The sequence below is a fragment of the Balaenoptera acutorostrata genome, chromosome 2 (genome assembly GCF_949987535.1).
Source record: "Balaenoptera acutorostrata chromosome 2, mBalAcu1.1, whole genome shotgun sequence".
Taxonomy (NCBI): domain Eukaryota; kingdom Metazoa; phylum Chordata; class Mammalia; order Artiodactyla; family Balaenopteridae; genus Balaenoptera; species Balaenoptera acutorostrata.
The window spans coordinates 168,636,764-168,708,852 of record NC_080065.1 but is presented as its reverse complement, the minus strand read 5'-3'; the positions used below and the strand labels follow the sequence as shown (position 1 = coordinate 168,708,852).

The 72,089-nt window shown below is 38.5% G+C and overlaps 1 protein-coding gene across 4 annotated transcripts; it reads left to right on the top strand.

Annotated features, from left to right (window-relative positions):
* Window positions 1–22,371: 22,371 nt before the first annotated feature.
* LOC103017400 (zinc finger protein 354B) lies at window positions 22,372–52,044 on the top strand. Of its 4 annotated transcripts, none has more exons than XM_007169881.2 (5): window positions 22,372–22,563; window positions 23,613–23,700; window positions 26,860–26,986; window positions 27,734–27,829; window positions 49,984–52,044. In XM_007169881.2, exons 2-5 carry the CDS (start codon window positions 23,668–23,670, stop codon window positions 51,567–51,569), a joined length of 1,842 nt encoding a protein of 613 aa, XP_007169943.2. In that variant the 5' UTR covers window positions 22,372–22,563; window positions 23,613–23,667; the 3' UTR covers window positions 51,570–52,044. The 4 variants fall into 4 exon arrangements, with proteins under 4 accessions (XP_007169943.2, XP_007169944.2, XP_007169945.2 ...); XM_007169882.2 differs by having other exon boundaries at window positions 23,529–23,700; XM_007169883.2 differs by adding an exon at window positions 24,855–24,932 and having other exon boundaries at window positions 22,372–23,700.
* Window positions 52,045–72,089: the final 20,045 nt, after the last annotated feature.

Below are 72,089 nucleotides of genomic sequence, written 5' to 3'. Positions count from 1 at the left end.
TTAATGCCTGAGGCCAACTCCAGGAATCCCGGAAAGGACAGTGGTCTCCTCGCACATTGGTACTAGAGGTCAAGTCCAGGATGCCTGGGACAGACAGCTGGTTAACACGGCAGCCTGGCACAAAAGGCCAAGTCTGGGACACCCTGGAAAGACAGCTGGCCAACCCAGCAACCTGGTGACCAAGGCCAAGTCTGGGATGCCCAGGACGAACAGCTCTTCAACCCAGAAGACCAACGCCCAAGTCCAAGTCTGGCAGGCCTAGGGAAAACAGCTGGTAGACACAGCAGCTCAGTGCCCAAGGCCAAGTCTAGGACATCTGGGACAGAGCTGGATGATTCAGTATCCCAGCACCCAAGATAAAGTCTGGGAGGCCCAAGACATACAGGTGGTCAACTAAAGTCTGGCATTAGAGGCCAAGTCCAGGACACTTGGGATGGACGGCTGGTTGACCCAGTAGTATAGTATCCAAGGCCAAGTTCAGGAAGCCTGAGATGCCAGTGATAACTCAACCTGGAAGCTCAGTGCCCAAGGCCAAGTCTGGGACCCTCCAAGACACACGGGACACCCAAGTCAATCCAGCAGCCCAGTGCCTGATGCCAAGTCTAGGACTCCTAAGATTGTCAGCTGGTTTACCTGACAGTCTAGCACCCAAGGCCAAGTCAGGGATACATGGGATGCCCAGGATTGACATGTGGTTGATCCAGAAACTTGACACTTAAAGCCAAATCCAGTATGCCCAAACAGGACAGCTAGTTACCTGGCAGACCAGCACCTGAGGCCAAGTTTGGGATGCCCAGGTCAAAGAGCTGGTGAACCTGCCAACCAAATCCAGGACACTAGGGTGCTCAGGAAGGACAGCTTGTTGACCTGGCAGCCTAACACTGGAGGCCAAGTCTGGGATACTTCAAATGGACAGCTGGTCAACTCTTCACAACATCTGAGGCCACGTCTGAGACACCCCAGATAGCTACCGGGTTGACTCAGCAGCCCAACACTGCACCATGTGTGTGATGCTTGGGACAAACAACTGGTTTCACCTGGTAGCTGGGTGTCTGAGACCAAGTTCCCTATGCCACAGAATTCACAGTTGGTCAACCCCACAGAACAGCACCAGAGGCCCAGTCCGGGGCACCTCAGACTACTGGTCAATGCAGCTCGATACAGGAGCAAGACTGTGATGCTTCTGAGGGACAGCTGGTCAACTTGGCAGCCCAGGGTCTGAGGCCAAGTCTGGAATGCCATGGGATGCACAGATGATCAACCTGGCAGCTCAGCATTCAAGGCCAAGTCTGGGACTCTCAAACAGTCCAGGACATCCTGAAAGGAGAGCTGGTCAATCCAGTAGCCTGACCTGATGCCAAGTCTCAGACATTCAGGATACCCAGTATTGTGTGCTTGCTGACCCAGTAGCTCAGTGCCAGAGGCCAAGTCTGGGAGGCCCAGGAAAGATATCTGGTCATGCTGGCACTCTGGCATCTAAGGCCCACTGCGGGTTGTCCAGGATGCCCAGGATGGACAGCTGTCCAACCCAGCAGCCTGAAGGCAGAGGCCAAGCCTAGGACCACCAGAATGGACAGCTCATTGGCCTGGCAGCCTGGTGCTTGAGGCAAAGTTTGGGATTTCCAAAATGCATGAGACAAATTGCTGGTCAACCCAAGCTTGTCACCAAAGGCCAAGCCAGGGATGTTTGAGACACAGAGCTGGAGAGCTTAGCTGCCTGGCACTATAGACCAAGTCCAAGACTGCCAGGAAGCCTGGGACAGACAGTTGGTTTACCTGGTAACCTGGTGGTGAGGTCAACTATGGAATGCCCAAGCTGGGCAACCTCAGACCTGGAGCCTGAGGCCAAGTCCAGGATGCCTGAAAAAAAGCTGAACTACCCAGCAGCTTGGTGCCCAAAGTTGTCCCAGTATCCTGGCACCCGAGGCCAAGTCTGGGATGCCCAGGACACCTGAGATTGACAGCAGATCAACCCAGCATCCCAACATTGAGACCAGATGTGAGATGAACAAAAAGCTGGTTGAGTTAGAAGCATGATGCCTGAGGCCAGGATTTTGACAGCTGGGACAAACAACTCGTTAACCCAGAAGAATGGTTCCTGAGGCCAAGACCAGGAAACAGGATGGATAGCTGGTCAACCCAGCAGCTTGGCACTTAAGGAAGGCCAGTTCTGGGGCAGAGAGGAAGGACAGCTCATTAACCCAGAAAGCCAGTGCACGAGGCCAAATTAGAATGCATCAGACAAAGAGTTGGTTGACCTGGAAGCCTGGCTCACATGGCCAAAACCAGGACACTTGGGATAGACAGCTGGTTGACTTAGCAGCCCAACACCTGAAACCAAGTTTGGGACATCGAAGATGGACAATCCAGCAGCCTAGCACATTAGGCCAAGTCTAGGATGCACCAGAATGACAGCTGGTCAACCTGGAAACAGGCACCTAAGACCAAGTCCAGGATTCCAGGATGGACAGCTGGTTGATCCAAAAGTCCAGAGCTCAAGACCAAGTGTTGGATGCCTGGGAAGCCTGGGAAAGATAGCTATTTGACATTGCAGCCTGACACTGGAGGCCAATTCCAGGACACCTAAGATGGATAGCTGGTTGGCCTGACTTCCTGGCTTCTGAGGCCAAGTTCAGGATGCCTCAGATAGACAGTTGGTCAACTCATTAGCCTGAATCTGGAGGCCAAGTCTAGGACACCCTGTTGACCTGGCAGCCCAACACTGGAGGTCAAGTCCAAGATGGACAAGTGGTCTACTCGGCAGCGTGGTGCCACAGCTCAAGTCCAGGATGCTAGGGATGGACACTTGGTCAATCCAGCAGCACTCTCTGAGGCCAAATCCAGGACACCCCAAATGGTAGGCTGGTCAACACAGCAGCCTGGCAACTGAGGCCAACTCAGGGATGCCCAAGATTGACATCTGGTTGAATTGGTGATCCTACATTGAAGGCCAAGGCTGGGATGGACAATTGGTCGACTCAAAAGCATAGCATCTGAGGCCAAGTACATGACACCAGGGACAGACAGCTGGTCAACTCTAAGTCTGGGATGCTTGGGAAGAACTGCTGGTCATCTGGCACCCTGGAGCCCATGGTCAACTTTGGGATGCCCTGGAAGAACAGCTGGTCAACCAGGCGGCCTGGCACTCAAGGCAAATAATTTGGTGATCAGGAAGCTTCAGATGGACAGCTGGCTTACCAGTCCAGTGCTGAGGGCAAGTCCAAATGCCTAGGGCAAAGAGCTGGTTAACCAAACAGCCCATGCCTGAGACAAATCTCTTTAAAACTTTACTACATTTATTACAGAATGGTTATCAGTCTTATTCACTGAAAGAACAATGTGCAGTATGCAGCTTATAAGTGGTGTTTTAGAAAATAATTTCTTACAAGTCTCTTATACATATTACAACATGCATTACACATGGGGTATCACTTTCATTCACTGAAGAACACTACTGAAAACATCTTACTGTTAGAAAAATGCCTTTATACAAGACTTTAAACATTTCATTACATACATTACAGAATGGGTATCACACCAATTCACTGAATAATGTGCTAAATATAGCTTGCATGAAGCTTGTTAGAAACCACAAATTTCTTAAACACTTTGCTACATGCATTACAGAATAGTATCACTTCCTTTCTCTGAGAGAACACTTGCTGAATGCAGTTTTCAAGTGGCTTATTAGAAACACTGTTATTAGTCTCAAACACTTTACAATATGCAGTAAAGAATGGGATTCACTTCCATTCACTGAAAGAAAACTAAACTGAACACATCTTGCAAGTAGCTTGCTAGAAACACGTTTATTACAGATTCTTAAACACTTTAGTACATGCATTACAGAAAGGACATCATTTCCATTCATTGAGAGAACATTATGCAGAACACAAATTGCAAGTGGCTTTTAAGAAACACTGTTGTTACAAGTCCTTGTTAGAAACAATTTTATTACAAGTCACATAAATATTTCACTATATGCACTACAGAATCTATTTCCATCCCTGAAAGAATACTATGCTGAAAGCAGCTTGCAAATAGTTTGTTAGAAAAACTTTCATTATTAGTCTCTTAAACACCTCACTAAATGCATCACAGAATAAATATCACTCCCATCCAATGAATAAACTTTGTGATAAACATGGTTTGCAAGTGTCTTGTTAGAAACACCTTTCTTACAAGAACTTAAAACACACACAGCATGCCTTAGTGAATGGGTATGACTTCCATTCACTGCAAGAAACTGCTGAACAAAGCTTGCTAGTAGGCTGAAAGGAACATCTTTATTACTTTTAAAAATAAACACATCACTACATGCGTTACAGAATAAGTATCACTTCCATTCAATGAAAGAAACTGCACTGAACACAGCTTGCAAGTGTTTTCAGAAACAGTTTTATTGTAAGTCCTCTAAACAGTTCTCAAATGCAATACACAACAGGAATCAGTTTCATTCACTGAAATAACACTGTAGCAAATGCATTTTGCAAGCAGCTTGTTAGAAACTCCTTGACTACAAGTTTCTTAAACACTTCACTCCATGCATTATGGAAGAATATCAATTTATTCAATGAAAGAATACTGTGCTGAATATCGCTTTCAAATACCTTTTTAGGAACATTTTTATTATGTCTCTTAAACAATCATGACATGCATTACAGAATGAGTATCACCTCCATGAACTGAAAAACAAATTGTGCTTGTGGTGCAACTTGCAAGTGGCTTGTTATAACCATCTTTACTTCAAGTATTGTAAACAATTCAGTATATGCGTTACAGAATGACTATCACTTCCAATCACGGAAAGAACACTGTATCAAACACATCTTGCAATTAACTTGTTAGAAACTATGACAAGTCTTGGTAACACTATACTACATGAATTAAAGAATGGATTTCACTTGCATATACTGAAAGAGTACCATGGTTAACACACCTGCGAACACCTCTATAGAAAAATCTTTAGTTCAATTTTTGAAACAATTCTTTACAGTCATTATATAGTGGGTTTCACTTTCTTTCACTGAAAGAACTCTGTACTTAATGCATAATGCAAAGTAGCTTGTTAGAAATACCTTTATTACAAGATTCTAACCATGTCACTACATGCCTTAGTGAACAGGAATCATTTCCATTCACTGAAAGAATACTCTACTGAATGCATCTGGCAAGCAGGTTGTTAGAAACACCTTTTATTACAAGTATCTTACCATTTCACTTAATTTTTTAAAATTGAAGTGTAGTTCACATAAAATATTATATTAGTTTCAGGTGTACAACACAGTGATTCAATATTTTTATAGATTACGAACCATACAAAATTATTATAAAATATTGACTATAGTCCCTGTGCTGTACATTACATCCCACTGACTTATTTTATAATTTGTAGTTTGTACCTCACCTATTTTATTTACCTCTTCCCCTGACCCTCCTCTCTGGCAACCAGTAGTTTATTATCTGTATCTGAGTAATTTTCTCTCTTGTTATATTTGTTCATTTGCTTTGGTTTTTTAAAATTCCACATATAAGTGAAAATATACAGTATTTGTCTTTATTTCGCTAAGCCTTATACCCTCCAGGTTCATCCATGTTGTCACAAATGGCAAGATTTCATTCTTTTTTAAGGCTGAGTAATATTCCATTGTGTATACATACCACATTTTCTTTATCCATTTATCTGTTGATGAACACTTAGGATGCTTCCACATCTTGAGTATTGTACTGCTGTAAACATTCAGGTGCATATATCTTTTTGAAATAGTGTTTTCATTTTCTTCAAATAAATACCCAGGAGTGCAACTTCTGGATTGTATGGTAGTTCTATTTTTAATTTTTTGAGGAACTGCCATAAAGTTTTCCATATTGGCTGTACCAATTTACATTCCCATCGCAGTGTACTAGGGTGCCTTTTCTCCACATCCACTTCAACACTTGTTAATTGTAGTTTTTTTGACAATAGACATTCTACCAGGTATGAGGTGCTATTCCATGGTTTTGATTTGCATTTCCCTAATGAGTAGTGATATTTGCTACTGAACCTGGACTTGGGTCCACTCACCTGACACTCAGCAAAGTCAGTCTTATGACACTGGGTTGTGGTTAAGGAAAGTAAAGCATTTATTGCAGGGAACCAAGCAAGGAGAATGGGCAGCTCATGCTCAAAAGACCTGAACTCCTTGTTTGGCACCTTACAATAAAAGCTGTACCTTCCTTCAATACAACTCAGTGTCAGTAGACTGGCTTTGCTGTGCATTTGGTGAGCAGACCCAATCTAAGTTCAGTAAAATGTTGATCATCTTTTCATGTGCCTGTTGGCCATCTGTATGTCTTCTTTGAAAATATGCCTATTCAGGTCATCTTCCCAATTTTTTAATCAGATTTTTTTATATTGAGCTGTATGAGTTCTTTATATATTTTGGGATATTAATTCCTCATCTGACGTATCATTGCAAATATCTTCTCCCATTCAGTAGGTTGACTTTTCAAATGGTTGATGGTTTTCTTCACTGTGCAAAACCTTTTTAGTTAGATTTGGTCCCACCTGTTTTTTTGCTTTTGTTGTCCTAGCCTGAGGAGACATATCCAAAAAATGTTGCTAAGACCAGTGTCAAAGAGATTATTGCCCATGTTTTTTCTTGGAGTTTCAGGTCATACATTTAAGTCTTCCATTCATTTTGAGTTTATTTTTGTGTATGATGTGAGAAAATAGTCCAGTTTGATTCTTTTGCATGTAGCTGTCTGGTTTTCCCAACACCATTTATTGAAGAGGCTGTCTTTTCCCCACTGTCTATTTTTGCCTCCTTTGTCATAGATTAACTGACCATATATGCATGGGTTTATTTCTAGGTTGTCTGTTTCACTGTGTGTGTTGTGTGTGTGTGTGTGTGTGTGTGTGCGCCAGTACCATACTGTTTTGATTACTTAGCTTTGTAGTATAGTTTGAAGCCAGGGAGCATTCTTTTTTCAAGATTGCTTTGGCTATCTGGGGTCTTTTGTATTTATGTACAAATTTTTGGATTGTTCATTCTAGTTCTGAGAAAAATGTCATGGGTATTTTGATAGAAAATGCATTAAATCTATAGATTGCTTTGGATAGTATGGACATTTTAACTATGTTAATTCTTACAATTCATGAACACAGATATCTTTCCATTCATTTTTATCACCTTCAATTTGCTTCAGTGTCTTATATTTTTCAGAGAACAGTACTTTCACCTCCTTGGTTAAATTTATTCCTATGCATTTTATTCTTTTCCTATGCATCTGCAAACAGTGACAGTTTTACTTCTTCCCTTCCTATTTGGATGCCTTTTCTTTTTCTTGTCTAATTGCTGTGGCTAGGTCTTCCAATACTATATTAAATAGGAGTGGCAAGAGTGGACATCCTTGTCTTGTTCCTGACATTACAGGATATTTTTCAGATTTTCACTATTGAGTAGAATGTTGGCTCTGGGTTTGTCACAAATGGCCCTTATTATGTTCCCTCTATACCCATTTCATTGATAGGTTTTACCATAAATGGATATTGAATTTTATCAAAAAGTTTTCTGCTTCTATTTAGATGATGATATGATTTTCATGCTTCAGGGTGTTAATGTGGTGTATCACACTGATTTGAGGATATTGCACCTTCCTTGCACCCCTGAAATAAATCCCACTTAATCATGATGTAAGATCCATTTAATATATTGTTGAATTCAGTTCGTTAATATTTTGTTGAGGATTTTTATATTTATGTTTGACCTGTAATTTTCTTTTTTTGAAGTGTTTTTGGTTTTGATATCAGCGTAATGTTGGCCTCATAGAATGAGTTTGGAAATGTTCTTTCCAATTTTTTAAGAATAGTTTGAGAAGGACAGGTATTGACTCTTTATTAATCCCTTTATTTTATTTTTAGTTTTTATTATTAGCATAATATTTATTGAAATATAGTTGATTTACAATACTGTGTTCGTTTCAGGTGTACAGCAAAGTGATTCAGTTACACACACACATATTTTTTTACATTCTCTTCCACTGTAGGTTATTACACCTATTGGCGTATACACATAGAGCTGAGCAAAACTTTAAAGTACATCTCAAAAGAGCAGTAGTATAGATCTCTTAAACATATAATTCATGCATCACACTTCAAAAACATCTTCCACTCAATAAAAGAACGCAGTGCACAGAAATTCTTTCTTATGGTAAGAAACAATTGGCTACATTCCTTCTGTGAGAATCACGTTTAATTCTGCCCTCTGAAAGCCTTTACCTTCCAATCACATTGAGCACACTTAGTTGAGGTCAACAGGACTTAGCAAATAAAGTTGCTAGATTTACAAGTTTAGGGAACACATCTCTGCCTCTATCACATACAAGGTATAACGTTCCTTCATGAAAAGAACACTGTCGGAGAAACTTTATACTGGTAGCCAGGTACAAAGTTCTTCTGGTTGTGATGGGAGGCTCTTCATTGTATGCATGTTGACAAGGCCATTGATTATATTCTCAGTTAGGAACCTGTATTGAGAAAAGACTCAAATTACCTGTAAAACCGTAGTGTTAGACAGCTATGAAATAAAACACTACCTACTTCAGTCACTTGGGGTCAGTTCCCAACACTGAAAGAACACTGTGCCTAAGAGTTCTTTCCTCTATCTTGTGAAAAACACATACTTTTACTATGGGGGAAAGAGGCCTTGGCATACAGTCTCACTCTCATTTGGCCTCTGAACATGGAGCATCTCGCAGCTTTTGATGCCAGTTTTCAAAGGGTTGGTTTACAGGTCTCTCAAACATTTAACTAGCTACTCCAAATCCTGGGAACAATTTCCAAACACTGAAAGAACAATCTGTATAAAACCTCGTCCTTCTACTCTGTATGATACATATATTTTCTATATAGAAATCAGGCCTGTTCCACAGTGTGAAAGACCTTCACACCAATTGCCACAGCTTTAAAGTACCTCTCCAAAAACCAATATTACAGATCTCTTAAACAATATACTTCATGCATGACAATTCACATATATCTTCCACACAATGAAAGAACGGAGCGCACAGGATTTCTTTCTTAAGGTAAAAAAACAGTTGGCTACATTCCTTCCATGAGAATCATGTTTAACTATGGCTTCTGAAGAAAGGCTTTACCTTCCAATCGCATTGAGCACACTTAGTTGAGCTCAACCTCACTTAGCAACTACAGTTGCTAGATTTACAGGTTTAGGGAACACATCTCTGCCTCTATCACATACAAGGTATAACTTTACTTTAGAGAAAGAACACTGTTGGAGAAACTCTGTATTGGTAGCCTGGTACAAAATGCTTCTGGTCGCAACTGGAGACTCTTCATTGTATTCGGGTTGACAAGGCCCTTGATCACATTCTCATTTAGTAGCCTGTTGTGAGGAAAGACTCAAAGTAGCCTGTAAAACCGTAGTGTTAAAGACAACTGTGAAATAAAACACTACCTGCTTCGGTCACTTGGGGTAAGGTGCAAACACTGAAAGGACACTGTGCCTAAAAGTTCTTTCACCTATCTTGTGAAAAACACATATTTTACAATGAGCGAAGCAAGGCTTGGCATGCAGTCTGCAAGGATTTCACTCTTTTTGCCTCTGAACCCTGAGCTTCTTGCAGTTTTTTTTTTTTTTAAAGGTTTTATTTATTTATTTATTTATTTATTTATGGCTGTGTTGGGTCTTCGTTTCTGTGCGAGGGCTTTCTCTAGTTGTGGCAAGCGGGGCCACTCTTCATCGCGGTGCGCGGGCCTCTCATTATCGCGGCCTCTCTTGTTGCGGAGAACAGGCTCCAGACGCACAGGCTCAGTAATTGTGGCTCACGGGCCTAGTTGCTCCGTGGCATGTGGGATCTTCCCAGACCAGGGCTCGAACCCGTGTCCCCTGCATTGGCAGGCAGATTCTCAACCACTGCGCCACCAGGGAAGCCCTTCTTGCAGTTTTTGATGCCACTTTTCATAGGGCTGGTTTGAGGTCTCTCAAACATTTCACTCCAAATCCTGGGTACATGTTCCATACTCTGAAAGATCAATGTGTATAAAACTTCATCCTTCTACACTGTAGGACACGTATATTTTCTCTATGGGAAACAGTCCTTTTCCTTACGTGGGAAAGGCCTTCACAACTATTGGCATAAAAACAAAGCTGAATGCAGCTTTAAATTACCCCTCGAAAGACCTGTATTACATCTCTTAAACGATATAATTCATGCATCACACTTCAAATACATCTTCTACTCTATTAAAAAAAAAAACACAGTGCATAGAAGTTTAACAGAAACAATTGGCTACATTCCTTCTGTGAGAATCATGTTTATGCCATCTGAAAGGCCTGACCTTCCAATTGCATTGAGCACACTTAGTTGAGCTCAACCTCACTTAGCAATTATAGTTGCCAATTTACAAGTTCAGGGAACACACCTCTGCCCATATCACATACAAGGTATAATTTTCCTTCATGGAAACAACACTGTTGGAGAAACTTTGTACTGGTATGGTAGCCTGGTGCAAAGTGGTTCTGGTTGTGATGGGAGACTCTTCATTGCATGTGGGTTGACAAGGCCAGTGATTATATTCTCAGTTAGTAGCCCTGTTTTGAGGAAAGACTCAAAGTGCCCTGGAAAAACACTTGTTATATATGTCTGAGAATTAAATTACCACCGCCTTCAGTCACTTGCAGTAAGTTCCATACAGTGTAAGAACAGTGTGCCAAAAATTCCTTAGTCCATCTTGTGAAAATCACATAGTTTTTTTGAAGGGGGAAGAAGCCTTGACATGTAATCTGCAAGAATTTCACTCTCATTTCACTTCTGAACACAGAGCTTCTCTCAGCTTTCCATACAACTATACAGAGGATTGGTTTGTCAGTCTCTGAAACATTTCACTAGCTACTCCAAATCATGGGTAAAAATTCCATACACTGGAAGAAAAATATGTATAAAACTTAGTCCTCATACGTGTATGACAAGTACATTTTCTTATGGAAATCTGGACAATTCCACAGTGTGAAAGAACTTCACACCTATTGGGGTTTACACAGAGAGCTGAGAGCAGCTTTAAAGTACCTCTCCAAAGAGAAGTATTACAGATCTCTTAACAACATACTTCGTGCATCATAAACAAATATAACTTACACTCAATAAAAAAACACAGTGCATTCTTATATGTGAAATAAAATTTTACCTGCTTCAGTCACTTGGGGTCAGTTATGAACAATGAAAGAACACTGTGCCTAAAAATTCTTTCGTCTAACTTGTGAAAAACACATACTTTTACTATGGAGGAAACAAGCCCTCATGTGAAGTCTGGAAGAATTTCACTCTCATTTTGCCTCTGAACACAGAGCCTCTAGCAGCTCCTTTTACTCTGTATGATATATACATTATCTCTGTGGGAAACAGGACTTTCCTTACTTCACACTTACTTGCTTTACACTCAGAGCTGAGCACAGCTTTAAAGGACATCTCAAAAAGAAGCATTATAGTTACCATGGGAAACTCTTCATTGGATGCAGGTTGAGGATGCCATTGCTTATATTCTCAGGTAATAAACCTGTTTTGAGGAAGACTCAAAGTAGTCTGTAAAAAACACTCATGTTGTAAGTCTGTGAAATAAATCACTACCTTCTTCAGTCACTTCGGTTACCTTCCATACACCAAAAGACCACTGTCCCTAAAATTTCTTGCGTCTATCTTGTGAAAACAAATGCTTTTACTACAGGTGAAACAAGCCTAGGCATGCAGTCTGCAAGGATTTCACTCTCATTCCACCTAGGACCACTGAGCATCTTGCAGCTTTAGAAGCCACCTTCTAAACTGAGCGCAACCTCACTTAGCAATTACAGTTACTAGATTTACAAGTTCCAGAAACACACGTCTGCCTCTATCACATACAAGGTAGAACGCTCCTTGATGGGAAAACACTGCTGGAAAAACTCTGTGCTGGTAGCCTGATCCAAAGGGCTTCCGGTTGCTCAGGAGCCTCTTCTTGGTTTGCAGTTTGACAAGGCCATTGATTACATTCTCACACCTGTTTTGCAGAGACTCAAAGTAGCCTGGAAACAGTGGTGATAGACAACTGTGAAATAAATCACTACCCACTTCACTCACTTGATGTACATTCCACATCCTGAAAAAGCACTGTGCCTTAAAATTTTTTGCATTCATCTTTTAAAACAAATACTCTTACTAAGGGTCAAGCAGGCCTTGGCATGCGATCGGCAAGGATTTCACTCTTATTTTGCCTACAATCTCAGACCATCTCGCCACTTTTGATGCCATGTTTCAAAATGTCGGTTTTCAGGTGTCTCAAACATGGCCCTAGCTACTCCAAATCCTATGGACGTGTTCCATACCATGAAAGTACAATCTGTATAAACTTTTGTCTTTCCACTCTGTAAGAAAAATACATTTTCTCTATGGGAAACAGTCTTTATTCTTCTGTGGGAAGAAGCTTTCACATCAACCAGCTTTTACAAACAGAGCTGAGCCCCTGCAACTTTTATGGTGAAAAAACACCTTACCTATAGAGGAACAAAGAATACATCCAGCATATTTTCAGAAACCATGCAGGCAAAAAGAGAGAAGAGTGAAATATTTAGAGTGTTGAGGAAAATACCCACTAACCTAGAATTCTGTGCCCTGCAAACTATCCTTAAGAAGTGAAAGAGAAATAAAGACTTTATCAGACAAACAAAACTAAGGGAATTTGCTATCAGGACACCTGTCTTTCAAGAAATGTTAAAAAAAACTTCTTTAGAGAGAAGGAAAATAATATAAGTCAAAACTTCAGATCTACATAAAGAAAGGAAAAGCATTGAAGAAGGATTAAGCAAAGATAAAACTAAAACTTTTGCTTTTTTAATTCTTAATTGATCTAATAGGTAACAGCTTTTTCAAAACAACAATATTAACAACGTATTTGATTTTGTATGCTTGTATACATGATATAGATAGGTAGATAAAAAGACAGACAGATGCTTCTGTATGCTTATATATAAGTGAAATGAATGACAGCAATGGAACAGGAGGGAGGAATTAGAATTATTTTGCTATTGTTATAAGGTACTCACACAACCTATGAAGTGGTACAGTGTTATTTTAAAGTGGATATGTATTAGTTGTAAATGTATATTGCAAACTCCAGGGCAACTGCTAAAGAAAATAATAAAAGAAGTATTACTGAAATGCTATGAAACAAGAGAAAATGAAATCATATATAATGCTCAATTACCCACACACATATGGTCAATTAATCTTCGACAAAGGAGGCAAAAATATAAAAGGAGAAAAGTCTCTTCAGCAAGTGGTGCTGGGAAAGCTGGAGAGCCACATGTAAATCAATGAAGGTGGAACACTCCCTAACACCATATACAAAAATAAATTCAAAATGGCTTAAAGACTTAAATATAAGACATGACACCATAAAACTCCTAGATGAGAACACAGGCAAAACATTCTCTGACATAAATAGTACAAATAGTTTCTTGGGTCAGTCTCCCAAGGCAATAGAAATAAAATCAAAAATAAACAAATGGGACCTAATCAAACTTACAAGCTTTTACACAGCAAAGGAAATCATAAACAAAACGAAAAGACAACCTACGGAATGGGAGAAAATATTAGCAAACAATGCAACCAACAAGGGCTTAATTTCCAAAATATGCAAACAGCTCATACATCTCAATAACAACAGTAAAAACAAACAACCCAATCAAAAAATGGGCAAAAGACCTAAACAGACATTTCTCCAAACAAGATATACAGATGACCAATAGGCTCATGAAAAGATGCTCAACATCACTAATTATTAGAAAAATGCAAATCAAAAGTACAATGAGGCATCACCTCACACCAGTCAGAATGGCCATCATTAAAAAGTCTACAAATAACAAATGCTGGAGAGGGTGTGGAGAAGACGGACTCCTCCTACACTGTTGGTGGAAATGTAAACTGGTGCAGCCACTGTGGAAAACAGTATAGAGGTTCCTCAAAAAACTGAAAATAGAGTTGCCATATGATCTAGCAATCCCACTCCTGGGCATATATCTGGAGAAAACTATAATTCAAAAAGATACATGTACCCCAATGTTCATATCAGCACTATTTCCAATAGCCAAGACAAGGAAACAACCTAAACGTTCATCAACAGATGAATGGATAAAGAAGATGTGGTACATATATACAATGGAATACCTTAACCATAAAAAAGAATGAAATAATGCCATTTACCACAACATGGATGGACCTAGAGATTATCATACTAAGTCAAGTAAGTCAGAAAGAGAAAGACAAATACCATATGATATCACTTACACATGGAACCTAAAATATGACACAAATGAACTGATTTATGAAACAGAAACAGACTCACAGACATAGAAAACAAACTTATGGTTACCAAAGGGGAAATGGGGTGGGGGAAGGATAAATTAGGAGTTTGGGATTAGCAGATACAAACTACTATATATAAAATAGATAAACAACAAGGTCCTACTGTATAGACCAGGGAACTATATTCAATATCCAGTAACAGACCATAATAGAAAAGAATATGAAAAGAATATATATATATAAATAACCGAATCACTTTGCTGCACACCAGAAACTAACACATCATTGTGAATCCACTATACTTGAATTAAAAAAAAACTTTAAAAAAAAACAGTAAACAGTATGTAAAATTAAAAGAAAAGTTTTTAAATAAATGAAACACTCAATTAAAATCTCAAAGGCAGAAAGAGAGTGGAAGACAAAAACAGGAACAAAGAACGTAAGCAACAAATAGAAAACAATAACAAATATGATAATATTAATCTAACTACATCAATTTGAATGTTAGTGGTCTAAATGCACCAAGACAGAGATTGTCAGATGGATCAAACATGATCAAAAACATGATTCAACTATATGTTGTCTGTAAGATATGTTGTTTTCATTTTAAATATAAAGACACACAAAGTAAAAGTAAATAAATGGAGAAAAACATAATATGTTAACACTAATCAAAATAAAGTTGGAATAACTATTAATTTCAGACAGAGGAAATGTCAAAGTGAGGAACATTATCAGGGATAAAGAAAGGGAATTACATAATTATAAAGGGGTTAATTCTCCAAGAAGACATAACAATCCTTAACATGAATGCACATAACAATGTATCATCAAACTACATGAGGTAAAAACTGATCAAACTTCAAGGAGAAGTATATGAATCAACTATCATAATTGGAGACTTCCACACTCCTCTATCAGAAATGGACAGATCCAGCAGGCAGAAAATCAGTAAGGATATAGCTGAACTCAGTAACACCATGCATCAACTGGATATAATGGACATCTACAGAACACTTCACCCAACAACAGCAGAATATACTTTTTTCTCAAACTAACCTGGAATATTCACCAAGATAGACCACATTCTGGGCGATAAAACACACTTAATAAATTTAAAATAACACCAATGTCTGCTCTCAGATCACAATGGAATTAAACTAGAAATGAGTAACAGAAGATAGCTGAAAAAATCCCAATTCTTGGAGATTAAATGATACACTTCTATATATCACATGGGTCAAAGAAGAAATCTCAAGAGAAATTCTTAAATATTTTGAATGAAATGAAAATGAAAACACAACTTATCAAAATCTGTGGGGTATAAGGAAAGCAGTGCTTAGAGGGAAATTTATAGCACTGAATACATCTATGAAGAGATGAAAGATCAAAAATTAATAATCTAAGCTTCCACCTTAGGAAACTAGAAAAAGAAGAGCAAATTAAATCCAAAGTAAGCAAAAGAAAAGAAATCATCAAAAAGCAGAATGCAGTTGAAAACAGGAAATCAATAGTAAAAATCAATGAAACCAATAGCTGGTTCTTTGAGAAGATCAATATCAAAAAGTCTCCAGCTGTGCCAACTAAGAAAAAAAGAGCTAGGACATGAATTACTAATATGAGATATGAAATAGGGGACATCACTACAGAACACATTAAAAGTATAATAAAGGAACACTATGAACAACTATATGCCAACTAATTTGATAATCTAGATAAAATGGACTAATTCCCTTTGAAAGTCACAATCTGCCAAAACTCATGCAAGAAGAAACAGACAATCTGAATATGCCTATATTAAAGAAATTGAGTCAATAATTAATAACCCTCTAGAATGAAAAGCACCAGGCCCAGATGGGTTCTACCACATTTAAGGAGAAACTATACCAATTCTCTACAATATCTTTCACAATATAGAATTAGAAGGGTATACTTCTAATTCTCATAAAATGGTAACTCATTTTATGAAGCTACCATTACCCCAATACCAAAACTTGACAAAGAAAATACAGGATAAAAGAAAACAAGACCAATGTCTCTCATGAAGATAAATGCAAAATCCTCAACAAAATATTAGCAAATCAAATACAACAATGTATGAAAAGAATTACACACCAGTACCAAGTGGGATTTATCCCAGGTATACAAGGTTGGTTGGCTCAACACTTGAAAATCAATTAATGTAATACACCATATTAACAAGCTAAAGAAGAAAATCATATGAGCATATCAGTAGATGCAGAAAAACCATTTGACAAAAAACAATACCCATTCATGATAAAAACTATCATAAAAACCCTATAGCTAACTCACTTAATGGTCAGAAACTGGGAGCTTTCCATTAAGATCACGAACAAGACAAGGATGTCTCCTCTCACCACTGCTTTTCAACATCACACTGGAAGTTCTACCTAATACAATAAGACATGAAAAGGAAATAAAAGGCATGCAGATTAGGAAGGGAAAAAAACTATATTTGTTCACAGATGACTGTTCATTTGCAAAGTCAGGACTTCACTGGCTGAAATTTAAAACTGGCCCCCATACACAGAGGGCAAGGAGAGACTGAAGAAAGAGGCAGACCACTCCAGGCTAGTAGGTGGCAGTTTTAATAAACAACGGAACTTACATATGAGGCTTATCTTCGTCAGACACAAGACAAGTAGATCTTTGCATCCTCCTGCCAGAATCTTAAAAGTTTATAAAGAGGCTTTAACGGGATTCGTCACACATCCAGTCCAGATGGTCTCAACAACACATTACTCTCTCAAGGCTTCATCCTCAAAACGGCTGCTGGTATGGAAATAGTAGGTGGAACATAAATTCCAAGGACGGGGGAGAGGTTAAGGAGCCTCTGATTGCCTGGGTCAACTAGCAGTCACATCTTCTTGATGACCTCCTCCAACAATGACATGATCATCTATGTAGAAAATCCAAAAAACTCCTAGAATAAGCAACAATAGCAAGGTTGCAGGACGCACGGTTAATATACAAAAGTCAATTTCTTTCCTCTATACCACCAATGAACATGTAGAATTTGAGATTAAAAATATAATACCATTATATTGACACCCCCCAAAATGAAATACTAAGGTATAAATCTAACAAAATATGTGTAAGATCTATGTGAAGAAAACTATAAAACTCTGATGAACAAAATCAGGGAAGAACTAAATAAATGGAGAAATATTCCTTTTTCATGGATAGGAAGACTCAGTACTGTCAAGATGTCAGCTCTTCCCAAATTGATCTATAGATTCAGTGCAATCCCAATCAAAATGCCTGCAAATTATTTTGTGCATATTGACAAGCTGAGTATGAAGTTTATATGGAAAGGCATAAGATCCAGAATAGCTAACACAATACTGAAGGAGAAGAACAAAGTTGGAAGACTGATGCTACCTGACGTCAAGACTTAGTACAGGCATATCTCAGAAATATTGCAGGTTTGGTTTCAGACCACAGCAATAAACTGAGTATCAAAATAAAGCAAGTCACATGAATTTTTTTTGTTTCCCAGTGCATATAAAAGTTATGTTTACACTATACTGTAGTCTATTAAGTGTGCGACAGCATTATGTCTAAAAAAACAATGTACATACCTTAACTAAAAAATGTTTTTTAATATCTTTATTGGAGTATAATTGCTTTACAATGTTGTGTTAGTTTCTGCTGTACAACAAAGTGAATCAGCTATAAGTATACATATATCCCCATATCCCCTCCCTCTTGAGCCTCTCTCCCACCCTCCCTATCCCATCCCTCTAGGTCGTCACAAAGCATCGAGCTGATCTCCTTGTGCTATGCAGCAGCTTCCCACTAGCCGTCCATTTTACATTTGGTAGTGTATATATATCAATGCTACTCTCTCACTTCGTCCCAGCTTCCCCTTCCCCCACTGTGTCCTCAAGTCCATTCTCTACGTCTGTGTCTTTATTTCTGCCCTGCCACTAGGTTCATCAGTACCAGTTTTTTAGATTCCATATATATGCGTTAGCATCTGGTGTTTGTTTTTCTCTTTCTGACTTACTTCACTCTGTATGACAGACTCTAGGTCCATCCACATCATTACAAATAATTCAATTATGTTTCTTTTTATGGCTGAGTAATATTCCATTGTATATATGTGCCACATCTTCTTTATCCATTCATCCGATGATGGACACTTAGGATGCTTCCATGTCCTGGCTATTGTAAATAGTGCTGCAATGAACATTGTGGTACATGACTCTTTGAATTATGGTTTTCTCAGGGTATATGCCCAGTAGTGGGATTGCTGGGTCATATGGTAGTTCTATTTTTAGGTTTAAAAAATACTTTATTGCTAAAAAATGCTAACCATCATCTGGGCCTCCAATAAGTCATAATCTTTTTGCAATAGTAACATTAAATATCACTGATCGGAGATTTCCATGACAAATATAATCGTAAGGAATATGACTGTGAATTCATAATGAATTGAAATATTGTGGGAATTACCAAAATGTGACACAGAGACACAAAGTTAGCAAATGCTGTTGGAAAAATGCCGCTGATAGACTTGCTCCAGGCACAATGCCACAAACCTTCAATTTGTAAAAAATGTAATATCTGCAAAGTGCAATAAAGCAAAGCACAATAAAACAAGATATGCCTGTATAGAGCTACAGTAATCAAGACAGCATGATCTTGGTGAAAGAATAGATCAGTGAAACACAATAGAAATCCCACATAAATATAGCCAATTGATCTTTGACAAGGTGCAAGGGCAATACAATGGAGCAACGATAGTCTCTTCAACGAACGGTGCTGGAACAACTGGACATCCACATGCAAAAAATATGACTCTAGACACAGACCTTACACCCTTCACAAAAATCAACTCAAAATGTACCAAAGAACTAAATGTAAAGCACAAAATGTAAAACTTGAAAAGATAACATAGGAGAAAATCTAGATGACCTTTGGTATGGTAATGACTTTAGATACAATACCAAAAACATGACTGATGAAAGAAATAATTGTTAAGTTGGACTTCATTAAAATTAAAAATGTCTGCTCTGTGAAAGGTACTGTCAACATAATGAGAAGACAAGCCATAGACTGGGAGAAAATATCTGCAAAAGAATATATCTGATAAAGGACCTATCAGATGTTATCCAAAATATACAAAGAACACTTAAAACTCAATAAGAAAATAAACAACCAGATTAAAAAATGGGCCAAAGACCTTTACGGACACCTCACTAAAGAAGATATATGACAAATAAGCATATGAAAAGATCGTCATATACCCTACATTGTATGTCATTAGGGAAATGCAAATTAAAACAATAATGAGATACCTCTACATGCCTATTGGAATGGCCAAAATCCAGAACACTGACAAATGCTGCCGAGGATGTGGAGCAACAGGAAGTCTCATACTTTGCTGAAGGGAATGCAAAATGGTACAGCCACATTGGAAAAGAGTTTAGCAGTTTCTTACAAAACTAAACATACTCTTATCATATCATTCAGAAGTCATGCTCAAAAGAGTTGAAAGCTATGTCCACACAGAAACTTGCACATGGCTGTTTATAGCAGCCTTATTCATAATTGTCCAAACTTGGAAGCAACCTAGATGTCCTTCAGTAGGTGAACAGATAAATAAAATGTGGTACATTCAGACAATGGAATATTATTCCGCTCTAAAAAGAAACGAGCTATCAAGCCATGAAAAGATGCAGAGGAAACTTAAATGCATATTACAGAGTGAAAGAAGCCAATCTGAAAAGGCTGCATACTGTATGATACCAACTATATGACATTCTGAAAAAGGCAAAACTATGGAGACAGTAAAAATATCAGTGGTTGCCAGTTAGGGGATAGGGAGGGATGACTAGGCAGAGCACAGAGGATTTAAAGCAGTGAAACTACCCTGTAATGGTAGACATGTCATTCATTATACATTTTTTCAAACCTATAAAATGTACAACACCAAGAGTGAGCCCTAAACTATGGATATTGGGTAACTGGGATATGTCAGTGTAGGTTCATCAACTGTAACAAATGTGCCACTGTGGTGAGTGATGTTGATAATGGGGGAGGCTATGATGTGCTGGGGTAGAGAATAAATGAGAAATCGCTATACCTTCCTCTCAATTTTGCTGTGAACCTAAAACTGCTCTTTAATACTTTTTTGTCTTTTTTTAAAAAACAGAACGAAACGAGAAAACTAGTCACCTCTCCCATTCTTTGCAGACTGGTTCTGTGCTAGAGCAGTCCTTTACTAATTAGCTGGCTTGTTCTCAGCCTAGGGATCAGATGGAGGTGAAAACTTAAAGAGCTCCTTAGGTCTTTTGTGGTTGGGCCTTACGTTGGTTTTTCAGCTGCTTTTAAATGTCTTGATTTCCCAAAGCTTAACCACAGCCTCTCCTCAGGGTTTTAGATGGTCTATCTTATGTTTCTACCCTCAATGTCTTGCCCCAGGTGTCTGTGGGACTGTAGTCCACCCACAACTTTCAGGAGCAGTGGCTACTGCTTCTCCCCACCTGAGTTCCGAGATAGACAAGATAGAGCCCAGTACTACTGGCAGCCCTCAGACAGGGCAGAACTTTACAAATAAAAGCTCCTCTGTTCCCTCTCTGTTGGAGCAAGGGAATTGGGAACTTAGCTTTGGCCACTCCAGACCAAGATTTTGCTACACTGAGGAAGGGATGGGGCAAGGGCAAGTAAAAACATCACAGTATTACCATGATGTCAAATGTGTTTTTTTCCTTGATTGAGTTTTCAGGTATTTTTGCTGTAGATCTTTTACTGTTTTCCAGAGCTTTCATATGGTTATTTTAGCCAGTTTCTAGTTGTTTTTTGATGTTTCCAAGGGGGGCTGTGGGCTTGGGCCTGCTAAGCCATTTTGCTGACGTGCCTCTACTTTGACTTTATATTAACATTGTACTAAAAATCACAGCCCACTCAATATGACGATTAAAAGAAAGAAAATATAAAAGAAGCAAAAGTTTTGCAAAAGAAACAAAACTGTCATTCACATATTATATTACATAGAAAATCCAAAACACACAATAAATTCATTACTGGAATTTATAAGACTTCAGGCAGTAAGCTATACACAAAACCGGTACTTTACAAATGAAATTTAAAAAGAGATACCACTTACAATAGCTTCAAAAAGTATGAAACATACTCAAATAAAACTCACAAAAATATGTAATACTGCTATGGAGAAAATATATGGAGACCTAAATAAAAGGATTGCTGTACCATGGTAATGGATTGTTAAAGTCCATATTGTTAGATATTAATTTTCCTCAGGTTGATTTATAGAGTCAAAGAAACCAGTCAAAGTCTCAGCATTTTTATTTACAAGTTGACACGATGATGATTATTCATATGAGTTGATTATAGCCAAGACAGTTGAACAAGAACTTATGGAAGGATACTCATTCTACCTTATCGAGATTGTTTCCTAATATGTTAACAAAGAGTAGTATTCGTGACCCTATTCCGTGCTGCAACTTGCCTCCGTACCTTCCCCAGACACTTCCAACCCTGCTTTCCTTTCGCTTTTTCCGATAAAGCTTATTTTCTAAAATGCTATATAATTATGTTCATGGCTTATTGTCTGCTCCCTCCCTACTTCCCCCACCCCCACCCCCAAAAAAAGTTCTCCAGAGCAATGATCTCTGTTTTGCTCACTGAGGTATTTCAAATCCTTTACAATAGGGCTTGGCGCGTAGCAGGTGCTCAATATACTTATTGAAAGACTTAAGAGGAAACAGGTTTGTTTTTGGCGGTTGTCTACTTGCCTTAGTATCATTTACGCAGACGCAGAGCTACAAGACACTGTCCTCGGCGAAACCCCGTTTCCTCCCGGAAGAACCGGGAACCCAGGAGCCGGCAGCTCACGGAGCGCGGCCACGAGCCCAGAATGCGTACCTGGGCACGTGACAGGCTCAGCCGGGCCTCTTCACGCAGCAAGCGCGGAGAACTACACTTCCCAGAATCCTTGGGCTCTCGCGTGGACTACATTTCCCAGAGGGATTAGCGACCGTTCCCCCGCCTCCCCAACACTACCCAGTTCCGGACCTGCACAGGGAGCCGGGTGTTTGTCGCTGGCGTGAGCGGCGTCCTGGGCTGAGGTCTGCCCAGGCAGCACCCCGGGGAGTCCCGACCCGAAGTTGCTGTCCGGCCGTGGCAGTTCCGGAGCCTCCCGCCTGCGGCCCGCGGAACCCCCGAGGCCTGGGTGAGGTGAGCGGCGGAGGTTCGGCGGGATGCGGGAGGGAGGACCGGGCTTCGGGAAGGTGCGGCGCCGGGGTATGGGACACAGGCCCAGGAGGCGCGAGCCGGGCCTTTGTGGGCGCCGGCGGGCCGAGGGCCGGGCACCCCGGCTCTGTCCGCCTGCCGCCACCAGCCATCCCACAGTGCCCCTGAACGAGACAGGTCGGGCACTTCGTCCCCATTGGCTGGACCCAGTCACCCTTCTGCTTCCTCCCGACCCGTTCCCAGTGCGCTACCTACCCAGCGCCTGCCGGCATTTGAATTTGTTTCGGGCCGGCAGTGAACGTGAGAAATTTCCTCCCCTTACCATCACCCCTGCACTCCCGAGTGACAGGCTTGTTTTGCGCGAGAAGTGAGTCGCCGGCTTCCCCCAGTGGCAGAGCTAGGACTGGAACCCAGGTCTTTGGTTTTCTGTGCCCTTTCCTCAAGACAGCAGCCCCCTCCCCGCCATAGGAGAGCTGATGTTTTCCTTTTCCGAAGCAGCTTTCTCTAGAAATCTGGAAATTGTTTCCTTGGCAGGAGGGGGAGGAATTGGGTGGGAAGGCTTGAGGTGGAGAAAAGTTGTCACATGCACGCAGGGAGGTTAGAGCAGGTGCTCTGGAGCCCGCGGTGCTTGGAATCCTGGTGCCACCCTCCCTGGCTGTGTGGACTGGGGCAAGTTGCTCCCACTCTGCCCTCAGTTTCCTGATCTATAAAATGGGGTGCTGACAGTGCCAACTGTGCTGTGGGACTCGATGATGTATTGGTAGGTAGTGCCTGGCACGCGGTGAGGCTCAGGGAGTTGCTGCTACTGCTGATGGAGTCCTAGGACCTCTTCCTCTGAGCCAGGGAAAGAGCTGGGCCTGGACCAGGATGACCCAGCCCTTCTCTCTGGTCCTGTCTACTCCTCGTTCCTTATGACTTCCTTCTCTGAGGGCACTTGGCATCATTCTCAGGTGGTGTAAAGGTTTCAGAGCTGCTGATTCTGAGGGGTGGAAAGCAGAAGGGGCTTCCTCCTGGCTCCCATTTTCTTCTCTCAGATTTGGCTTCTGGAGACTTCTCCCATCCTAAGGGGGAACTGCCCAGAAAGAGGACATGGCTACTGCACAGAGGGAAGCAAGGTCTCAGGTGAGTGCATTACTATCTCTAGTCTTATGGACAGATAGGTTTGTTTTTTAACCCTCAAACTGAAGTTCTCTCCCCAGTACAGTCTTCGCCAGGATTTGGAGCCCATGTCCTTCTCCCTTTGAAGAGTTGGTCCATCCTGGTGGATGGTGGATTGCATAGGGAATGCTTGCCTCCAACCCCCCAATCCATGTGTTGTGTTTCTTTTTTTTTTTTATAGACACTCTTTTATTCATTAATCTCAATTCACTGTATGATTACTGAATTGACAGGTAAGATGCCACATGTCTTATACCACTTGGGATCAGAACAAACAAACATGTGCACTTGGCAGAGTTTCTTTCTGGCCTGCCTCCTTTGCTCACTCATGTCCCCCTCCCTACCCTTAGCCAGAATGCTTTTCTTTTTCTTTCCACCCCTGAGAATCCTCATGATACCTTACCCAGGCTTTTCCCAGTCCATAGTTTTTAGTTTTTTCTCCCTCTTAACTTTCTGGATCATGTGCCTTGCTTCTATCACTCTCTTGAAAACTGATCTTGACCTGCCATTTTCATCTTTATTCTGTGGGAATGAGGGTGGGACCCCATCCAGGTGAGGCGGTGTGTGAACAAAGGATAGCCATTTTGGTGGGGACACAGATGGAGAGGTCTCTTGACTTTAAGAGCTGAGAGAAGACTCCTCAGGAAGTGGCATGGAGGGTTTTGTGGGATATCAGTAGTGGAGAAGCAAGGTATACAGGGTGTACAGTTAGAAGTGGGGCTCTCAAGCCACACAGCCAAGTGTGAACCCATAACTTCTGTTACCATTTATGGGCCTTAGGCAATTGCATCTCTCTGTGCCTCAGTTTCCTCACCTGTAGAATGGGAATAACAACCATGCGTACCTCATAGGGTAGATGAGAGGAATTGCAGCATGGCAAGTGTTTCAGTAAGGCCCGGGCACATAGTTGATGTTCAATATGTGGTGGTTGTGGTAGCTGAACAATATTATTCTAGTACATGATACTATTACTGTTGATAGATAAAAGTTAACTGTACAGTGTTTTTAGGACCCAGAAAATACTGTTCATTCTGTACTCATTTTCATCTGACAATAATAGTTAATGTTGCTGGGGGACTATCCCGAGGGCTTTACCTTTGTTCTCACTCTCATAACAGCGCAGCAGTTATTACCCCCATTTTACACATGAGGAAACTGAGGCTCAAAGAAGTCAAGTGACCTGAAATCAAACCCAGGTACGTCTGGCCTCTAAGTTCATGCTGGTTGTTGTCCAGCCATTCCTCTGGTGCATCTCTCAGAACACATGGCAGGCCCAGCCCCTGTGTTACCAGAGCTCTCTGCAGTGCAGTGTCGTATATCATTTGGACCCACGAAATGTGATGGTGGTTGATCTTCTGAGGCTATGGCTAGGACCTGCCTTTGCGTATTTGGGCTGCTTTTTTCTAAGGCTTTCCATTCCATTCCAACAGAGTCAAACTGCTCTCTTGCCCAGAATCTTCTCTGTCCCTGTGTGTGAGTCCTATGTGACATTTCTCCCTAACCTCACCTGCTGTGTGGACTTGTGTATAAAACTCAGTAACAGGATATTTAAGATCAGAGAGAGAGTATACCAAGTGCTGTGTTGAAAGAAAACTTTAGTTATCGTCCTGTCTCTGCCATTAATAAAGTATGTGACCTGGAGTCTTGACTGTCCTGGATCTTGTGTTCCTTGTCTCTAAAATGAGGATTAGCAGAGATGGTGTATGGTCCTATCCAGCTACACATTTTCCTTTTAGTGTTCAAATTCATGCACTTTTCTTGTCTGCTAGTTAGATTGTAAGTTCTTTGAGAGCAGAGATCATTTCTTATATTCCTCCCAATGTGCCAATAATTTAATGCTTTTTCTTACCATAAAAATATTGCATGATCATGGCAAAAAACTTTATAGAGAATAAAATATGCACATATATATGTATGGGTATATGTATATATGCTTCTAAATGTACATATGTGCATAGGTGTGTGTATGTACATGTATTTGTCTATATGTTTTTTCCATATATGCAAAAAAAAAGTAAAATCACCCTTAATCCCACCATCTGGAGATAATCGCTGTCAGCCATTTGTTATGCATCTCTCAGCATCACTTGCTATGTACCTATATAATTTTTTTAAAAAAATGGGAACAAACTATACACACTGATATGTAACTTGCTTTTTATACCTAACATTATTATGAATGCCTTTTTAAGTGAAAAATATTGACGTACACCATCAATTTTAATGCTTTCATAGTACTTTATATTGACATGATAATAGGTGAGATCTGAACCTTTAATATGAGCCGTGTATGGTTTTAAGTACATTGTATGGATTATTTCATTTATTTATTAGCTATTTGGTAGGTTTTGAGAGGCAGTTTTACAGAGTGGTTAAGAATGGAGCCTTAGACATCCACCTGGAATTGGAATCCCAGCACTACCACTGACTTTAGACAAATTTCTTATCCTTTCTGTGACTTCTCTTGTGTAAAACGAGGACAATAATAGTACCTTCTTCCTAGGGTTGTTGTGAAGGTAAAATAAAGATTTACACTAAAGATTAATATAAAGCTCTAAGAATAGTACTTGTCCTGAAGAAAGCATTCAATTAATGATAGCTGTTTTAATTTCCATTATTACTGTCCTCAGGCTTCAGAGAGCACACAGATAGTGCCTTAAATTATTTAACCAAGCCTCTGTCAGTGATTATTTAGGTTGTAGGTGTTTCCGTTTCTCTGCTGTTAACTAACACCATAATAAATGTCCTTGTGTGTGCATTTTTTTGCACTGTTCATTATCAAACAAATATAGTAATTGGAGAGTTAAAGAGTATGCACATTTTAAAGCTCTTAATATGTATTATCAAATTGCTATTAGAAAGATTACTCTAATTAACACTCCCACTAATGGTCTTAATACCTCCACACATCTCTGTGTGGTTAACACAGGGCCTGGTTCATATTTCATGCTACTCAGTATATATTTGTCACAGGTCAAGTGTTCATTAAACCAGTGACTTGAAACCTTAAGAACCTAGAATAATATAGAAGCATTTCATGGTAGCCTGTCTACTTCCCACTGCCGCCTTCTTCACCCTGTGTGATGGGTGGTCTTGGTTGAGCTGGGATGCTTGTCTCTACAGCTGTCAGTGACGTTCGAAGATGTGGCTGTGCTCTTTACACGGGATGAGTGGAGAAAGGTGACTCCTTCACAGAGAAACTTGTACCGAGATGTGATGCTGGAGAACTATGGCAACTTGGTGTCATTGGGTAAGGAAATTTCCTCTGTTTAGAAATTGGGATAACTCAGCATCTCATTCCCTGGATAAAAGCCATGGATCATCAGAACTTTAGCTGAGTTTTGCCTTAGCACTGTACACATTGGATCTCCACAAATAAATCTGAAAAACTTTTTACCCCTCATAGGCATGGCTGCCTCATGCCCCACGGATGGGACAATCTACAGAGCTGCACATTAGAAATTCCCTCATAGTTCAGGCATTTCCCACTATGATTGTTCTGTGATGTGTCTGCTCATCTCTAAGCAGAGAGCATCTTTCATTCCTCTTCTTTGACCCACCACTTGCCTTTCCCATCCTCTTCTCCAGCTAGATGAACACTGTATAATCCATACTTGAAAGGGAGCCAGATAGTGTTTTCTCATTTTAAACAATCTACCTGGTATCCTCTTCATAGATACCTGTTTGTAAATTTGAATTTAGTCTGTACATCTCATATATTTCCTCTTCTATAGAAAGCTAATGGTACTCTATTTCAAGGGTACATGTTTATTGTATTTCCCTAACATGCAACTAATTATTACATTGTTATGTTTTACAAGTCCCTTGCTTTTTCCCTAACACACCCCTCACATCATGGGGGCAGAACTTGAGCACCCTAAGGAGCTCTTTGTATCATCCTCTAAGTTTCCACTCAGATCTCAGATACCTCTTCGTGTCAAAACCAAGTTTGTTGTTGTTTTTATTTTTTTGTTTTTTGTTTTTTTTCTATGAGCAGGACTCCCATTTTCCAAACCTGAGGTGATCTCCCTGTTGCAGCAAGGAGAAGATCCCTGGAAGGTAGAGAAAGAAAGCCCTGGAGGCTCCTCTGTAGGTGAGTGGGTGGGGAATCTCTGCAGGCAGCAGTCTGGTAAATGAGTACATGTGCAACTTGGAGATGTTGGTCAGGGAAATTTCTCCAAGTTCTCAGTCCTCAAGAAGTTGTGGAGAAGGGTCACAAACTTCTGCTTCATCTCTGATAATCACTTCACAGGTGAATCTCTCAGGATCTTTATTCTTTCCTCTTGTTTCGGAGGAGGGCTACATTTTCATGTATTCATTGAGCAAACTTAGTCCATTTAAGGAACTGCAGATAATTCATTCTGACTGAAGCCCAGGGTTGTAGGAAAAGAAAGAGATGAGGAAGGAAATGAGATCAGAAAGCCAGGTGGGGGCCACACTCTGAAGTGCTTTGGTACAGTTCTTAGAGATGGGAACTGTCCATGGATGACTGGAAATAATTCAAGGATTTTAAGCAGAAGAATTACATGGTCCTTGATATTTTAGAAAAAATGGTCAGAGTCTGAAACACTTTAAATGTCTTTCAGTAAAGTCATAGCTAAAGAAGCTGAGGTGGATCCCTACACTGGCACACAGCACCACAGTCAGAAACAAGAAGCACTGGTGTGGGTGGAGCTCTAAGGCACGTGAAGGACTAAAGCAGGTTACGGTGCATGATTATGACATGTCGCCATTTATGTGTAAAGAAAATTACGTGGGTGTTTGTCGATATGGATAATATGCATGTAAGTGCCGAGAGAAAGGTCGCGGGACACCTAAGCTGGTAACTAGTTACATTTGGATTAGGATCGAGAATGAGTATTGATGAAAGGGGACTTTATTTACATGTAATGTTATTAAAATTTTCACAGAGAATATATTCATGAAGTCCTTATTATGCAATTTCAATTTAATAAGAATGGTCACTTTGGAAACACTGTTGGTCTTAGATTTGAAGTGAGGAAAAACTAGAGGTGGGAACCTTCTGGAGATTATTGTGTAATGCAGGCAAGACGTTACCTGCAGGAAGGCACGTGCAGTGGGTTCAGGAAAGAGGAGAGAGGGACTTCCCTGGTGGCGCACTGGTTAAGAATCTGCCTGCCAATGCAGGGGACATGGATTCGATCCCTCGTCTGGGAAGATCCCACATCCCGCAGAACAGCTAAGCCCGTGCGCCACAGCTACTGAGCCTGCGTGTCACAACTACTGAAGCCGGCGTGCCTAGAGCCCAAGCTTCGCAACAAGAGAAGCCACCACAATGAGAAGCCCGCACACTGCAACAAAGAGTAGCCCCCACTCGACGCAACTAGAGAAAGCCCATGCGCAGCAACAAAGACCCAATGCAGCCAAAAATAAATAAATAAATAAATATAACATTGTAAAAAAAAAAAAGGGAAAGAGGAGAGGTCCCTTTGTTAAGGGTTCAGGGTGAGTTCGGTGTGGGATGGGTTTCATTTGAGATGTGAGTGAAATATGGGTAGAGGTCGCCAGTGGACAGCTGTAGAAGGTATACAGGGTTGGAACTCAACAGGGAGGTCAGGGAGCTGTCAGTGAGAAGGTGGCATTTGAAACCTTGAGCTGAGCAGATGAGGGAACGGAGGAGAGGACAGAGTCCCAGCAAACCTCAATGTTTATGAGGTGGGTTAAGAAGGAAGAATCTGTGGCTGAGCCTGAGAAGAAGTCACCAGAGGAGAAAAATGGCAGATTCGGCTGTCATGGAAGTTGAGGACTGAGAGCTGTTGAATTGGGGAGGCCAGGGCTCTGGGGGGGCCAGGTTCTAACCCTCTCCCACTGCTTTCCTGTCCCATGATAAACAGCAGTGCAACCTTGGACAGAAGGACGCAGGTCCTGCCCTGGCGGAGCTCAGTGGAGGGGAAGGCTAAGCGCACACAGGGCTGTGGAATGACAGACTCTGGTGAGGACCTCTGGGGAAGAGCTGCAGATTCTGTGAGAACGTGGAACAGGAGGGATGCTGTGGGCAAGGCTTCCCGAGGAAGGGCCAGATCCTACGTTGTGAGAAGCGTTCAGGCACAGGAAGAGCATGTCCGAGAGTCCAAAGGAAGCCGGTGTGTGGAGACGGGAGCAGGTAGAGGGGGGCCAGCGACCTGAGAGCCAGGCACAGCCTCTGAGGAGTTGAAGTACCCTGGCCACGGGCCCAGGTTTATATTCTGCAAGGATCAGCCTGCAACCAGTGTGGAGCCACCTGGCATAGACTCGGTAGGACTTGTCTGAGGTTGCTGTCGGGTCCAGACGAGTCAGTGATGACCCCTCACAATGCGGGCCCAGCAGAAGGGCTGTGGGACAGGCTGTCTCGATCCCTAAAGCACCCACACCTTTAGTAGAGCTCATTCTTCCCTGTATAAGGTGAGATCTTTTGAGGTGGGAACCCCACTTATCTCTCCTTATATCTTTTAACTGTCATTTGGGAGAAATATTCTAATTTTGTGGGAACTGCTGGAGACCACCACAAAGTAAACAGAGAACGCAGGCAGCAGGGAACCAGTGGGGAGTTTAGGAGGGGCGTCAGGTGTGGACTGAGTGGCATGGAAGATCAGAGGAAGAGACGGAAGAATTGTTCCCTTTCCATTCGCCTCGGGAGCCTCTGATCCATGAGGAGTCCCCCTTCCTGAGTGAAGTGTTAGTTGGATTAAACTGAATAGAAAGTATGGAGTCGAAAGCTGTCCAGAGAGACCCTGAAGACACCTAGTGGTGATGTCAAGTCCTTCTCAGGTTTGGGAAGCTGTCCCTGAAGGAAAACTCTGAGTGGGTGTCTGGAGGAAGTAAGGACATCAGAGCCAACCGGTGTGCACGTTTCTCTTGATGGGATGAACCTGCTCTCTTTGGTCAAAGGTGACAGTCAGATGGAGCGTCCTGGGAGTGCTGGCCTGTGGTTGTGTCTCTCCTGCACCCCTAGCGAGTCTCCCATCTGCCTGGACTAAAGTGCCCTCAGAACAGTTTCCCTTCCAAGGGGAGCTCACTTCCCTGTGAGCTCAGGTGAAGGATCTGGATGTTCTTGGAAGCATGTTGATCATTAACTCTAGACCAGAACCAAAAACCGACCCTTTGAACAGCCGGTGACAGAAAAGCTTATGCTTCCAGGGTAGGACTCCTAGAACCTCTAATTGCCTCCAAGTGTGTTTTTAAAATATAATTTTCACTTCAAAGCTATTTACAACTAGGAAAAATAAAATGAACAGAAAAACAAATTGTGTCACGCCTGGCTCTGTATGTTTTATACTGAGAGATGGGAGGAAATGGCTCAAAGAGACTCATCTGAGTCTCTTGCTTAAGAAATGAACCCAAAGTCTAATCACTTTTCTGGAATATTTTATATATATATGTATACATATATACATATGTATTTTACATATATACATATATATAAAATACAAATAATGTGATTAAATCAACTTGAACGTCTCATGAGTTTGGCTGACACCCAATGTGAAAATATTCTTAAAATCAAAAATTTAAAAATTCAGGGATGATTAGGTAAATTACCTCCAATGAAAAAGTGTTTTTCTTTGTCTTTTTCTCTTTCTTTGTTATATCTATGCAAGAATTCAGGGCAGACTGAACCTGGCAGGGTGGTCGGCTGAGGGGTCCCTTGTGGGCTGCCTTCCACCCACCAAGATTTGCTGAGGCTGCATCTGCAATTTTTTTTAATTTGCAGAAAGGTGCTGTAGGGGTTGGAGCAGCAGTGGTTTTAAAATAACATGCAGTGGTTTTAAAGAGTTAATTTACAAGGTGAAAGTTGAGCCCAAATGCTCTGTAGTCCTGTTTAATATGTTTGATTTAGTCTTGTTCTCATCCCCTGCCACCAACATCTATTTCCCTTGTAGCTGCCAGAATGGTCTACTTAAAAGGTAGATCAGGTTATCTCACTCCCATGCTCAAAACCTTTAGTAGCTTCTATCACATAGAACACAATCCAAAGCCCCTAGTATGGCCTTCATGGTCTGGCGTTGGCTACCTTTTCACCTTCACCTCCTTCCTCTCTGCCCTTCATTCAAGAACTTTAATCACCCTGGTCTCCTTGTCGTTCTTCAGACAGGCCACCTCAGAGCCTCTGCACTTGTTTTTTCCTCTCCTGGACCATTCTTCCTGAGCCACAAGCCACATGACTGACTTCCTTGAGTTGCACAGGTGTCTGTTCAGATGGCACTTTGTCTATTAGACACAGCACATCTGAACATGGCCCTCTGTCCTCCACATTCTTTTTTTTTTTTTTAATTTTATTGAAGTATAGTTGATTTACAATGTTATGTTAATTTCTGCTGTACAGCAAAGTGATTTGGTTATACATATATGTATTCTTTTTCATATTCATTTCCATTATGGTTTATCACAGGATATTGATTATAGTCCCCTGTACTATATACAGTAGGACCTTGTTGTTTATCCATTCTATATATAATAGTTTGCATCTGCTAATCCCAAACTCCTAATTTAACCCTCCCCCACCCCTTTCCCCCTTGACAACCACAAGTCTATTCTCTATATCTGCAAATCTGTTTCTGTTTCGTAGATAAGTTCATTTGCGTCATATTTCAGATTCCACATGTAAGTGATATCATATGGTATTTGTCTTTCTCTTTCTGACTTACTTGACTTAGTATAATCTCTAGATCCATTCGTGTTGCTGCAAATGGCATTATTTCATTCTTTTTTATGGCTGAGTAGTATTCCATTGTGTATATATACCACATCTTCTTTATCCATTCATCTGTTGATGGACATTTAGGTTTGTTTCCTTGTCTTGGCTATTGTAAATAGTGCTGCTATGAGCATAGGAATGCATGTATTGTCTCTTTCTTTTTTTTTTTTTTTTTTGACAAAGGAAACACAACATTTTTATACTTAACGTATTCTTTAAAACATGCATGCACGTTAAATGTGTAAAATCCAAGCAACAGACTTAAATGTTATAAGAAGGTCTCCATTTTCAGAGAGCTAAAAAATAAATGTGGACACGAATTTTAGTGGTGTAATCTCCATTTCACTTATAGTTTTAATTTTGTTCATTTCCTTTACAGTTCAGTGGCTTGACTCCTTTTTTTGTGGAGGGGAGGCTTAGCTGTCTACTTTTTTTTTTAATTTTTAGTGGAGTATAGTTGCTTTACAATGTTGTGTTAGTTTCTACTGTATAACAGAGTGAATCAAGTGAATCAGCTGTACGTATACATATATCCCCTCTCTTTTGGATTCCTTCCCATTTAGGTCACCACAGAGCATTGAGTAGAGTTCCCTGTGCTATACAGTAGGTTCTCATTAGTTATCTATTTTATACATAGTCTCAGTAGTGTATATATGTCAATCCCAATCTCCCAATTCATCCCACTCCCCCTTCCCCCTCAGTATCCATACGTTTGTTCTCTACGTCTGTGTCTCTATTTCTGCTTTGCAAATAAGATCATCTATACCATCTTTCTAGATTCCATATATATGCGTTAATATACGATATTTGTTTTTCTGGCTTACTTCACTCTGTATGACAGTCCCTACGTCCATCTAAGTCTCTATAAATGACCCAATTTCACTCCTGTTTATGGCTGAGTAATATTCCACTGTATATATATATACCATATCTTCTTTATCCATTCCTCTGTTGATGGACATTTAGGTTGCTTCCATGTGCTAGCTATTGTAAATAGTGCTGCAGTGAACATTGGAGTGCCTGTGTCTTTTTTAATTATGGTTTTCTCTGGGTATATGCACAGTAGTGGGATTGTTGGGTCATATGGTAGTTCTATTTTTAGTTTTTTAAGGAACCTCCATACTGTTCTCCATAGTGGCTGCATCAATTTACATTCCCACAAACAGTGCAAGAGGGTTCCCTTTTCTCCACACCCTCTCCAGCATTTATTGTTTGTAGATTTTTTTGATGCTGGGCCATTCTGACCAGTATGAGGTGATACCTCATTGTAGTTTTGATTTGCATTTCTCTAATAATTAGTGATGTTGAGCATCTTATCATGTGTTTTTGGACCATCTATATGTCTTCTTTGGAGAAATGTCTACTTAGGTCTTCTGCCCATTTTTAAATTTTTAAATTTTTAATTTTTTTTTGATACTGAGCGGCATGAGCTGTTTGTATATTTTGGAGATTAATCCTTTGTCAGTTGCTTCATTTGCAAATATTTTCTCCCATTCTGAGGGTTTTCGTTTTGTTATGGTTTCCTTTGCTGTCAAAAGCTTTTAAGTTTAATTAGGTCCCATTTTTTATTTTTGTTTTTATTTTCATTACTCTAGGAGGTGGGTCAAAAAAGATCTTGCTGTGACTTATATCAAAGAGTGTTCTGCCTATGTTTTCCTCAAAGAATTTTATAGTGTCTGGCCTTACATTTAGGTCTTTAATCCATTTTGAGTTTATTTTTGTGTATGGTGTTAGGGAGTGTTCTAATTTCCTTCTTTTACATGTAGCTGTCCAGTTTTCCTAGCACCACTTATTGAAGAGGCTGTCTTTTCTCCATTGTATATTCTTGCTTCCTTTGTCATAGATTAGGTGACCATATGTGTGTGGGTTTATCTCTGGGTTTTCTGTCCTGTTCCATTGATGTATATTTCTGTTTTTGTGCTAGTACCATACTGTCTTGATTACTGTAGCTTTGTAGTATAGTCTGAAATCAGGGTGCCTGATTCCTCCAGCTCCCTTTTTCTTTCTCAAGATCGCTTTGGCTATTTGGGGTCTTTCATGTTTCCATAAAAATTATAAAATTTTTGGTTCTAATTCTGTGAAAAATGCCATTGGTAATTTGATAGGGATTGCACTGAATCTGTAGATTGCTTTGGGTAGTATAGTCATTTTCACAATGTTGATTCTTCCAATCCAAGAACATGGTATATCTCTCCATCTGTTTGTGTCGTCTTTGATTTCTTTCATCAGTATCTTATAGTTTTCTGCATACAGGTCTTTTGTCTCCTTAGGTAGGTTTATTTCTAGGTATTTTATTCTTTCTGTTGCAATGGTAAATGGAATTGTTTCCTTAATTTGTATTTCTGATCTTTCATTGTTAGTGTATAAGAATGCAAGAGATTTCTGTGTATTAATTTTGTATACTGCAGCTTTACTAAATCTATTGATTAGCTCTAGCAGTTTTCTGGTGGCATCTTTAGGATTTTCTATATATAGTATCATGTAATCTGCAAACAGTGACAGTTTTACTTTTTCTTTTCCAATCTGGATTCCTTTTATTTCTTTTTCTTCTCTAATTGCCGTGTCTAGGAGTTCCAAAACTATGTTGAATAATAGTGGCAGAGTGGGCACTAGGGGTGCATGTATGTTTTCAAGTGATAGTTTTTTCTGGATATATGCGCAGGAGTGGGATTGCTGGATCATATGGCAACTCTATTTTTAGTTTTTTGAGGAACCTCCATACTGTTTTCCATTGTGACTGCACCAGTTTACATTCCCACCAACAGTGTAAGAGGGTTCCCTTTTCTCCACACCCTCTCCAGCATTCTTCCACAGTCTTTATGCCCTCACCATGTGTTATTTTCTCTCAGAATACTTATCACTGCAAAATAGTACATATTTATTTATAATCTGCTCTTCCTCTGAATTATAAACTCTCTTGTGCTGGGTTGTCTGTTTCATTTGTACCCATTTCTCCAGTACCTAAAATAGTGCTCGGTCAGAGTTGGCTTCCAGTTAATGAATGCATGAATGACTTGGCTAGGTTAGTGGTGATGGACACAGAAAGAAGGGAACCAGTTTCAGAGACATTTAGAAGATAAATGCAGCAGGACTTAAAGATGAATTGGATATGGAAGATAAAGGAGATTGAGTTGTCAAGGATGCTTGCTTGGTTTGTGACTTGTTCAGGGATGGATAATGATATAATTCACTGAGATAGTGGTACCAGGAGATCAGATTTGGAGGAATGATACCAATTTGACTTTTTACTTTAGAGGGATTTTACTTAGTAAAAAAAATTTTTAGATTTTAAGATAATTGTAGATTCACATAAGAAGTAGTACAGAGAGATCCCATTGGTCCTTTACCCAGTTCCAAAACTATAGTTCAAGACTGCAAACAAGATATTGATGTTGATACAGTAAAGATATGGAAGAATTCCTTCTGTCACCATAAGGATCCTTCCTGTTACCCATTTTTAGACACCCACTTTCCTCTTGTTCCTTGTCCCTGTTCCTCACCTCCTCTTGTTCTTAACCCTTTGTAACCACTAGTCCATTTCTATAATTTTGTCATTTCAGGAATGTTACTTAAATGGAGTCATACAGTATGCAACCTTTTAGGACTGTTTTTTTTTTTCACTCAGCATAATTCTCTGGAAATTTATTCAAGTAGTTCCTTGTCAGTATTTCCTTGTTCCTTATCAATATTTCATTCCTTTTATAGCTTCTTTCTTTCTTTCTTTCTTTCTTTCTTTCTTTCTTTCTTTCTTTCTTTCTTTAATTTTAGCTGTGTTGGGTCTTCGTTTCGTGCGAGGGCTTTCTTCAGCTGCGGCAGGCGGGGGCCACTCTTCATCGCGGTGCAGGGGGTCACTCTTCATCACAGCATGCGAGCCTTTCACTATTGCGGCCCCTCCCGTTGCGGGGCACAGGCTCCAGATGCGCAGGCTCAGCAGCTGTGGCCCACGGGCCCAGCTGCTCCGTGGCACGTGGTATCCTCCCAGACCAGGGCTCGAACCTGTGTCCCCTGCACTAGCAGGCAGACCCTCAACCACTGCACCACCAGGGAAGCCCAATATTTCATTCCTTTTGATTGCTGAATAGTTTTTTGTAAAACACGTATACCACAGTTACATAACCATTCACTGTTGAAGGACATATGGGTTGTCTCCAGTTTCTGACAATTACAAGTAACATTGCTATAATAATTTGTGTACAGGTTTTTGTGCAAAAGTAAGTTTTTATTTCTCTGTGATGAGTGTGGAGGAGTGCAATTACTGGGTCATGTTGTAGTTGCATGTTTAGTTTGAAAGACACAGCCAAATTGTTTTCCAGAGTGGCTGTACCAATTTACATTCCACCAGCAACGCAGCAGCATATGAGTGATTCAGTTTCTGTGCATCCTTGCCAACATTTTGTGTTGTCAGTACTTTTATTTTAGCCATTCTTATAGGTATATGGTGATATACACTGTGAGTTTAATTTACATCTTCCTAAGTTCTAATGATGTTGAACATATTTCCATGTGCTTTTTTGCCATCTGTATATCTTCTTTGATGAAATGTCTGTTCATGTCTTTTGTCCATTTTCTAAGTGTATTGTTTGGTTTTTTGCTGTTGAGATTTGAGAGTTTTTATATATTCTAGATGGTAGTCATTTGATGGATATGTGGTTTGCAAATATTTTTTCGTAGTCTTTAGTTTCCTTTCATCCTCTTAGTTGTGTCTCTGTGGAACAAAAGTTTTAATTTTGAGAGGTCTGGTTCATCAGTGTTTCCTTTTATGGATTGTCCTTTTGTTGTCAAGTCTAAGAACTCTTTGCCTATCCTCAGATCTTGTAGATTTTCTTCTGTGTTTTTTCTAAAAATGCTGTAGTTTTACACTGTACATTTATTTCTGTGATTCTTTGGCATTTAATTTTTGTATTAGATGTAGGATTCGGTCAAGATTCATTTTTTTTGCTTACGGACAGTCAGTTGTCCCAACATTATTTGTTGAATAAGCTATCTTCCTCCACTCAGTTCTTTTACACCTTTGTCAAAAAGCTGTTGAGTACACTTGTGAGTCTGTTTCACTGATCTATGTGTTTATCCCTCCACCCACATCACACAGTGTTGATTACTGTAGCTATATATAGGCTTTAATATTGGATGGGTTGATTATTTCTTTATTCTTTTTCAAAGTTGCTTTAACTATTCTAGTTTCTTTGCTTTTCCATATAAATTTTAGAATAATCTTATTTATATCTACAAAAAAATCTTGCTGAGATATTGCAGTAAACCAAGTAAACTTGGAAGCAATTGAGATCTTTACTATGCTGAATCTTCCAATCCATCAATATGGTGTATCTTACCATGTATTTAGCTCTTTTTTGTTTTTGTTTTTGGCCGCAATGTGCAGCTTATGGGATCTTAGTTCCCCGACCAGGGATTGAACCTGGGCCCTCAGGCCCTCAGCAGTGAAAGCGCTGAGTCCTAACCACTGGACCACCAGGGAATTCCCTATTTAGCTCTTACTTAATTTCTTTCATCAGTGTTTTGTAGGTCACAGAATACAAGTCCTGTACATATTTTGTTACATTTACACCTAAGTATTTTTGGAGTAATTATAAATGGTATTGTAAATATAATTTCAGTGCCCACATGTCCATAGTATGTGGAAATAATATTGATTTTTGTATGTTTATCCTTGTATCCTGTGACCTTCCTAAACTCCTAATAGTTCTAGGAAATGTTTTGTAGATTTCTAGGGATTTTTTTTTTATGTACTGTCATCTCAAGATAGGGATAGTTTTATTTCTTCCTTTCTGATTTGTATGCTTTTTATTTCCTTTTCTTACCATATTGTACTAAGTAGACTTTCAGTACTATACTGATTAAGAGTGGTGAGAACAGACATTCTTGCTTTGTTCCCGATCTTAAGTATAAAGCATTTAGCCTTTCACCATCAAGTACACTGTTAGCTCTAGGTTGTTGCAGATGCTCTTTATCAGGTTAAGATATTTTTCTGGGAGGCCAAATGACCTTCACTTCAGCAGATTACATTTATAACATAGTGATTAAGAGAGATTTAAGAGTCATACCAACCAAATGCAGTGGGTGAACCTTGATTGTTTCCTAATTGAAAAAATTTATGAAGCAATTAGGGAAGTTCAAACACTTCCATGTATATAAGATGCTACTAGTGAGTAGTGTTAAGTTCATTGGCTGTGAGATGTTTTGCTTTTTTCTTTTTTTTTTAAGACCTTATCCTTGAGAAATGCATTTGGAAACATTATTAGATGAAATGATATGATGTTTAGGATTTGCTTTAGCCAGTCTGATGGAGGAGGAGTAGAGCTTATATATGAAGTGTTGGTGGTTGTTGTTGCATTGTACAATTCTCTCTATTTTTGTATATATTGAAATTTTTCCATAATAAAAAGTTTGAAAAATTGGAGTTACGAAAAACAAATTGTCTAGACTAGCATTCCTTTTTTCAGTAAGACACAGAATGTTCACAAATGTGCAGTACCACAGCCATCTATAATTATACTGTTATGTGTAATTCCCAGCATACCAATTTTAAGTCTTTCAATCCTCTGGTTCTCAAGAAAGCCCTGTGAGAGTGCCAATTAAAGTCACATTTTTATTGAGATATGACTTTGAATCTGACTGATTATTGGTTAAATCAGGGAAATACTTCAGGAAATAAGGCCAAAAAGCCATTTAAGGTAAAAAAATACATATTAATTCTGCCTTCAGCCCTCACCCTTATTCCTTTATGTAGTATTGGGGAAAGTTTTTTTTTATCTCCTGCCAACCCAGAAAAGCCTCTCCAAAAGACAGAAAACATTGTTACTATTGAATAAACATTACTATTGAGTAAACATTAAACCAGATTTCCGCATGCATCATAGGTAACCTGCTGATGAGATTAAAAAGGGTGGGGTTTCTTTCTGTTTTTGTAATGTGGCTGAGCAGTTATATACATGTTCTCGAGGTTAATTGTAATTTGTCCTCATTTAAGGGAACTGACAACACAGTTAGCTATACATTCTTTCATATTTATCCCAAATTCACCTGGCAGTTGGGCTATCTGTGCTAGTGAAAAGAAAACTTCTGGTATCGTATGATGAGCAGGTGGTGACAGTTTGGAGCTAGGCACTAGGTAAGCTTCCACAATGACAGGGAGATAGGATCACTATCTTTCTTGATGTTTACATTTCAAAGAGATGGCTCCCAGGCTCTCAAGAAAAACATTCCTGGTTTGTAATGCTCACAGAGGCTTTACAAGTTTACATACATATCAAAGGCATAGAGGAAGGATTTACAAATACAAATTTTCTCAAAGAATATTCTAAGAAAAAGGGCAGGGGTAGGGGCACATATCTTTCCCTTTTGGCAAAAGGGAAGATTCAATTTTTAAGTTTTCACTAGCAAACTGCTAATCCCCTAAAATCTTAGAAAACTGTAACCACTGCCTGTACTCTTTCCTGCCTACATCCTCCACTATCTAAGGAGAGTTTGGATACTCTTCAAAGCTCGCATTTGCTTCTGTTTCTATCTTTTGTTTTTGTTGTAGAAATGATCACATTGTGTGGTGACTGCACGTTGAATTATTCATTTCTAATGTTAAACTAGGCTCTTGGAGGAAACGAATTATTTCTTTTCATTACTAGATCCCTGGTGTCTTACAGAGCACCAGTGCCTAGAATAGAGTCTGGCACATTGTAGCAACACAGTAAATATTTGTTGAATGAATAAAATAAAGAGTGATCAGTGTCTTTTAAATAACAGAATGTGATAGGCTGAATAATGGCCCCTAAAGATACCTGGGACCCTGTGATGTTACCTTTTGTTTTGTTTTGTTTTTTTAATTTATTTATTTTTGGCTGTGTTGGGTCTTCTTTGCTGCACGCGGGCTTCTCTAGTTGTGGTGAGCAGGGGCTACTCTTCAGTGGGGTGCATGGGTTTCTCATTGCGGTGGTTTCTCTTGTTGTGGAGCACAGGCTCCAGGAGCGTGGGCCTCAGTAGGTGTGACACGTGGGCTCAGTAGTTGTGGCTCACGGGCTCCAGAGCGCAGGCTCACTAGTTGCGGTGCACAGGCTTAGTTGCTCCACGGCATTTGGGATCTTCCCGGACCAGGGCTCAAACCCGTGTCCCCTGCATTGGCAGGTGGATTCTTAATGACTGCGCTACCAGGGAAGTCCCTGTGATGTTACCTTAATATCCCTTTAAGTTACCTTAATATGATTGAATTAGGGATTTTGATGGTGAAGTTATCCTGGGTTATCTAGGGGTGCCCAAGTGTAATCACAGTTGACTTTTTATGAGAGAGGCAGAAGGAAATTTGACAAGAAAGCAGAGGTAGTATAATGATGGAAGCAAAGAGAAATATGAAGATGCTATGCTGTTGGCTTTCAAGGTGGAGGAAGAGACCATGAGCCAAAGAACGCAGCTCTAGTGGTTGGAAAAAGAAAGGGAGTGGATTCTCCCCTTGAGCTCTACTAACACCTTGGTTTCAGCGCAGTGAAACTGATTTCAGACTTTTGGCCTCTAGACAGTAAGAGAATAAAATGCGTTGTTTTAAGCCACCAAGTTTGTGATACTCTGTTACAGCAGCCAGAGGAAACTAATACACAAGATGAGTTCTCTAAGGATAAAAACAGTGGAAAATAATACTGGATGGGTAGGAAACTGGGATCAAAGGAACATAGTGAGAGTCAGTAGCAGTAACCATTATAGGGTAATGAGACCCTCAACCTAGGCATACTTTAGGGATGGCTGTTAGAGACATTTCAGTGATGGAATTTAATTAAGAGCATTTGGTGACTAGGCTTGGAATGAAGGGGGCAGAAAGTTTTGAGATGGACTTAAGAACTTATGGCAGAGCAACAGTAAGGTTATGATGTCATTCTGAACTAGGGAAAATAGTAAAAAGGTTTGAAAAAGCATGTGCCAGGTTCAGATTTGGACAGACTGAATTTGAAGTATAAGAAAAATACTAAAATGGAAATGCTAGTAGGCAGTTAGAAATACCACTTAAAGTACTTTGAGGAAAGTTGGGATAGTCGTTCATGTAGCAGGTGTTAGAGTGGATAAAATCAACTAGGGAAAGAAGAAGGTTGAAGATAGAATCTCAGAGTCTTAAGAGCCAAGGAGAGAGAATCTAGACCTAATGACAGGAACTAGTCAGGGCGGTGACCATGCACAGATGACAGCTGTTTGTCATTTGTTAGACCTTCTGCCCCCTGGCAGAGGAGAGATAAGCAAGATCATTTTGGTCTCTATAAACTTCTGACTTGTTCATGAGGTAGCTCAGGTTTGGTCTAAGATAGACCAATGTTTGATCTGCACTTCAGGAGATAGATTTGTAGGCCTTGCTAAAACCAAAATAAAAAGAAGAAAACCCTAAGCTGGTCATAAGGAATACTTAGGAGGGCCATGGTCCAAGGCTCTTCTTTGCTTCAGGGGCATGGTCCAAGGCTCTTCTTTGTATGAATTTAGGACTCTGGTGTTGGCACTTTATGGTAGAGTTGGGATGAGTAGAACTGATACAGTGCCTTGTAGCTAGGCTTACAAGATTGTCATCCTATCTTGCAGATCATGACCTTTTTTCATCCATGCTGACTGATAGGGCCTCTTATCTGAATGGAATGTCTTGATATGTTTTTTTAATGCTTTGTAATAGTCTACACCTTTATAATTTGGCATATAAAGTGAGTGTCCTTGACACTATTCCTTTAAGATTTTTGAAGCTGTTTTTTTTTCCTTCAAACTTTTTATTAATGATGAATATACAAGTCTTTATGTGTGGGTAGTCATCTGTCAATCTTGATAACATACTTAAAACTGAATAATAATTTTCTCAAAAATATCAATCTAGTTATAGTTCCCTTTTTTTAAATTAATAATTTTTTTTTCTTTCTATTATCATTATGAACTCATGCCTTTTTATGTTGTAGTATTTTTGATACAGCTTGTCGACTTAGTCATCAGGAACTCTTTTAAAGCAGGTCCCTATGTCCCTTGACACAGCCCTACACACACACACACACACACACACACACGTATATGTTTGTGTATATATATTATATATTTTTGAATCTCAAGGGCAGAGGATTGAGTTAGCCATACTCTGTTTAATAGCACATTTTTTACACTCATGTCTACAAGGCCCATTTTTTCATTCTTATATTTCTACTCCATTCTCTTCCCTATTCCCTATCTCACCCCACACCACGATAGGCAAACATGCTAATGAATTTAATGCTTATCTTACTAACCTTATAAATTTTGTTAGCATCCTTGCTTTCTACTAATATCAGTATGTCCCACACTCACCGTGTACCACCTTCCAGAGCCCATACAAAGAAATCTCACACATATTTTGTACCTCTCATAGGCCATAAAGGAAATAGCCATCCTTCTAAGGAGTCCTCACTCATTTTAGTGTTAGAGATCAAAATCTTGAAGACTATAACACACATGTACTGGTGGGATGATATTGTTTAGAGCTCCTTTAGAAAACAGAGCCAGAGATTTATTTACAGGATATTTTATTTTCCATTTTAGTTCCAACATTACTTTAAAACTTACCTATTGAAATTTAACTTTTTGTAAACTAAAACTGTGCTATCTTTTATAGTTCAGTGAACCATATAAATATCATTCTAACTGAAATCATTGAATTATGGCCTTAATAAAATTTTAATTGAATTCAGTTTTTTACTATTATCATTGTTAGCCCTCCTTTACCTCCTTCTGTCCTTGAGTGTCCATATTACTGACCCTTGACTTTTCAGAATTGCATGCAATTCATTATTGCCTCTTGCTTGAGGCACATACTGGCTTTTCCTAGCTCACAACTTTTGGCTTCATCTTATATTTTGACACTTCCATACACTACCTCAATAATGCCTACCTGTTTCCCTGCTTGGATTGGTCCTGAAACCTCCCCACAACCCAACTATTCTATAATGCAATTTCTAATATGAGTTTAAAAGATGTGTGTATATCAACTAAGAGTATTTGACATTGTTCAAAAAGATTAAAAAACTGTGTTTAAAGAAGATTAGTAAAACAAAAATTGTAATTTGAGTGCCATATTGAGGAATTTATAGTGAGTAGGAGATGATTTCTGGTCATAACCCACAGGGTAGAAGAGGAAACTATATGATATTAATGGATTTAATAATATTGAAGCAACTTTGCTTGCATTCCTGGAATAATGCGGTGTTGGAATCTGTTTGCTAAAGATAATTTTCTTAGAATGTTTGCATTGATATTGATAACTGACACTGTTATGTAGTTTTCTTTCTTTGTATTATTATCTGTTTTTTTTCCATATTATATTTCCTTCATAAAAGGAACTAGGAACTTTTCCTTTCTTTTAAATGCACTGGCATAATTTATAGAGCCTTGGGACTATCTGGTCCTTCAAGGTTTGGTAGAATTCTCCAGTGCTTTTTTTTATAGGATTGCTCTTTAATAACTTAATTTTTTCAATGATAATTGGTCTGTCCCAGCTTTCTAATTGTAATGGGGTCAGTTTTGGTAACCTACATTTCTCTAGGGAATTATCTGTTTCATATAGGTTTTCATAGATTTGAATAGAGATATCTATTCTCTTCATTATTAATTCCTGTTTTTATCCTTACTTTTTTCTTCCATGGCTTTCTTTCCATTTACTTAGTTTTTCTAGTTTTGTGAGCTGGGAATTTAAATTAAGCTTTACTTTATGTTTCCTGTGCTCCTGTTCCGATCTTCTTGGTTATTTTTTTCATATTTTTCAATTCAAAGTGGGATTAATCTTTCTGGTGGTCACTTCAGCTCTTCTTCAGGCTCTTTGCTAGAGTTCTTCCTTCTTCTGGCATTTTTTTTCAGTCTACCATTGCTCATCACAGAGCCTTTTACCTGGGGAGGTGAGGATCAGGAGCATACAGGGCTATGATGCTGGGAATTGTTGCTTTTTTTCTCTCTCTTTTTTAAACAACTGTGTTGAGGTATAATTCACAGACTATAAAGTTCATGCTTTTAAAGTGTACAGTTTAACGGTTTTAAGTATGTTCACAAAGATCTTCAACCATTGCCACTAATTTTAGAACATTTTCATTACCCCAGAAAGAAATCCTGTACCAATTAGCAATCACTCCACATTCCTGCATCCTCCTAACCCCTGGGAACTCCTAATCTACTTTCTGTCTTTATGGATTTGACTATTCTGGACATTTCATGTAAGTGGAATCATATAATATGTAGCTCTTTCTATCTGGCTTCTTTTACTTAGCATATTTTCAAGATTCATTCATGTTGTAATATGTATCAGTACCTCATTCCTTTTTATGGATAACTAATATTCCATTGTATGGATATATCACCTTTTGTTTATCCATTCATCTGTTGATGGACATTTGAGTTTCCATTTTTGGTTATTACGAATAATGCTGCTATGACCATTTGTGTAAAAGTTTTTATTTTGACAGATGTTTCATTTCTCATGGGTGTATACTTAGGATGAAATTACTGAGTCATATTTTTAGGCTATGTTTAACTTTTTAAGTAACTACCAAACTGTTTCCCAGAGCAGGTGTATTTACTATTTTACATTCCCATCAGCTATGTATGTAGGTTCCAATTTACCCAAATTCTCGACAAAACATTTTATTGTCCCCTAATTATTTTTTTTATTGTGGTAAAGTAAAAGTAATGTAAAATTTACCATTTTAACTATTTCTAAGTATACACTTTGGTGCCATTAAGTACATTCACAGTGTTGTAGCCATTATCATTATCCATCTGGAGAAGTTTTTTATAATCCCTTACTGAAACTCTCTACCCATTAAATAATAATTCTCCATCTGCTTTTCTCCCCAGCCTCTGGTAATCACTGTTCTACTTTCTGTCTCTGCATTTGACTGTTCTAGAATCCTCAGAATTGGAGTCATATAACACTTGTCATTTTGTGTCTGGCTTATTTCACGCTGCATGATGTCTTCAAGGTTCATCCATGTTGTAGCATCTATCAGAATTTCATTTCTCTGGAAAGCTGAATAATCATTATATGTATATACTACTTTTTGTTTATCCATTCATCTGTCAATGGACAGTTGGGTTGTTTCCACCTTTTGGCTATTGTGAATAATGCTATTATGATCATGGGTATACAAATATCTCTTTGAGTCTTTGCTTTCTGTTCTTTTGGGTATATCTGTAGGAATGGAATTACTGAATCCCATGGTAATTCTCTGCTTAACTTTTTGAAGAACTGCCATATTGTTGTGCACTGTGGCTATATTATTTTACATTCCCAACAGCAGTGCACAAGGGTTCCAGTTTCTCCACATCCTTGCCAACATTTGTTATTTTCTGTGTGTATACACACACATACATACACATGTATATAAAATATACACATACACATATATATTAGCCATATTAACAGACGTGAAGTGGAATATTGTGCTTTGAATTTTTATTTCCTGACATGTTGAACATCTTTTCATGTGCTTATTGGCCATTGGTATGTCTTCTATAGAGAAATGTCTATTCAAGTCCTTGGCTCATTTTTGAATTGGATTGTTTGTTTTCTTATTGTTGAGTTGTAGGAATTCTTTATATATTCTGGATATTAACCCTTTATCAGATACATAATTAGAAAACATTTTTTGCTGTTCTGTAGGTTACCTTTTTATTCTGCTGATAGTGTTCTTTGATGTACAGAAGGTTTTATTTATATTTTTTTAATTTTTCTCTTTTTTTGGCCACACTGCTCAGCTTGCAGGATCTTAGTTCCCTGACCAGGGATAAAACCCTGGCCCTGGCAGTGAGAGTGCCGAGTCCTAACCACTGGACTGCCAGGGAATTCCCCCAGAAGCTTTTAATTTTGATGAAATCCAATTATTTGTCTATTTTTTTCCTTTGTTTCCTGTGCTTTTGGTATCCTATCCCAGAAATCATTGCTAAATCCTAAGTCATGAAGCTTTTACCCCTATGTTTTCGTCTAAGAATTTTATAGTTTTAGATCTTACATTTAAGTCATGTATTCATTTTGAGTTAATTTTTGTGTATGGTGTTAGGTAAAGGGTCCAGCTTCATTTTTTTTGCAAGTGTATATCCAGCTTTCCCAGCACTATTTGTTGAAAAGACTGTCTTTTCCCCATTGAATAGTCTTGGCACCCTTGTCAAAAATCATTTGCCCATATATGTGAAGGTTTATTTCTAGACTTCCTATTCTATTCTGTTGGTCTATATGTTCATCTTTATGCCAGTACCACAATGCTTTGATTACTGTAACTTTGTATAAGTTTTGAAATCAGTAAGTATGAGTACTCCAACTTTGTTCTTCTTTTTCAAGATTATTTTGGATTTTCAGGGTCCCTTGAGATTCCATATAAATTTTAAGATGGGTTTTACTATTTCTGCAAAAAAAAAAACGGCATTGGAATATTGATAGGGCTTGCATTTAACCTCTAGATCACTTTAGGTAGTATTGCCATCTTATCAATATTAAATCTTACAATCTGCAAATACCTGATGTTTGTCCATTTACCTATGTCTTCTTTACTTTCTGCAGTGTTTGTAGTTTTCAGTGTACAAATCTTTTACCTCCTTTGAGTTAATTCCTAAGTATTTTATTCTTTTTGATGCTATCGTAAATGAAATCCTTTCCTGTATTTCTGTTTTGGCTTGTTCATTGTTGGAGGATAAAAACACAACAGTTTTTGTGTTGATTTTTTATCCTGCTACTTTGCTGAATTTGTGTATTAGTTCTAACAGTTTTTTTGTGGAACTTTCACATTTTCTACATATAAGATTATCTGTTGTCATCTGTTGCAAACTATTATATATAGAATGAATAAACAAGATCCTACTGTATAGCACAGGGAACTATATTCAATATCCTGTGATAAACCATAAATAATGGAAAAGAATATGAAAAGAATGTATGTATGTGTAACTCAAATCACTTTGCTGTACAGCAGAAATGAACCCAACATTGTAAATCAACTATACTTTAATAAAATAAATTTTTAAAAAAGATCATGTCATCTGTGACTGAGATCATTTTACTTTTTCCTTTCCAATTTAGATATCTTTTATTTATTTTTCTTGCCTGATTGCTCTGGCTAGAAATTCCAATACTATGTTGGGTTGAAGTGGTAAAAGTGGGCACCCTTATCTTGTTCCTGATCTCAGAGGAAAAGATTATAGTCTTTAACCATTGAGTATGATGTTAACTATGGGTTCTTTAAGGATGGTCTTTATTGTGTTGGGGTATTTTCCCTCCAGTCCCAGTTTATTGAGTATTTTGTTTTTAATCATGAAAAGGTGTTGAATTTTGAATTTTGTCAGATGCTTTTTTCTACATCACTTGAGATGATCATGTGATTTTGTGTCTTCTTTCTGTTAATGTGATGTGTTGCTTTAATTGGTTTTCATATGTTGAACCATTCTTGCATTTCAAGGATAAATCTCATGGTGTATAATCATTCTAATATTCTAAATTCTCTTTGCCTAGTACTTTATTGAGGATTTTAAAATCAATATTCATAAGGAATATTGGTCTTTAGTTTTCTATTCTTATAGGGTTTTTGTCTGGCTTTATTATCAGGGCGATGCTGGCCTCATAGAATAAGTTAGGAAATATTGCCTCCTCTTTAGTTTTTTGGAAGAGTTTCAGAAGGAGTGGTGTTAGTTCATCTTTAATATTTGATAGACAGTAAAACTATCTGGTACAGAGCATTTTTACTACTGGGATGCTTTGATTACTGGTTCAGTTGTTTTACTAGTTATATGTCTGTTCAGATTTTCTACTTCATAATTCAGTTTGGGTAAGTTTTGTGTTTCTAGGAATTTGTCCATATCATCTAGGCTATCCAATTTTTTGTCATACAGTTATCCATGGTTTTTCCTTATAATCCTTTTTATTTCTTTTGACTCCGTGGTAATGTTGCCAACTTGCATTTCTGATTTTAGTACTTTGTGTCTTCTCTCTTTTATTTTTAGTCAGTCTCACTAAAGGTTTGTCAATTTTGTAGATCTTTACAAATAACTGATTTTGGATTTGTTGATTTTTTTCTCTAATGTTTTTCTATTTTCTGTTTTATGTATGTAGGCTCTTGTCTTTATTATTTCTTCCTTCAGCTAGCTTTGGGTTTAGTTTGTTCTTTTTCTAGTTCCTTAAGTTGTAAAGTTATGTTGTTAATTACAGCAGGATTTAAAATATTTTTATATATATATATTTTTAATCCTTATATTTTTACAACATTGAAGTGTTTTATCCAAGAATAGGAGAGGTTTTTCAGGTAACTTTAATGTCATTCAAGACTGTTCTAAGGACTTCCCTGGCAGTCCAGTGGTTAAGACTTCACCTTCCAATGCAAGGGGTGCGGGTTTGATCCCTGGTCAGGGAGCTAAGATCCCACATGCCTCGGGGCCAAAAAACCAAAACATAAAACAGAAGCAGTATTGTAACAAATTCAATAAAGACTTTAAAATTGGTCCACAACAACAATAAAAAAATCATTAAAAAAAATTTTTTTTAAGACTGTTTTAAATTTTTTCTCATATAAGTTTCTCATATTTCTTGTGAATTCATTGCCCTAAATCTTTGTATAAATGAAGGTTATTGATTTTAGTGTGTTAATTTTATATCCTGGCATGTCACTGATCAAGGTTTATCATTGATTCTCCGAGGTTTAATTTCAGCTATAGTATTATATCATCAGCAAAAAGAGATAGTTTTATTTCCTCTTTACTCATCCTTATGCCTCTAATTGATTTTGCTTGTGTACTTGTATTGGTTGATACATCTAGTACAATGTTGAATAGAAGTGAAAGTAATGGGCATCCTTGCCTTGTTCTTGATCATAGTGGAACTGTCTCTAGAGTTTCTTCATTAAATAAGATACTGGCTTTAGGACTAAAGTATACGTATTTATCTTGTTGAGGAAGCATCCCTCAATTCCTGTTTTCTTGAATATTTTTATTAATGGTGCTGAATTTTTTTAAGGTTTTCTCATTATCTCTAGATACACTCATAATTTTTTCCCTTAGGTACATATTATAATATACTGTGGTTAAGTGGTATAATAAGGGGAATAGATTGTTGGAGCTCAGAGTCAGGAAAGGGTGCAAAGAGGAGCTTAACACTGGAACTGAATCTGAAGGCTACAGAGAAGTTTGACATGTAGGAAAAGTAGGGAAGACATTCAAGATTAGAAATAATTACAGAAATGAGAGTGATGTCAGGGAGATAATGTATGAGTCTGTCATAGGCTTTGGATACTACACTGCATTTCCCAATTCATACTCCTCCTCTGATGCCTTCTCTCCATTCTCCTGGTAATGTGTATACTCTCACCTTCTTTAAATGAGCATCTTTGTTTTATTCACCCTAGTACTCCAGCTCTCATCCATTATTATTTTATACGGTAGCACTGTTACTTTCCTATTTTTTCCTCTTGCTAGTTTCTTTTAGCCAGAAAGCAATGCCTTATTTAGATATCATTACTATTTAGTCCTTCTACACATTTAGTCTCAGCTAATCATGTGAATCATTGGCAATTTCTTTCTTTTTTTGTTTTTTTCAGGATGTAAGAGCAGTCCTAAAACCACAAAGTCAACTCAAACTCAAGACGCATCATTTTGGGGTCCAGTAAGGAAAAGACTCAAAAAAAATGAACCCTGGAACTTCATATCAGAAAAACCCTGCATATATGAAGACAGAATAAAGAAACAGAAGGACAAAAATGAAAGTTTACAAATAATTTCAGTCACCCATACAAAGATCCTCACTGTAGAAAGAAGCCATAAAAATAATGACTTTGGCCAGAATTTCAGCCTGAAATCAGTGTTTGTTAAGCAACAGAAGATTCCTAGAGAAAAAACACCCTCAAAATATGAAATACAAAGAAATAGCTTAAGGCAGGATTCAAATTTAGTTAACCAACCAAAAATCAAGACAGCAGAAAAACGCTATAAATGTAACATTTGTGAGAAAGCCTTCATTCACAATTCATCCCTTCGTAAACATCACAAAAACCATACTGGAGAGAAATTATTTAAATGTAAAGAATGTTTGAAAGCCTTCAGCCAAAGTTCAGCTCTTATTCAACATCAAAGAACTCATACTGGAGAGAGACCCTATATATGTAAAGAATGTGGAAAAGCCTTCAGCCATAGTGCATCCCTTTGTAAACACCTAAGAACCCATACTGTGGAAAAATCCTATAGATGTAAAGAATGTGGTAAATCCTTCAGCAGAAGGTCTACCCTTTTTATACATCAAAAAATCCACGCTCGAGAAAATCCCCACAAATATAACCCAGGAAGGAAGGCATCCAGTTGTAGCACATCCCCTTCTGGATGTCAGAGAATTCATCTCAGAAAGAAGTCCTATTTATGTAATGAATGTGGCAACACCTTTAAGTCTAGTTCATCTCTTCGTTATCATCAGAGAATTCATACAGGAGAGAAACCTTTTAAATGTAGTGAATGTGGGAGAGCCTTTAGTCAGAGTGCATCTCTTATTCAACATGAAAGAATTCACACTGGAGAAAAGCCTTATAGATGTAATGAATGTGGAAAAGGTTTCACTTCTATTTCACGACTTAATAGACACCGAATAATTCATACTGGAGAGAAACTGTATAATTGTAATGAATGTGGTAAAGCCTTAAGTTCCCACTCGACACTCATTATTCATGAGCGAATTCATACTGGAGAGAAACCATGTAAGTGTAAAGTGTGTGGGAAAGCCTTCAGACAAAGTTCAGCTCTCATTCAGCATCAGAGAATGCATACTGGAGAAAGACCCTATAAATGTAATGAATGTGGGAAAACATTCAGGTGTAACTCATCCCTTAGTAATCACCAGAGAATTCATACAGGAGAGAAACCGTATCAGTGTCTGGAATGTGGGATGTCCTTTGGCCAAAGTGCAGCTCTTATTCAACATCAAAGAATTCATACAGGAGAAAAACCCTTTGCATGTAATACATGTGGGAAAACTTTTAGGCAGAGCTCATCACTTATTGCGCATCAAAGAATTCATACTGGAGAGAAACCCTATGAATGTAATGCATGTGGGAAACTCTTCAGCCAGAGGTCGTCCCTTACTAACCATTATAAAATTCACATTGAAGAGAACCCCTTCAAAGTGGATTTGCATGTGTGAAATCCTTAAACCAAAGCTCATTAGAATACAGTTGGCCCTGCTTATCTCTGGGTTCCACATCCACTGATTCAAATAACTGCAAATTTTAAATATTCAGAAAAAGAATTCCAGAAAGTTCCAAAAAGCAAAATTTGAATTTGCCACACACTGGCAACTATTTTCATGGCATTTGCATTGTATTAGGTATTACAAGTAATTTAGAGATGATTTAAAGTACATGAGAGGATGTACATAGGTTATATGCAAATTCTACACCATCTTATATAAGGGACTTGATCATCCTCAGATTTTGGTATCTGTGGGGGGGTCCTAGAAACAGTCCCCCATGGATACTGAGGGACAACTGTATACATACTTGAGAATGATTTAGTAAATGTAATGAATATGATAAAACTTCTATTTTAATTTAGTCCTCACAGTTATTAAAGTCTAAGGATAAACCTTGACTGTGTAATAAATACATGGGATACTTTCACACCTGTCAGTCACTTTTTTAAATATCCTGAGACAAATAAACAACAAAATATTGATTTTGGCCATTTGTAAGATAAAAGGTAAGGTTTTTCTCTTTATACAGCATTATACACTTTATGCAACATAAACAGAAAAATCTGGGTGCAGGGGTGCTGGATTTCTCATTAGAAACCAACTGTATAAGCTAATAGCATATTTATTACAACTAACATTTTAATAGCAAACAAAATCTTAAAATATATGCATTTATAGAGCCAAGGACCAAATAATAGATAAAAATAAACTGCAAACTACCTCAGTCTGGAACTTGCCTTTTCCTAAACTGTTGTCAAACTGTGCATGGTTTTCATCAAAAAAGAGGCAAAACAAAAACAAAAAAATCCTCTGTTCTCTTCCTCCTTTATTTTTCTAGTTACTTCCAAACTATACCTGTTTCCCAAATTTTTTATGCAATTTCTAATTTTGTTTTCAGAATTATTTTTCTTTGTTGTATTGAAGTCATTTATTCTATAACTGTACTTGCTATGTTCTATACAGCGTGCTAATTTAAGTAGGAAAAATATACTTTGATTAGGTAATCACTTTAAAGTTAAAGCTATTTTTTTTAGTTCGCTGCAGAAGAAATCCTAAGAACCTATCACCTGTGGCAAAGTCTTAAAAAGGGATCAATTTCATGAAATAAAAGCATGTTTTCCCCACTTGAGGTTTTCTAGTTTTTAAAAATCTCAGACTCCAAAGGAAAATAAAAGAAGGGAAAGAATTCTAAACCTTTTAAAAACCAGTTTACTCAGTAAATGTTTGTTTAACCCCTGAGCCAGGTATTATCCCAGGCACTGGAAATTGTTCAGGAGAAAAGAACAGGCCTTCAAGAAGTCATGAACTAAAAAAAAAAAAAAAAAAAAAAGTCATGAACTGAGGGGCAAAAGGAGGGGGTTGAAGAGGTAACAAAGTAAGTAAATTACCATGTGTTAGAGTAGTTTTCACAGAGAAATAGATGATACAATGATACTATGTTACAGAACACAAATGCTGTAGAGATTTGTGCAGGATGCAGAAAGAAGGAATGGTCCTAACGAAGGGAGCCCGAAAGGACCAGGGACAGTCATGCCTGAGCCCAGTTTTGGAAGAATAATGGGAATTCTCCAGAGAGTGAGATGAGTGCTTCAACGGGAGGGAGCCACATAAGCAAAGGTAAAGGTGGGTGACAGCATGACACGTTTGTAGAACATCTGTTGTGAGAATGACAGGTTGAAGCTTGAGAAGAAAGCAGAACTGAAGGTCTTAACTGCCATCCTAAAGAACTTGATTCTGAAATTTCTAGAACCAATGAAAGGTTTTATATAAGGGAAATTGTTCTGGCAATAAGGTGTGGAGACTGAATCTAGGAGGTTGAAGACAGCTGAACAGACAAGCCTAGAAGACTAGAGTCAGAAGACTAGAATTCAGAGTAATTAAAATACACGGTAGTCAAAACCTCAGTATGTGAACTTGGCCAGCAGAGTGTACAGGTTAGAAGGAGAAGCAGGGATCATGGATAAACCCCACAAAAACATCAGTAAATAAGGAGTTGGTGGAGGAAAAGGAATTTAACTAAGATGAAATGGAATGGCCCTAGAGGTAGGAGAAAAGCCAGAAGAGTGATGTTACTGAGCCCAAAGGAGAACTGAATCTCCGTAGTGTCGGGTGCCACAGATCACAAAACAGAGTAAATTGGAATTGGTAGCTAGAATGTTGGAGACCTTGGCAAGAGCAATTTCTGTTAATTAGGGTGAACAGAAGCCACATTATTCTAGGTTAGAAGATGAGAACTAGTGGGCTGTTTTACACTATGTTTCAAGAAGTTTAAATGAAGGGAAGAAAAGAGGGTTGCATTTAGAAGGGAGAAAATTACTTAGCATTTCTGTGTTAATAATTGAGGCAATGTATACACATGTTGAAGATGAACTAATGAAGAGATCATTGTGTGGAACATATTTTCTGAGAGATTATGAAAGAATTAGAGCATAGGTGGAAGAATTTATCTTAGGCTGGAGAGAAAGCCTACAGAAAGATAGGAATGCAGATAAATTTCTGTTTAATTTGGAGGTGAAGGAATTTCTATCTGCTGACCTTATTTTCTGTAAAGCCGGGGAAAGATTTTACTTTTAAGATGTTGACTATAGTAGCGATTTTTGGATCTTTGGGTGCTTAAAAATGTTAATGAGTTTCAATCTGTGTTTTGGAGACTTTTTAGGAAGTCATGCCTCTGAGTTCACTCTATACTCCTGTTTCAGTAAGAAAGCTCCACTTTTATTCTATATGTTTGATATCTGTGTTACTTTTTTTTTTTTAAGAAAAGAATTTGCTGGTAAATTAAAGTTTAAAAAGTACTTAGGATAAGAAAGAATGCTTTAAAAGAGTGATAAGTCTGAACAAAGACTGGAAAGGACTATAGGAGTTCAGGAAGTGTGTGGAGGTAGATGGAAAGACATTCACATAGGGGAAAAGTTTGTGCAATGGAAAGGAAGCATAAGAGGACATGATGTCCTCACTGTACGCTTGTAAGTAGTATTTTTTAAACTTCATTTTCCAATTATTTGTTACTAGTACATAGAAATACAATTGATTTTTATATATTGACCTTATAGCCAATAACCTTGCTAAATTGACTTTTTCTAATAGCTTGTTTGTAGATTCTTTGGAATTTTCTGCAAACACAATGATCATCTGTAAATAATGACCGTTTTATTTTTCTTTTCTAGTTGTAATACATTTAAAATTTTCTTCTTACACTATAGTACTATATACAAGCCAGTACAATGTTGAATATGAATGATAACATTCATTTTTCACCATTTAATGATGTTACCTTTAATTTGTCTGTGGATATCTGTTATCAGAATAGAAACATACCCCTGTATTCCCAGTGTGCTGTGAGTTTTTATGATAAATGGGAGTAGTATTTTGCCATTTTTATTTTCTGCATTTAGTGGAATAATCATAATTGTTCTCTTCACACTTTTAATAGGTAATTATATGGACTGAATTTTTATGCTAACCGATGTTGCGTTCCTGAAATAAATTCTACCTGGTCATGATACATCATCATTTACGTTGTATGTGTTTATAAGATCAGGTTTCTTAATAAGTAGAAGCTTGATGAAGTGACCAAGATGTGTTTAAGAACTCAGAGCAAATTTTTTTATCATCCAAATCTGAAGGATGGATGGAATCATAATACCTAGAGAGAGGAAGGGGATGACAAGGACAAGAGTACCACAGGAGCAAAAGGCTCAGAAGGAGAGTGTATGTCGCATCTATAGAGACCAGTAGGTAAACAAGCCTTGCTGATGTGGAGGATTCCTGATAGGATAAAAGAAAAAAATAATATTGGAAATGAAAGCTAGAGTTACGTTATTAGAAACTTTAAATGCTATCTGAGAGTACAGGAGTTTGGATATGATCCTTATATATTAAATCAGAGTATATTTCTGAGGAGCAAATGGCCAATGTGAAACCTGGTTTAGGAAGACTGATGGGGCAGAAGGTTCAAAGTTTCTGGCTTGAGAAACTGGCTGAAGGATGGATTCTTGAGAATAGGAGTTTGGGACAGTCTGTGAGAAATGTTTAGTGAGAAGATAAAAAAACAAAAACAAAAACAGAGGCTATCTCTGCTCTTGATGCCTGACAATTGTCCTGCACAAATTGACAAATACCACAGATGCTAAAATTCTTCAAGGTGACAGTGTTATTTTCTTTTTAATTAAGGTGCAGTTATGCGTTCAAAATGAGAGCATATAATTTCAGTTAGTATTGTAAGTCAGTATGCTTCAGGTTATAAAAACAGTTGTTTAAGGAATACAACTTTCAAGAACAATTTTTAAAGTTTTTTTGTTTTGTTTTGTTTGAGAGAGAGAACTTTCAATGAGAGCATTGGACAAAAAGTCAAGAGACCTGTGTGTTTTCCTGCCCCCATTCTGGTTCAAGTTACATAGTCCCTGGCCTTTTCAAACCTAGAAATTCCACTGTGTTTTTTCATATACTGCTTTACGGTTCCTAATGGTATAGATTAACTCAAATTTTTAAATGTTCATCTTACGTATTTTGGGGGTAGAAACATCATTAGTTGGTAACAATATTAGCATATATTGTTGGATAAAATAATCAAGTTATATATTACAAACTAAAATTTTCAATCTAAAAATTAAATTGTTCTAGGAAGATGGAGTAGGCAGATATATACTTTTTGCTATTTTCCCACTAAGTACATTTAAAACCCCTCTTTATTATATTTAAAACAATCATGAGATTCTGAAAAATGGAGAGAAGCATATAGGCCAGCTAAGAACCTCAGGACCAGTGATACGGTAGTTGTTTTTGCCTCATATATCCCAAATGTAGAGCTGAAGAAGCAGGAACCCAGAAACAGCAAGAGACATAGACACACAAAAAATTTACAAAACCCCAACAAAGCCTACTTTCATTAGCCAAAGGACCAGGAAAGGGGTGCCCTAGCAAGACAGAAAACTCTTAGGTAATAACCACTCTACTCCAGACAAACAACACGGAAAAAACTGGTCCCATCACTACACACACCAGCAAAGGCTGAGTGGAGAGCCTAGGCTTCCACCCTTATAAGACTGTAAAGAGGGGCCATAAAACTTTCCTGGTGGTGCCAGAAAAGGCCAAGAGCTAGGACATTCATTCATGCCTGGTGGTAATAAACAACCTCTGTTCCCAGCAATAATAGTGGACACTACATGGGGAACTGGGACACCCCCCTCCCTTCCACTCAGTAGTAAGAGCATCGCATCCTCTCCCTGCTGGGGTGGTATCAGAGGGGGCCTAGTGTAGGGGCAGAATTTTTACCACTACCCAACAGTGATGAGGCCACACTCCCACCCCATAGTGCCATTGGAGGCCAAGTAGGGAGCAAACAAGGCACTCTTATCTGTCTCAACCAGAGTGATATCAGTGAAGGCTTAGTGAGGAACTAGAAGTCCTACCCTCATCAAGGAATAAAAAGGAGACCCTTAACTCCTTGGGTGTCTAGGGAGGCCAAATGGGAAAGCTGAACTTCTACCCCACATCGCCATTATGAGGTGGAACTTCATAATGCCATCTTTGCTGTAGCAGTATCAAAGCAAGTCAGCTGAAGCAAAAGATTCAAATAAGATCCAGAGTTTCATAACATAATACCCAAATTTTCCAGGATTCAACAAAAGACTTTCATCATACCAAGAACCAGGAAGATCACTTGAATGAAAAAGACAATTAGTAAACATCAACAATTAGGTGACAGAGATGTTAGAATAATGTAACAAAGATTTTTATAGCAGCCATCATAAAAATACTTCGATGAGAAATTTCAAAAATGTTTGAAACAAAAAATAGAGCCTTATCAAAGAAATTTAAGTCTCAGCAAAGAAGTAGAAAAGATAAAAAAGAAACAAATGGAAATTTTAGAACTGAAAACATGCAGTAACAGAAATTTTAAAAATTCACTGTATGGGCTCAAGAACAGAACTGAGTGGATAGAGAATATCTATGAACTTAAAGTTAGTCTCCTCAGTCCTGTTTAAAAATATTGGTTCCTGGGGCTTCCCTGGTGGCACAGTGGTTGAGAATCTACCTGCCAATGCAGGGGACACGGGTTCGAGCCCTGGTCTGGGAAGATCCCACATGCCATGGAGCAACTGGGCCCGTGAGCCACAATTACTGAGCCTGCGCGTCTGGAGCCTGTGCCCCACAACAAGAGAGGCCGCGATTGTGAGAGGCCCGCACACCTCAATGAAGAGTGGTCCCCACTTGCTGCAACTAGAGAAAGCCCTCGCACAGAAACGAAGACTCAACACAGTCATAAATAAATAAATAAATATAAGCAGTCATTTACATTAAAAAAAATAATATATTGGTTCCTGGGACTTCCCTGGTGGTGCAGTGGTCAAGAATCTGCCTGCCAATGCAGGGGACACGGGTTCGAACCCTGGTCCAGGAAGATCCCACATACGGCGGAGCAACTAATCCTGTGTGCCACAACTACTGAGCCTGCACTCTAGAGCCCACAAGCCACAACTACTGAAGCCCACGTGCCTAGATCCCATGCTCTGCAACAAGAGAAACCACCGCAGTGAGAAGCCCATGCACCACAACAAACAGTAGCCCCTGCTCGCCACAACTAGAGAAAGCCCATGGGCAGCAACGAAGACCCAACACAGCCAAAAATAATAAATAAAAATACATAAATTTATTTTTGAAAATCCTTTGTTTGTTTAAAAAGATTATATCAGAAAATGAAGACATTATTTATTAATGAATTAATTTACTTATTCAATTTATTTTACCATCAAAAAGAACAAAAACAGTCCATCTTTGCCCATTCTTAATTGGATTATTTGTCTTATTATTGAGTTGTGAGTTCTCTGTATGTTCCAGATACTAGTTCTGTGTCAGATATATGATTTACAATTATTTTCTCCCATTGTGTGAGTTAACTTTTCATTTTTTGATGGTATACTTTGAAACACAAATATTTATCTCGAAGTACTTTCTAATATCTCTTTTGAATTGTTCTTTGACCCATTGATTTTTTTAGGAGTGTGTAGTTTAATATCCACATATTTGTGAGTTTTCCATATTCTTGTTATTGATTTTTAATTTCATTCCATTGTGGTTGGATAATGTACATCGTATTACTTCAATACTTTTAATTTATTGAGGGTTTTCTGTTTTTGTTTTTGTTTGTTTCTTTTTGTCTTATACGTGATCTATCCTTGAGAATTTTTCATGTGCCCTAGAGATTATATAATCTGTGTTGTTGGGGGAATTGTTTTACCAATATCTGTTAGGTCTAATTTGTTTATAGTGTTGTTCAAGTCTTCTCTTTCCCTGTTTATATTCTGCCTGGTTGTTCTGTTGTTGAAATGGGATATTAAAGTCTCCAAGTATTAATGTTTAACTATTACTTCTTCCTTCACTTCTGTCAGTTTTTGGTTCATGTTTTTGGTGCTCTGTTTTTTTTGTTGGTTTGTTTTTTAATGTCTTTATTGGGCTATAGTTACTTTAAAATGTTGTGTTAGTTTCTGCTGTACAACACACAAAGCAAATCAGCTATATGTATACATATATCACAATATCCCCTCCCTCTTGAGCCTCCCTCCCACCCTCCCTATCCCACCCCTCTAGGTCATCACAAAGCATCGAGCTGATCTCCCTGTGCTATGCAACAACTTCCCACTAGCCATCCATTTTACATTTGGTAGTGTATGTATGTTAATGCTACTCTCTCACTTCGTCCCAGCTTCCCCTTCCCTCCCGTGTCCTCAGGTCCATTCTCTATGTCTGCGTCTTTATTCCTTCCCTGCCACTAGGTTCATAAGTACCATTTTTTAGATTCCATATATGTGTGTTAGCATCTGGTATTTGTTTTTCTCTTTCTGACTTACTTCACTCTGTGTGACAGTCTCTAGGTCCATCTACCTCATTACAAATAACTCAATTTCATTCCTTTTTATGGCTGAGTTATATTCCATTGTATGTATGTGCCACATCTTCTTTATCCATTCGTCTGTCGATGGACATTTATTTAGTTTGCTTCCATGTCCTGGCTATTGTAAATAGAGCTATAATGAATATTGTGGTACATGACTCTTTTTGAATTATGGTTTTCTCAAGGTATATGCCCAGTAGTGGGATTGCTGGGTCATATGGTAGTTCTATTTTTAGTTTTTTAAGGAACCTCCATACTGTTCTCCATAGTGGCTGTATCAATTTACATTCCCACCAACAGTGCAGGAGGGTTCTCCACACCCTCTCCAGCATTTATTGTTTGTAGATTTTTTGATGATGGCCACTCTGACTGGTGTGAGGTGATACTTCATTGTGGCTTTGACTTGCATTTCTCTAATGATTAGTGATGTTGAGCATCTTTTCATGTGTTTGTTGGGAATCTGTATGTCTTCTTTGGAGAAATGTCTATTTAGGTCTTCTGCCGATTTTTGGACTGGGTTGTTTGTGTTTTTTATATTGAGCTGCCTGAGCTCCTTGTATATTTTGGAGATTAATCCTTTGTCAGTTGCTTCGTTTGCAAATATTTTCTCCCATTTCTGAGGGTTGCCTTTTTGCCTTCTTTATGGTTTCCTTTGCTGTGCAAAAGCTTTTAAGTTTCATAAGGTCCCATTTGTTTATTTTTTATTTTACTTCCATTACTCTAGGAGGTGGGTCAAAAAAGATCTTGCTGTGATTTATGTCATATAGTGTTGTGCCTATGTTTTCCTCAAGAATTTTGTAGTGTCTAGCCTTACATTTAGGTCTTTAATCCATTTTGAGTTTATTTTTGTGTATGGTGTTAGGAACTGTTCTAATTTCATTCTTTTACATGTAGCTATCCAGTTTTCCCATCACCACTTATTGAAGAGGCTGTCTTTTCTCCATTGTATATTCTTGCTTCCTTTGTCATAGATTAGTTGACCATATGTGCGTGGGTTTATCTCTGGGTTTTCTATCCTGTTCCATTGATCTATATTTCCGTTTTTGTGCCAGTACCATACTTTCTTGATCACTGTAGATTTATAGTATAGTCTGAAGTCAGGGAGCCTGATTCCTCCAGCTCCGTTTTACTTTCTCAAGATTGCTTTGGCTATTCGGGGGCTTTTGTGTTTCCATACAAATTGTAAAATTCTTTGTTCTAGTTCTCTGAAAAATGCCATTGATAATTTGATAGGGATTGCACTGAATCTGTAGATTGCTTTGGGTAGCATAGTCATTTTCACAATGTTGATTATTCCAATCCAAGAACATGGTATATCTTTCCATCTCTTTGTATCGTCTTTGATTTCTTTCATCAGTGTCTTACAGTTTTCTGCATACAGGTCTTTTGCTTCCTTAAGTAGGTTTATTCCTAGGTATTTTATTCTTTTTATTGCAGTGGTAAATGAGAGTGTTTCCTTAATTTATCTTTCTGATTTTTTGTTGTTAGTGTACAGGAATGCAAGAGATTTCTGTACATTAATTTTGTATCCTGCTATTTTACCAAATTCATTGATTAGCTCTAGCAGTTTCCAGGTGGCATCTTTAGGCTGTTCAGTGTATAGTATCATGTCATCTGCAAACAGTGACAGTTTTACTTCTTCTTTTCCAATTTGGATTCCTTTTATTTCTTTTCTTCTCTGATTACCATGGCTAAAACTTCCAAAACTATGTTGAATAATAGTGGTGAGAGTGGACAACCTTGTCTTGTTCCTGATCTTAGAGGAAATGGTTTCAATTTTTCACCATTGAGAATGATGTTGGCTGGGGTTTGTCATATATGGCCTTTATTATGTTGAGGTAAGTTCCCTCTATGCCTACTTTCTGGAGGTTTTTTTTTTATCATAAATGGGTGTTGAATTTTGTTGAAAGCTTTTTCTGCATCTATTGAGATGATCATATGGTTTTTCTCCTTCAATTTGTTAATATGGTTTATCACACTGATTGATTTGCATATATTGAAGAATCCTTGCATTCCTGGGATTAACCCCACTTGATCATGGTGTACGATCCTTCTAATGTGCTGTTGGATTCTGTTTGCTAGTGTTTTGTTGAGGATATTTGCCTCTATGTTCATCAGTGATATTGGCCTGTAGTTTTCTTTTTCTGTGACATCTTTTTCTGGTTTTGGTATCAGGGTGATGGTGGCCTTGTAGAATGAGTTTGGGAGTGTTCCTCCCTCTGCTATATTTTGGAAAAGTTTGAGAAAGATAGCTGTTAGCTCTTCTCTAAATGTTTGATAGAATTTCCCCTGTGAAGCCATCTGGTCCTAGGCTTTTGTTTGCTGGAAGATTTTTCATCACAGTCTCAATTTCAGTGCTTGTGATTAGTCTGTTTATATTTTCTATTTCTTGCTGGTTCAGTCTCAGAAGATTGTGCTTTTCTAAGAATTCATCCATTTCTTCGAGGTTGTATGTTTTATTGGCATATAGTTGCTTGTAGTAATCTCTCATGATCCTTTGTATTTCTGCAGTGTCAGTTGTTACTTCTTTTTCATTTCTAATTCTATTGATTTGAGTCTTCTCCCTTTTTTTCTTGATGAGTCTGGCTAATAGTTTATCTATTTTGTTTATCTTCTCAAAGAATCAGCTTTTAGTTTTATTGATTTTTGCTATTGTTTCCTTCATTTCTTTTCCATTTATTTCTGGTCTGATCTTTATGATTTCTTTCCTTCTGCTAACTTTGGGTTTTTGTGTTCTTCTTTCTCTAATTGCTTTAGGTGTAAGGTTAGGTTGTTTATTTGAAATTTTTCTTGTTTCTTGAGGTAGGATTGTGTTGCTATAAACTTCCCTCTTAGAACTGCTGTTGCTGCATCCCATAGGTTTTGGGTCATCGTGTTTTCATTGTCATTTGTTTCTAGGTATTTTTTGATTTCCTCTTTGATTTCTTCTGTGGTTTCTTGGTTGTTTAGTAGCATATTGTTTAGCCTCCATGTGTTTGTATTTTTTACAGTTTTTTTCCTGTAATCAATATCTAGTCTCATAGAGTTGTTGTCGGGAAAGATGCTTGATACAATTTTAATTGTCTTAAATTTACCGAGTTTTGATTTGTGACAGAAGATGTGATCTGTCCTGGAAAATGTTCCATGTGCACTTGAGAAGAAAGTGTATTCAGTTGTTTTTGGATGGACTGTCCTATAAATATCAATTAAGTCCATCTGGTCTAATGTGTCATTCAAAGCTTGTGTTTCCTTATTTATTTTTTGTTTGGATGATCTTTCCATTGGTGTAAGTCGGGTGTTAATGTCGCCTACTGTTATTGTATTACTGTTGATTTCCCCTTTTATGGCTGTTAGCATTTGCCTTATGTATTGAGGTGCTCCTGTGTTGGGTGCATAGATATTTACAATTGTTATATCTTCTTCTTGGATTGAAGAAGAAGATATAACTACTCCAGCTTTCTTTTGATTTCCATTTGCATGGAATATCTTTTTCCATCCCCTCACTTTCAGTTGGTATGTGTCCCTAGGTCTGAAGTGAGTCTCTTGTAGACAGCATATATATGGGTCTTGTTTTTGTATCCATTCAGCCAGTCTGTTTCTTTTGGTTGGGGCTTTCAATCCATTTACATTTAAGGTAATTATTGATATTTATGTTCCTATTACCATTTTCTTAATTGTTTTGGGTTTGTTTTTGTAAGTCTTTTCCTTCTCTTGTGTTTCCTGCCTAGAGAAGTTACTTTAACATTCATTGTAAAGCTGGTTTGGTGGTACTGAATTCTCTTAACTTTTGCTTGTCTGTAAAGCTTTTGATTTCTCCATTGAATCTGAATGAGATCCTGCTGGGTAGAGTAATCTTGGTTGTAGGTTTTCCCCTTTCATCATTTTAAATATATCTTGCCACTCCCTTCTGGCCTGTAGAGTTTCTGCTGAAAGATCAGCTGTTAATTTTAAGGGGATTCCTTTGTATGTTATTTGTTGCTTTTCCCTTGCTGCTTTTAATATCTTTTTCTTTGGGTTTAATTTTTGTTAGTTTGATTAATTTATGTCTTGGCATGTTTCTCCTTGGGTTTATCCTGTATGGGACTCTCTGCACTTCTTGGACTTGGTTGACACTTTCCTTTCCCATGCTGGGGAAGTTTTCAACTGTAATCTCTTCAAATATTTTCTCAGACCATTTCTTTTTTTCTCCTACTTCTGGGATGCCTATAATTCGGTTGTTGGTGTGCTTAATGTTGTCCCAGAGGTCTCTGAGCCTCGTGCTCTGTTATTAGGTTCATATATGTTTTGAATTATTATATTTTCTTTTTCTCTGATTAAGGGCTTTAACACAGAATATATAAAGAACATTCACAGTTAAATAAGAAGGCAAATAACCCCCCAAAAAAGATTTGAACCCTTTACCAAAGAAGATACATAAATGTCAATTAAGTACATGAAAAGCTATTCAAAAATAGTTATTGGAGAAATGAAAATTATGAGACTGATCCAGCGCCTACTTCGCTAAGGAGGCAAGTTTGGAGAAATGCAAATTAAAACCACAATGGGACACCACCACGCACACACCAGAATGCCTTAAATGTTAAAAACTGATAATACCAAGTGCAGACAAGGACATAGTACAATAGAACACTCTCACACAGCTGAGGGGTTAAAAATGGTTCACGCACCTTGAATTATTTTATCTTCTCAGTGCATTGGCTCTTTTATCACTATAAATGTCCTCTTCATCTCTACTAACTTTTTTGTTTTGAAGTTTACCTTGTCTGGTTTTAGTATAGCCACTCCAGCAATTATCATTGCTCTTTGCCTGAAATATATTTTTCATCCTTTTACTTTTAATCTCTTTGTATCTAACATTGTCTCCTATGGGTAGTATATAGATAGATCTTGTTTTTTTATCTAGACTGATGATCTCTGACTTTTTATTATGTTTTGTGTTATCTACTCATATGTAAAATATTTTATTTACAAACTGCATTTTACTTTTGGATTTCTATGTCTCAGGTATTTTTTTGTTCCTCTATTCCTCTTACACTGCTGTCTTTTATGTTAAAGTGGATATTTTCCAAAATAGCATTTTAATTTCTATGATTGTTTCATTATAATTTTTAAAGTTGTTTCCTTCATGCTTCCTCTAGGGCTTACCTTACACATCTTAACTTATCAAAATCAGCTTCAAATTTATTTTAACTTAATTCCAGTGATGTATAGAAACATTACTTCTTTATAATTGTATTCTCTTTCCCCCCTTTTTGTGGTATTATTGTTATACATATTACATCTATAAATATAACAAACCCAACAGTACATTGTTATAATGATTATCTTATGTAATGTTATGATTTTAAAAAGCTAAGAAAAGAAAGGAGTACAAGTAAATGTTTGTAGCTTTTGTTATATTAACCTCATTATTTATCATTTCTTGTTCTCATCATTTGTTCCTGTGGATTACCATCTAGAATTATCTTCTTATCCCAGTACAGCTTTGTTTCCACCCACAAAAATGTACTATAATTGACAAATATAATACCTTTCTAAATGTTAGGCTTGACAATACATTACATGATTACTGTTTTATTCAGCTACTTTTTTAAATCAGTTGAGACAAATAAGAAATATGTATATATATTATCTATTAGAATTACATAATTACCTTTCCAGTGCTCTGTTTTATTCATTTGGATTTGAACTACCATCTGAAGAATTTCCTTTTAAGTTTCTTGCTAGGTGGCTCTGGTAGAAACAAAGTTTTGCTTTTGTTTATCTGGAGATGTCTTTATTTTGTCATCATTTTTTAAAAGATAGCTTTGCTGAATATATGATTTTTGTTTGACAGGTTTGTTTTTTTTCCTTTAGCTCTTTGAATATCCCACTGCTTTCTAGCCTCCATTGTTTCTGATAAGAAGTTAGCTGTTATTCTTATTAGGTTTCCCTTATAAGTGACAAGTGGTTATTCTCTTGCTGTCTTCAAGATTATGCTTTTGTTTCGGCTTTCAGTATTTTTAATGTGATGTATATAATTGTGGCTCTCTTTGCATTTATTTTACTTGGAGTTTGTTGAGTTTCCTGAATGTATAGGTTATTGTGTTTTTAAAATAAATTTGGGTTATTTTCAGTTATTGTTTCCTCAAAATAATTTTCTGCTCCCTTCTCTCCTATCCTTCTGATACTCCCATTATGCATTCATTGGTGTACTTAACCATGGCCAACATTTATGTGAGCCTCCTTTCATTTTTCTTCATTCTCTCTTCTCTCTCTTTTTCAGATTACATAATTTTTATTATCTACATTCAAGTTTGCTAATTCTTTCTTCTACTAGTTCAAATCTATTGAGACACTCTAGCACGTTTTTCATTTCAATTGTACTTTTCAGCTATTTTGAAGTATTTTTCTGTTTCATCTGACATCTATTCACAGGCAGTTTCTGGTGCCTGCTTATTTTCCAGCGTATGGGCCATGCTTCTCTATTTTTTTATGTGTCTCATATCTGTTGTTGTATTTTGGAGTATTTTTGTTGTATTTTTGGAGTATTTCCAATCCCTGTATATCATTACTTTTATGTTCATATTTATACTGTTAATGACTGGCTGGATTATTTTAGCGAACTCTACCACACACACACACACCACTCACAGTGTTAACCTTCTGATATTATACAATTCAATGGATGCAACACTTGTCTCTCAAACAGAATTGAGATCCAGGTTTACATGACTTTAAGTCCTGTCTTTAAGATCAGGATCTGGTTCAGAATCAGATGGAGTCTACCACTGCTGCTGGGCCTGAGATCTGTCAACAGAAGACCAGGAAATGGGTGTCGAGATAACCAGACAGGACCCAAGGTTCACAGAACCCATAACAGTACTCGAGTGTCTCAATATAGTTCACTTTTGAAGGGGCAGATCCAGAGCTCTGACCCTCAGGAATGTAGATGGACCAAGCCTGGAGCTGGTCCTGGGAAGTGGGAGGTGACCATGTGCACAGGGAAGAGCTGGCTGGAACAAACACCATCAGGGCTGGGTTAGGTGGCCCAGACCTACTCCTTGGCTCTCTGCCTCTGAACCTGCCTTTCTCAGGGGCCATGAACACTCTGCACAATATCCTCAGATGATTCCCTCAGCATTGTTGCTTTGGGCCGCAGTTGCTGAGGAGCAACTAGGAGAGAGAGGCAGGGCAAACTCAGTGTGTGAAGTCCTTTCCAGTCTTGTGAAGACAGGACCATGGGCAGAGGCTGGTCTCATAATTCTCTACTCTGCTCAGGGCAGTGTGATGAGTTGGGCCAGCCCTTGTTGGTCACCTAAGGATCATGAAATGGAGTATAGAAGAGACATACACCTGAGGGGATATGTTCCTCCTAGTCTGGCCCAGGTTCTGCTGTAGGGCTTCTCCATAATGACAGGCCAGTGTTCACTTGGCCTCTTGAATATTCAAGTCTTACAAACTAATCTGGGGACATTGTTTCCAGTTCTTCTTTGTGGCCCTGGGCTTGAGACTCTGGGCAGTTGTCTTTGCTGTACATGATTCTTCCTCCTTGACTCAAGATGAAACTTCCAAAGGATTCCCCATTCTTACAACAAGGACTGGCCAGGAAGGGACAGAGAAATGTGGATGCACCTTGGCATGACTCACTCTGTATATTTGAGTGGTTTTCAGAGACCCTCCCTCTACACTGACAAGGCCCACACATGCCTTTGTGTCTGTCAGTGGGAGAGGATAAAACATTAACAAGAAGGTCAGAACCCAGCATCACTGGGAGAAGTAATGTTCAATCCCTGTACTCGAGGGCTTGTCAGGAAACATCTGTTTGCCTGGGTATTGTTCAAGTTCACTAATGAATAACAAAATCTGAAAACTGACAGAAGACAAGGACTTTGACTAAGTATTTCATGGCCTGAAAGGGCTTATCCTTTGTTTCAGGAATGTAATCTATCCTCAGAAGGGGCCTTGATCACCCTCTGCTTACCACTCTGTAGACAAAGACAGAGCTCTAGGTACAGGGAGCCACAGGCCCTGTCAGCCTCAGAGATGCCCCTGTGGGCCTGGGAGGGGAATTTAGAGCTGGTGCAGGTCCTGAGGCTGAGACAGAAAGTTTAGAGAGAAAGAAAAGTGACTGATAGAATGTTGTAACCAGAAAGCTTCTCTTGTCCCTGAGTTTCCTTTTCTTTCTTAATGACTTAAAATTTTTAATATTTCAGTCGTCTCATCACCTAATTTTTAAAAATGAAGATATTTTAACATGAGGTAATCACTATTAATTCACAATCCTTGCTCGTGAATCTGTTAAAACATGGAAAATCACACTATTGAAAATAAAAATCTAACATTCTTAACACTAAGAAGTAAGCTAGAATTACATTATATAAAAGTAACAGGACTTCCCTGGTGGCACAGTGTTTAAGAATCCACCTGCCAGTGCAGGGGACATGGGTTCGAGCCCTGGTCAGGGAAGATCCCACATGCCACGGAGCAACTGAGCCCATGCACCACAACTACTGAGCCTGTGCTCTAGAGCCCTCGAACCACAACTACTGAGCCCATGCTCAGAGCCCATGCTCCACAACAAGAGAAGCCACAGCAATGAGAAGCCTGCACACCCCAACGAAGAGTAACCCCCACTTGCCGCAACTAAAGAAATCCCACGTGCAGCAACAAAGACCCAACGCAGCCAAAAATAAATAAATAAATTTATTTTTAAAAAAATGTAACAAAGATTCTCAGTCCCAAGTTAATAATCAAGAATTTATTTCAAAATCCTTTCAGAGCCTCCCCTTCTGCCTATAATGGAATAACAAGATCCAGACTTCCTTCCAACATCAAATGAGTAAAAAGCCAGATGAACTATGTAAAGCAAATATTTCAGACACTGGATGAGAAGAGCACAGGACAGTGGTCTAGAGGCAGGAAGCAAGTGAGGGGAGGCCCACAGCTGCCCCAGTTCAGAGCCTGCAGAGCTTCCAGGATACAGTGATGAGGAGATTCAGGCAGAGAGTGAATTAAGTTAAGGAAACAGGGATAAAATTTTGAGGAGGGAAAGGCAGCTGTAAATCTAGGGCCACAGTATAAAGAGAAGGTTGCTGCACACAGAGAGAACTCTGGAGATCTTCATGGGTGTTTGCTGAACTATTTGCACAGGAACTAATGAGTATATGCACATGAGGAAACTATCCAGGCTGGATAAGAACCATGGAAAGGGGAGCAAGCTGAACAATCCCCAGGGTCACTCAAGCGGGTCATTCTGTGTCCGCAGAAGTCAGAATGGAAAAACCTCCTACCTGGTGGGTCATGCTATAGAGTCCTTAGAAATGTATTGCCCCACTAGCAAAGCCACATTAGCCTATCCTGGTCCTGCCTTACAAAGCTTTTATAGTATCCTCAAAAGATCAAGCTCTTGATCTTTAAAATGACTGCATCATTTTAAAAAGTCTAAAAATATTTAAAATAATTCTGTGATGGTTAATTTTATGTGTCAACTTGTTTGGTTGAAGTGATGCCCAGATAGCTGGTAAAACATTATTTCTGGGTGTCTCTGTGAGGATGCTTCCAGAAGAGATTAGCATTTGTATGGTAGACTCAGCAAAGAAGATCCACCCTCACCAATGTGGGTGAACATCATTCAGTCTGTTGAGGGCCGAAATAGCACAAAAAAATGTGGAGGAAAGGTGAATTTTCTTTCTCCCTCCTTGACCTGGGACATCCATCTTCTCCTGCCCTTGAACATCCCAGCTCCTGCTTCCCAGGCCTTTGGACTTGGACTGTATTGTACCACCAGCTTTTCTGGTTCTCCAGCTTGCAGACAGCAGATCATGAGACTTCTTGGCCTCCAAAACTGTGTGAGCCAATTCCTATAACAAATCTCCTTTTATACATAATATAATATTGGTTACAGAACCAATGGGATATATGTATATTACATATAATAGGTCCTCTGGAAAACCCTGACTAATACAAATACACACACACACACACACACACACACACACACATATATACAAGCTACCAAGCACCAACATAAAATTAATGATGTCTAGCCTCCAGGCCAAAATTACAAGGCATGCAAGAAATCCAATTCATGAAAAGGAGAGATACCAATCAATAGAAACAAACCCATAGGGCTTCTCTGGTGGCGCAGTGGTTGAAAGTCTGCCTGCCAATGCAGGGGACGCGGGTTCGAGCCCTGGTCTGGGAGGATCCCACATGCCGCGGGGCAGCTGGGCCCGTGGGCCACAGCTGCTAAGCCTGCGCGTCTGGAGCCTGTGCTCCTCAACGGGAGAGGCCACGACGGTGAGAGGCCCGTGCACCGCGGTGAAGAGTGGCCCCTGCTTGCCACAACTGGAGAGAGCCCTCTCACAGAAACGAAGACCCAACACAGCCAAAAAAGTAATAATAATAACAACAACAACAAAAAAAGAAACAAATCCGTAAGTGATACTTATAAAAGAATTAGTAGACAAGGACTTGAAAATAACTATTACATAAATAACTGAGATGTGAAAGACATAAACTGAGCTGAAAAATCAAAACACCTTCACATTCTCATTAAAATTAGAATGGTAGCATAGCACAGTGGTTAAGATCATGCACTCCAGGGCCAAGTGGCAAGTTCTAGTCCCAGCTCTGAAAATTACAACTGTGGAGTCCTGCTCCAGTGAGGAAAACATGCTGGACCTTAGTTTTCTATTTTGGAAAATAGGGATTGTAATAATACCTTCCTTGTAAGTTGCTATGAAGACAAGTGACTTAATATTTATTATAAACATAGAAGATATTTCAGGGCTGTATAAATACATATGAAATAACTGAAAGACACATAAGCTAGTGACCTGCCATAAGCAGAGTAAGTAGATAGCTCTATTTTACCTCCTTTATTGCTGAGATTTCAGCTGCACTTAACACTGAAATTCTGGAGAGCAGTCTGTATTTCTCTTCTCTGCATCTTCAAGGCCTATTCTATTACCCAGAGGATAGGCAATGTTCTCTTAGTGGAAATTTTTGTTATTGATACTGTTTGTTGTTTAAAGGTTTTATTTTTTATAATCACAAATAATTGCAGCTGATGAGCATCAAAGCCATCAACTATAGAGACTGTGCTCCAACTCGGGCATAGGTCCCCACTGTGTAGAGAAGAGTGGCTGCTAAGAGAGCTGGTGGCAAATGCAAGAGCATATGGCAGAAATCTTAAAAGTTCAAAGTCCACACTGGTGTCAGAGTCAGGGCCAGAGTGGTCTTAGGCACAGCAACCCCTGCAGCCACCGGGCACACACCCAATGTTCCTGCCGTCTTCCGGCTGGCTTTGGGGAACCCAGCAAAGGCAGCTGGTTCCAGAATTGGTATTCCGAGTCTATTCATTTAGATGCACAAGCTTTATGTGTTGTTGTTAATGTTTCAGTCAAATCTCTTTTCTTTTTTTAAAAATTTATTTATTTATTTATTTATTTTTTACTGCGTTGGGTTTTCATTGCTGTGTGCGGGCTTTCTCTAGTTGTGGTAAGTGGGGGCTATTCTTTGTTGCAGCACGCAGGCTTCTCACTGCGGTGGCTTTTCTTGTTGTGGAGCATGGGCTCTAGGCATGTGGGCTTCAGTAGCTGTGGCACATGGGCTCAGTAGTTGTGGCTTGCAGGCTCTAGAGCACAGGCTCAGTAGTTGTGGCGCACGGGCTTAGTTGCTCCGTGGGATGTGGGATCTTCCCAGACCAGGGCTCAAACCCGTGTCCCCTGCATTGGCAGGTGGATACTTAACCGCTGTGTCACCAGGGAAGTCCCTCAAATCTCTTTTCAACTTCAACCTTTCAGTATTTCTTGTTTTAGATGTTTTGCTTATAAACTGCATATAATTAAATATTGTTTACTTTTTCCACTCTAATAAGTCATTTAACTGGAAGATTTAGTCCACTTACATTGAACATAAGTACTGATACATTTATATTTAAATAGACCATATTACTTTGTGCTTTTAATTTGTTCCATCTGTTCTGTGTCCCCTTCTCTTTTCTCCATCCTTGAATTCTTTTGGATTAATAACTTTTAATCATTCTATCTTTTTTCTCTCTTCCAAGCAAAAATTACTCACTCTGTCATTTTTATTCTAGTGATTAGCCTAGAAATGCACCACATGCATTAGTATTTATCAAAGATCAATATCAATTGATGTTAACTGAGGATTAATTACTATCCTCCTAGAAAATAAAAGGACTAGATCTACAAAACACTTTTCTGCATGTGTTTTGGAGAGTATATGTATCCATATCTGTTGGAAATAGGAGTGAAATTGCTGAGTAGTAGGGTAGACATATTTCAGCTTTAATATTTAATAAATACTGCCAAACAATTTTATAATGTGATTGTACCAATTTATATTTCCCTCATCATTGCAAACAAGGTGTTGCCTATCTATTATTTTAATGGATCTGGTGGGTGTGTATTGGTACCACATTGTGATTTTATTTTATGATTTCCTGGTGTCTAATCAAGTTGAGCATCTTTCCCTATGTTTATTGGTTATTTGGATATCCTACTTTTTTTTCCATTTTGATATCCTTCTTGTGTATTCATGTTTCATGCCCATCTTTCTATTGGGTTGTCTGTTTTTTACTGATTTCTAGG

Bases quoted from the DNA above. Each gene is read 5' to 3' on its own strand.
- LOC103017400 (XM_007169881.2), top strand. From the start codon at position 23,668: ATGGCTACTGCACAGAGGGAAGCAAGGTCTCAG. The intron at 23,701-26,859 runs GTGAGTGCATTA...TTGTCTCTACAG, and splicing joins AGAGGGAAGCAAGGTCTCAG to CTGTCAGTGACGTTCGAAGA. The intron at 26,987-27,733 runs GTAAGGAAATTT...TTCTATGAGCAG, and splicing joins TGGCAACTTGGTGTCATTGG to GACTCCCATTTTCCAAACCT.